The sequence below is a fragment of the Nicrophorus vespilloides genome, unplaced genomic scaffold, assembly GCF_001412225.1.
Source record: "Nicrophorus vespilloides isolate i.1.1-1 unplaced genomic scaffold, Nicve_v1.0, whole genome shotgun sequence".
Lineage (NCBI taxonomy): Eukaryota > Metazoa > Arthropoda > Insecta > Coleoptera > Silphidae > Nicrophorus > Nicrophorus vespilloides.
This window is the reverse complement of record NW_017097769.1, coordinates 163,922-217,805: the sequence shown is the minus strand read 5'-3', so window position 1 is coordinate 217,805 and position 53,884 is coordinate 163,922. Positions and strand designations below refer to the sequence as shown.

Below are 53,884 nucleotides of genomic sequence, written 5' to 3'. Positions count from 1 at the left end.
ATAAATCAAAATAATTCAAATAATCCACAATTCTCGAAATACGAAAAGTACACAGTAGGATGCTTTGGGATTATCTGGAAGATTATTAGGATGTCGTAGATTAGCACTGTCAGAGATGTTCTCTTAGCCACCTCAATGCAACTACAGTAAAAAGTCATACTTGTATATATAATACACATATCTTCGTATGAATTATAATTATAATATATTCAAATTACTATTTAATTATTTTTACTTATTTTATTATAAAATTTTAGTGCTCAAATTTTTAGTTAATTCTTGTCTTTTTTTTGTACGTTGTCAAGTTGAAACACAAATCTTTAAAAAATTAAAAAATATGAATTAATTTTATGAATTACTATATACTAACTCCTTAAGTGCCTTAATTCTTTGTATGAAGTGGATACCCTAGTGACCACGCTTTTTGTAGCTAGCGTATTTATTTATGTATCATGATGCGGATATATTCGTCATAAACGCTACGCTATACAATAGACCAGCGGTCGCCAAACTTTTTGACCTCACGGACCAGTTAATTCATAATTTAAATCCCGCGGACCACTAATAGGATAACTTAACATGATGAATAAGTATATTCCACATTTTTCTGCGGACCAGCGAAATTTTCTCACCACTTTGGCAACCGCTGCAATAGTCTATAACAAATATATACACCATAACCACTTAAGGGGTTAAAAACAAAATTAATCTATATCTTAACATTGATAATAAGATTATACTTAATTTGCACCATAATTGCTTCATCTCGTTTCTGAAGATTATTTAACTGCTATTTGTTATTTCTTAGGATAAGTTTAGATTAATTTGGTTATGACTAAGTCTAGATTTTAATCAATTATTGATTGGTATATTTTTGCTTTTTCATCCATTGTAAATATTAAAAATTCATTTACTTTGTCTTATAATTTATTTTGTAAAATTTTAGGTTTAGGAAATGAGGATACATTTTAGGAATACAATTGGATTCAACTTTTGATTTGAGGAATATTTCTAATATATGATATAATATTACCATTACAAGAAAAAAAGCTGCACCTAATTAATTTCCACAGTAAGTATGATGAAATTTATATAAAGCTTTATCAATATGATTGTTTGTATAATATTTCATTTATTACACAAAATGCAAAAATAAAATTAATAATTTTTGTCATTTTTAGGTTAGGTTGGCGTATATGAGACACTTGGCATGTTCACTTCGTACACTATACGTCTCTGATTATTAATAACAAATTTTCTTTTTATAATTAATTAAAAATTATCCAAAAAACAAATAATTAAAGAAAAAATATATTATATCCCTTTGTTAAATAAATAAAATTTATAAAATGTCAATGTGTCATTTATATTAATAATAATAAAAAATATATGAAACAATGTGACTTTTGTTTCATATATTTTCTATTATAAATTGATTTTAAATGTGTAAATAATATTTAATATCGAAGCTATTGAAACAAGTTTACAAACTATTTGTTACATTCTGATTTTAATTATTAATTTGTATTTACGACTCATTAATATAATTATATGTTTTGAGTATTTGGTAAAATTAATTAACTACAGATAATTAATAATAGATTAGCTTGGTAACGGAAATTGATGATACAGCTCGACATAACGACCTCGTGTGTAAATAAACGTAAGCTATGAACTATGTATTTCCAAAATTTTCTCCAAATCTCGTCCGAAAATAACCGGTCAAATACTTTGATGTTTGAACAAAGTCGTAAATATGTTTATATTTATGTTTACATAATACTGGCACGTTCGGAGATCTGCGGAGCTCAGCAGTTCAGAGTCGATGCGGCGCCCAGTTTGGTAATAATCGCGGTCCAAGAATGACCCATGTTTGATAAGTGTTTTTGAGAATAAATATTGGACGGAATCGCCTTTAAGGCAGAGGTGGCGCACGTGCCCTATCCTAGTGCGTACTAACTGATACTTTGTGAACATTTCCATTATCGACAAACTTGTAATGGACCATTACCGATCGTAGTCTTCGTTTTTTTATTATTTCTTTTTGTTTTTCTCGTCGAACGTCAAAAATTCGTTATCCGTTAATTTTCTTTCTTCTGTAAAACGCTTTTGGTTCCCGGAAGGTTTGCATAAATCTTTCAGCCGTAAAACGCAATATGCAGTGCGTTAACGTTTTGCCGCATTGTCTTCAGATGGTCATAAAATATTTATGGTTGTGCTAGAGAAATTGGCTGAAGAAAAAGAAGAAAAAACAAGAGGATTTGTACAGTCGTGCAACATACATTTTCGTACGGACTATTAACAATTTAATTACATTGTAATCTTTCATTCGCATCGCTTCTATTCGAAATACACACATCCATCGATATTTTTCGTTTACGTAATCGCCGCAGTTATGTTTTCGCTTATTATCCAATCTCATAGATAGAGCGATTTCAGATATTACAAAAATATTTGTCACTATTTCTGAGAAAATCTTGTTATTCAATTATTAATTAATAGATTTATATAAATTTTTCACATTATTTTGCACATTTAATCTGATATTTTGACCTTACGAAAATCAGGAAGTCACGAAGGCATATTTTTTGTTTGAATGTACATTAAAAACATTGAAAAATATGAATTATTCTAAGAACAATTAAGAACATATCGATATTAACATTTAATAATCATTGAAAAATTTTCTACAGGTTTTTTGTTCCAAAGAATTTTAATACTTCTCAGAAAATATTGTTATTAATTAAATCAGTACTAAGTTTATATAACTTTTTCACATTATTTTAATATATAATGCACAATATATGAGAATTAACTTGTACCAAAAATTAAAAATTAGAAATAATTTTAAATTTGGAATAAAATCAAATTTAAAATAATAAAACAACAAAATCATTAGTATGTTTAGTATAGAAATACCTCACATAGTGCGTTTTTGATCAATACAATTTGAAAATTTCAAATTAAATTATATTTTAATTAACAAAATATAAATAAAATCTAAATAATTAGTACACAAAATTCTCTTTTACAATGTTTCTATGTACATAATTCCTCGATTAGTCTGGTTTCAAAAAGTCTCGGATATTTGCAATTATCCTCACATTTGCAATTTTATCATCAATAAACCCTTTTTAATTAATTCTACTTTGTAAAAACATAATATTTGTGTTTTTAATTTTGTAGCTATATTACTCAAACTATGTAAATTTTTATACATTTTGGTAGTTATAATCATAATCTTAACATAACCTTTTTTATACTAATTCCATGGCAAATTTTATATTTGTGACAGGTTGTAAATAAAATCTTATATAATTTTTGCACTTTTTTTATATAATAAAATTAATAATATAATAAATTTGTAGAATATTGGAGCTTCGTCAATATCTAAATCTGTTTGAAACCGAACTAATCGAAAAATAGGTTTGTCAACATTTTTTTATTTTTTGTTTAGAAATTTTCAAACCGTACAATAGAATTTCCAGACTTATCGAAGCCGGACTATGCGAGGTATTAATGTATATTTTTTGTAATCTTTGAAAATTTGATGTATTTCAATAAGAAATATTACTAAAAAAGTAATTTTAACAGACGAAATCTAATTCTATATAATAAAATGTATATGTTATTAAAGATGTATTCCCATTAAAAAATAATCACCTGTTTGCGTATTCCATGTTTATATCTTTGATACGTTGCGTAAGATGATTATCTCCGTAAGCTCCTTATACAATTTTCCGTGTTGAGGATTTAACGTGGCTGCTCGGCATCTCATCGATTCGATACGAAATAAGTAACAAAATGAAAAAAAATACGTTATTCGAGCAGATGCGTCTTCCTAGTTGGCAAACAAATAACAAGATACCTTCTGAAACATTCATGAAACGGAACTGCATATAATATGTTTCCACACTAGTAATAGAATGAAACGCGCAGCGCTTTCGACTGAAAGAGAAGAACAAAATAACGCATTCTCACACGAAAAACGGATGTAATTTATTTTATTATACTTTTATCGAGTGGTGTAGGTTCGGGGATCTGAAGAAACAATAAGCACGAAATTGCGCTTTCCTTTCGTGAAGGATTTCAACGATTTACAATAGGAAGGATGTATTATCATTCGATTTGTCTTTTTGTTTCTTCAGGTTTGTGTTTTTCTTCTTGTTTATTGTTTCCTATATAAAAAGCAGTAATCAATTTTTCGCTCAGTATCTAGGATAAAGTGATATACTTGTAGGCGATGTAAAAACAATTTATTTGATAACAATCAGAACAGTTGCTTTGTAAAGTGTTATCTAATTTTAGTGATTAAAAATTTAATTAATTTTTCACATACAGGACAAATTATAATATTTTTAAGTAAGACAAAATCTGTTATATTTATGTGGGAAATACTATGGAGAAATTTGATAATGTTTTATTATTTGTATTTTTAACTGTATTCTAGATTTGAAATTTAGGTAAATTTAGGTAGTAGGTAAAGTACTAAATAACACTTGAGAATGGGATTTTCAGTACTCTAAAGTACTTTTGTTGCAGAGTATAACTTATTATATTGATTTATAATAACTTATTCGAAACGCACTTGGAACGTAATAACATAAATAGATATTTTTTAGGTATTCTATGATAAAATTGATAAGTTTTTAAAAATTAGTAAATAAATAAATTATAAATAGACTATTTTTGATAAGTGTAATTGGCGATGATAAATATATCAAAATTGTTAAATATAATTAACTATTCTGAAAGGTTGTGAAATTTCTATGTACTAACTTTTTCATGTTAACTAATGTTTTTTATTAAATTCATAACTATTTGTAATACATTAATATAATAATAAATATAATTTCTGAATCAAAATTGTCATTGCTGAGTAGGGGTATGGTGTTGTCGTTGTGGAGTCTCAGTAGTTGGGAATTAAATAATTCAATTGGTTAAAACAAGTTTATTATAATTGGTACTCTTGGGGTCCCTTTCCAAGACAGTTTAATCGACAGATTGACTAAGACTATACTCATCTTAGGATTTTATGAGACTATGCTCGTTATATTAACGTTTTACTGAGACTATGCTCATCATATTAACGTTTTACTGAGACTATATCAATCTTTGAAGGTTTTACTGAGACTAATTCTAAATACTTATATTACTTACAAAGTTAATTCTTATTAATACAGGTTGGGAGTTGTGATTGGGAGTAGGGTTTGTTTATTATAAGACCGGGACAAATTCCTATGCATTTGTTTATTTGAAGAAGATGATCGATTACGATTGTACATGTAACGATCTTTATGTTTATATTAAGGACTTGAATTTGGAGTAAAGGTATAGGAGTATCAATTGAAATGTTTACGCTTGGTCCCCTTTGTTTATATTAAAGTGTATCGAACTGGAATCACGGTAGAGATTCCTTTATGCTAATGTTTATGTTTATATAATAATGCGACTAAGAGACGCCTTGGATGTCTCTAGTTCGTTAATACACTATATTAATAATAACAATTACAATAATAATTATTGGACACAACAGTCTGTTATTACAGCAACACTGCAGAGCAAGAACTAACGTACACAAAAACAACTTCCTTCTGCCGCAATCAATACAACATTAAGTGTCATAGATGGGGGAAAGAAAATATAGATGTGGTATCAATTCTTAGGAAATTGGTGTATTTTTTACACCGGCGCGAAGTAGTTAAGGGTTCAAAGAAAGCTTGGTAGGCATCAAATTATTTCTGTCACTTTAGGGCCTTCTTAAATATAGAAGGAAACAAAGTGTATTTTAGACTTGATATTTTATATTACTAGTAAGCCAAAAATGCCACTAAAGTCATAACTAAGATAAATGTTTTTAATGGAGAAGTTGTTTTAACTGAAAGAACTGCGGGAAAATTATTAGATACATTTAGAGTTGGTGATTTCAGCCTTAAAGGTCTACTAGTAATAATGATAAATTCAAGACATTGATCGATAATGACCAGGCACTACACGACACGCAAATTAACAGAGAACGAGTGAGCACGACCATTTTTAAAGCTTGGTTACATAAACCGTTACGATGTATGAGTTCCGCACAATTTAACTGATATAAATCATAACAAAACCAGCCCTTATGTGTCTTTTACTATCCTACAAAAATTGTTGCAGCTAGACTGAGTTGTATTACTTTACATGCAGTATTCAGCAAACAGTACACATTCCGATTTCCGTTCAATTTTTAGTCGACATAAAAAAAATCACCTGCATTTTTTTTCACGAAAATCTTATAAATTATGGGAGCATTCAATATTTAAGTTATGTTAAAATTGAAGAAAGGAGAATAGATAAAAATGGTGTATATATTATTAAAAATTTATATATCGATATATACAAATTTAGATTATTAATTTTTGTGAAATTTTGTTTTCTTTACTGTGTTTACGCATCTTTTTGATTTAATTTCAAATTATTGGTTATGTTATCATTTGATTTGTCCTTGGTTTATTTTAATTTTGCTTTTGTGTTTTCTTATTGTTTGCTTGTTGTTTTCTTATAAAATATAAAAGAAGGTGATCTGTTTTCCGTTCAATATCCAGGACAAAATGTAACACACGCAGGTGAGGGGAAATCCGAGTTATTTACTAACAATGGGGACATCGCTGTTTATCGGATCTACTGAATCGATGAGACATTGTATACATGTTACTAGACGTTGTAATGGTTGTACAGAAGAGGGAAAAAAATATAAAAATAAACGAACAGTTGTGTCGTAGAAAATGAAGAACGCGAAAGGAAATTAAAGAAATACATATAAAAGGCATTTTTGCGCGACGTTTTAATGCGTACAGTTTTCAGTTTTATAGCCGACTGCACAATAAAATTATTATTCTTTAATTGAGCCGACATGAAATTGCTCGGTCGTTATTCTTAATACCTGCAGACCTATCCATGGGCACGGAGAGACGACCGAAACTCGTTTTCGAAACAATTATTACAATGCTTATATATATACACAACACAAAAATAAATTACAGCATTTCCTCGCATAGTGCGGACAATCGTAATAGCCCTCACCGTTTGAAACAGTGACGACTAATTGAGAACATTAACACAGCACAAAATGTGACTTGAATTGATAAATATCTTTATGTACTAATTGTTTAGAATTTATTTTTTCTTAATTAAAATTAAGTTTGTTTTTGAAATTTTCAAACCGTAAGTGAAATTGCACTGATTGCACCGCATTATGTGAGGTATTAAAGTACAATAATACTTCACATAGCGCTTGGTCCCTTCAATAATGATAAAACCGGACTAATCGAGAAACTAAATATAAACAAAAAATAAACGGTACAATAACAACATTTTGTGTACAAATTAGTAATTTGTTCAATTATTTTTATTTTTTGAAATTTTTAAACCGCATTAGTGAATTAGTACTAATCGAAACCGCAGTATGCGATGTCTTGCTTTACATTAATACCTTACATGGTGCTGTATGCTAATGGTTTTGCCAATAATAATAAAATCGGAGTAATCGACAATCTAAATATATACAAAAAATAAATAGTATCTAATAATGATAAAACCGGACTAATCGAGGAACTAAATATAAACAACAAATAAACGGTACAATAACAACATTTTGTGTACAAATTAGTAATTTGTTCAATTATTTTTATTTTTTGAAATTTTTAAACCGCATTAGTGAATTAGTACTAATCGAAACCGCAGTATGCGATGTCTTGCTTTACATTAATACCTTACATGGTGCTGTATGCTAATGGTTTTGCCAATAATAATAAAATCGGACTAATCGAGGATCTAAATATATACAAAAAATAAACCGTATCCAATAATGAAAAAACCGGACTAATCGAGGAACTAAATATTAACAAAAAATAAACGGTACAATATGAAAATTTTGTGTACAAAGTTTTAGAATTTTTGATTTGTTCAATTATTTATATTTTTTGAAATTTTTAAACCGCATTAGTGAATTAGCACTAATCGAAACCTCACTATGTGATGTCTTGCTTTACACTTACATGGTGCTGTATGCTAATGGTTTCGCCAATAATAAAATCGGACTAATCGAGGATCTAAATATATACAAAAAATAAACCGTATCTAATAATGATAAAACCGGATTAATCGAGGAACTAAATATAAACAAAAAATAAACGGTATCCGACTAATCGTGGAACTAAATCCACACAAGAAATAAACCGCACAAAAAGAGACTTGACTGTAAGAAAAAAAGTTGATTTATATATATATATATATTGTGTATTTATTTTCATTAATTCGTTTATTTTGAGATATTTATACTTATTCCGGACTGTTGAAGCCGCATTATTGCTGTCAAATATTTAAAATTTACAAACAACAACAATATCAGCAATTACAACATTATTATAATAACAGACGAAATAAATGTGCTGTTGCAATGAAACTTTCTTACTTGCATTCCGTTACGAAACGCATTGTATGCAATGCGGCTCATTTCAATACATGTGTAATTGACAATTTTCAAATCGTTTTCAACTCAATTTTGCTTCCACACAATGTTCCTTTGAAATTTATAGAAATTACGTCTCGCAATTCAATTCCGCGTTTTTTTTTTCTCTCTTTATAATGAGTTTTCTTTCGTGTCACTTTTCAATATAATTGAATTCCAAGAAAATTAATAGTATTCGTATAATAATTAAATATGTTTATTTCCATTAGAAATTTTAGTATCAATTGCTATTATATTTAAGAAAAATCACATTAAATCTACCGATCATAATCTGTTAATTATCAATTTTCTATACAGATGTTAAGCAATAGCGAGGATTCAATATAGTTCGGTTTAAAAAATTTGAAAAAAATTAAATGTTTGTGCGGTTTATTTTTGTATGTATTTAGTGCCTCAATCAGTCATGTTTCAAACAGTCCGAGGTATTGCCGTAATTGATCACCCGCACTATGCGAGGTATTGTTGTATTTCAAGACCATAAGATTACACTAAATAAACTTGAAAATAATTATTTGAATTCGAACATCACGCAAATATCACAATATTTGGAATCCATCCAAGTAATAGCCTTCACAGATGTTGCTTAACTTTTTTTAATCTGTCATCAACATTAAATGATAACTGTAATTCATCTATTGTATTATATACTGGGTGCGTAAGGTATTTGAGGACATCATTTTTTCTTGGTTGTACTGCATTCTAGTAAATTCTACTTTTAATGTTAGTAATTTAAAAGTAATGGCAAAACCCTACATGACTAAATGATTGAAAAGATATGCGTTTTTGGGTGAGAGGTCAATGCTAGCGCTGCTAGTGTTAGAGTAATGTCTGCTTTGAATCAAAATCATTCAAGCTTGTCGACGATTTAAATCTCGTATAGAGGTGCTTTTATTGATTGATTTTACTAAGAAATATTATATCTTCAATCCTTAAAATTTTTCAGAAATAAAATTTATTTCTTTTGTAGTATTTGCTAATTTATTGGCGAGAATAAATCTGTCTTTAAATAACTTACACACCCTGTATATATATGTTATTGACTTTATATTATTTAGTCCCCATTTTCTAGAAATTCTAGAATTAATAAATAACATCTAAGCTCAATCAATAGGTTTCGAAAATTTATTTAATGAAGATGATGGTTTAAGTTTTATGTAAGTTAATAGTTTATTTAACAAAAAAAAATCTTTCCATTTTGTATACGAATGTACGAATGTTTATGGGAGCGGATCCTATTTGTTAGTCACATTTATATAAAAATCTAATTTAAATTTTATTTTTCAGTTCCGGTTCAAAGTCTATAATATATTAGATTTTTACTTGAAAATGGAATACGTTTCATCTTAAAGACGACCTTATATAATATGCCTCTATCTACTTTAATTTATCATTTTGCGGATTTATATTCTACTAGGTTTTAACATGTAAAGTTTTGCAATTATAATGAAAATGTTAGACATTATATAATATTTTAAAATAATATGTGTAGAAAATTTGTTTATTATTTTCCTTCATATCTCTTAATGTTTTAAATATTATAATTATAATCATTTGTGTAATAGTTTTTTGATTTAAGGAGACTTAACTATTGATAAACAAGTAAATAATTGAGCCCAAATACAATTTTGTTTAAGACTCTCAAATAGTGATACTACCTGCCATCTAGGACCCTCGATTGTATGTGAGTAAGAATCACAAAGCATCATATCAACTAATCAATCATACTTTAAACCAGTGGTTTCCAAACTTGATGTTACTACGCCTCCCTCAAAAGTATGTAATCATTTGGCGCCTCCCCACCCCCTCCATTTCATAAAAGGAACGCGTATTACAGCAATATGGATAAGAGCACAGGCATGTATCTATACTTGCTGGATTCCCCATTCCGCTTTAATATGCATATATTGGATTCATTCTATCTATTATTGTTTTCGAGAAAATCAATGAAATATGAAAACACTGCTTTTTCGAACGTTTCAATTTTTCAACTTTGAACGCGTATTACAGCAATATGGATAAGAGCACAGGAATGTATCTATACTTTAGCAGATATTTGGAAAATTGCTCACTGCTACTAATATTCGCGCCTCCTCTTAGACTAGTCCACGCCTCCCCAGGGAGGCGCGCCTCACAGTTTGGAAAACGCTGCTTTAAACAGAACATTAAAATATTGATTATCAAAATTTGTTTTCATTAAAATGAATTGAAACGAATACATAAAATATCCCGGTTTTGCCAATATCCCGAACTCTTTGATACCGGCTAATCTAGAAAACTAAATGCATACAAGAAATAAACTGAGACTTAATCGTATAAATGAAAAAAAGATTATCTCTGTATAAAACAATATTTTTTTTTACTAATTTTTCAATTAAGTGTTTGAATCTGCACAAATATTCGATAATTAATTAATTAAATAAGTGAGTTAAGGATAGTAAAACTATAATTGGTTTATAATTATATTTTTTCTTTAATAATTATAAACATTTTTTTCTCAACTCATTTATTTATTTTATTTTTGTTTATTTGAGTGAGTACATATTTTTATTTATATACTTGTATGTGTGCTTATTTCTCTTGCTTCTTATTGATTTTTCTGTACAATTTTTTATATTTTATTTAAAAATAATAATATGATTTTTGTGAAATTAGTTGTGAAATTAAAAAGAAAAAATAATATTTTATGAGAATATTTATACCAAAACAAGAATTAATTAAAAAAATGTCTTTAATGCGCAATTTTCGTAATGAATTACGTTTCTTTCATAAAAGATATTTCGCTTGAGGTGCATAAATCTAAATGTATACACATTTCCGCAAATTCCTCCGTTTTTCCATCCGTCGCGAAGATGCTAATCCAGCTCAGTCGCCATGAAAGATGCAACTTGTGACAGAACCTTAATCTGCGAACAAAAGAGGGAAACGTAAGAAACTTGCAAGGATAATAATTTATAAAGAAGTTCCAAGGACCGTCGATCGAGAGCGAAACAAAAGAAAGTTGTTTTCAGAAGTAAACCGTATTAAGCGTGAAAGAGTATTTAAATGATTCATTAAGAAGTTCGCTTTGTCGGTTCGCGTAACGAATCGACAACTAAATGAACTTATAAAGGAACACACATGAAACTTTAATGGCACAAACGAATGTGCAGAAATACGCAAAGCAAATACACACCGAGATTTCCGTTCCGTGACGTTCAAATATTTGTCAGGGTTTGTTGCTAGAACTTTCCGTTCGCACAAAGCTACAGAAATTTATTAATAACTTCACCCATATTTCGGTGGGAACATGAGGAATTGACTAAGACAAAGATTCGGACACCTCATTAAATAGATAAAAGAGAGCTTCTTCTAATTAACTACTCGGAATATATATAGTTTACATTCTTTTTGTTTTACGATTTTGCCGCCGGTTTCTTTCAGCCTGAAACGAGATTATAATGTGCGTGTATATATATATATATGCGTATATGTGTGTGTGAGGAAAATAAACGCACGCGCGATTATTTTGGCTCCACTAAACCACATCTTCACTTCCGCGCCGCAGTCAACATCCAAACATCGTTCCTGCTGCAGATCAGCAGGAACGGGACAGGATTTCGAAAATAAACCAAAAAGTAAATCAATTTAAATTAAAAAGTAATAATACGCGAAAGTGAAACATTATATAGAACAAAGAGAATAAAATCGCGCGCGTGTTTACATAAGAATCCAACCCCTCGGCTACTCTTGTTCCACTTTTATTTAAGACTTCTTAACAGGTGCGTTTAAAACTCCCGCTTTGCGCAAAACAAACATACAGAAATATATGTGTATCTTTTTCAATGCTCGAAGACCATCAATCATCATTATGTCATTCGCGATGGACATCGATCGTACACGCTTGCTCTAATTGCTTTTTTCCATTTGCATACATCTATTATTACATCAAATTTACTTATGAATCGATCAATTGTTGAAGACAACCTTTTCGTTTTACTATGCAATTGCCGACTTGAATAATGTAGGCTTTGATAAGCTCCAATTAATATGCACCTGGCGCATCCACCGCATTTTCCCATTATTTATACGTTATTATATGTAATTTAAATTTAAATCAATCGTTTGATTAATCTTTTTTTTTCTCATAAATATGTTTTTGTAAAATTTTTTAAAGAATTATTTTGAATTTTTTTAACTAATTACAATAAGATATTCTACTAGAATTGTAACATGTAGAGTACCTCGCATAGTACGGCTTCGATCAGTCCGAATTTATCATAATCCGGTTTGAAAGTTTTGTATCAAACTAATTTTTTATCAAAAGAAAACTCTACACAAATATTTGTTATCGGATTATTCGAAACTTGACTGTATATCCTTTATATGCGGTTATTTGTTTTCTGATAAATGTGCTTATGTAAAATATATTTTTTATATAATTATATTGAAATGTTTAAACTCGTACAGTACAGCTTCGATCAGTCCGGATTTATAATAGTTCGGTTTGAAAATTTTGAAACACACTAAATTATAATTGAAAAAAAATGTTTCTCGATTAGTCCGGTTTTAAATAAAGTGAGCTATTGGCAGAATTGATTTCTCTTTGTATTAAAATATACAAGAATTATAAAATAATGAAACATTTATTACTTTAGTTGATGCGAACTTTAGGAAAATTTTCATTTTTTTTTTCTAATAAACTTTTTCAAAATTATTCAGAAAATTAAAATGAAGATACAATTTGAGATGTAGCGTATTGTGAATTGATATGTTTCTTTGTTCTTTGATAAAAAAAAATTATTACATCAAAAACCATATTGAGTAAACATTCTATTTATATATCACGTGAAAATTGAAGATTCCAGTAAAAGCAAAAAAATATTATAACTTTTCTATATTTTTTCAGGAAATATTTCATCAAATAAGTTTATATATTTTTATAAATTAATCCAAAATTATAGCTTAAATTAAAACAGTAATTATCAATCATTCACACACGTTACTTAACTTTACTTAATTTGCTACACAAAAGCAGTTTTAAATTAATTAGGTGTTCATTAAAGATGCTTATTGTTACAATTATTAAGCATTACTAATTTAAATATTTTATTTATACAAAGAAGTAAAGTAATCATGAGATTAAACACGTTTTTCACTCTTTAATCAATGACAAATTTCAAATGACTTACAGTATTTATTCAAAATATTAGATGAATTTTTTTCTCAACATTAAATTGACTGAAAACATTTCATTCTCAATTTTTTGCAATTATAATTATATCCTCCACCGACGATGCTTAACTATTATAATCATTATTTTTATTTTGTACACATTATAAACAAGTAGTTTTTAATTATGTATACGATTTATGTTGAAGTATTCTTTACTAATTATTACTAATGTTTGTTTTACATAATATACCATAATAAATGTAAAATTTCAAATGATTTATTGTGACTTACAATAATAAATTGACAAGAAATTTTTGCCAATAATTAATAGACTAAAATGAAAATATTATGATTTAGACTTTTAAATTTTAACAAAATGAGTACTTTTGTATCAAACACAAAGTACTGATATGTTTCTAAATAATTTTATGTAAGTTGATGTGTTACTTACTTCTATGAATAGAGTGTGGGCGTTATATAAAAAGAACTCTCGCTGAAGTTAAAACTACCAAAATTATGGTGACACTATCAGCATAGACGTAACCGTTCTAGGAATATATGTGATTTAGTTAATAGTCCAACTTATCTTAAATTTGAAAACATAAAAGAAGTTGGAAACATTAATAGTATATTGAAATTAAAGAGTTTTTACCAGAATGCTTAAATTATTAATTTTAAATAAAAATATTTTTATATAATTGATAAAAAATGAGTAAAGTGATTAATTAATTTTATAATAGAATTTACTATTTAATTAAAAATATGTATTTTTCAATGATTATACAAAAATAAGATTTGTTTTGTGTGGAATTTTGTAAGAATTTTATTAAAAATTGGTATAGATTTGTATTTTTTCACGTAAATATTTAACGAGAAATGTAAGAATAATAAATTATGGAATAGAGATTTTTAGTAAATCTATATACTGAATACCTCGCATAATGCGGCCCCGATTAGTCCGGAATTACTGTAGTAAAGAAAACAACTAAAATTTACTGCACAAAATTAGTATTTTTTATACATAAAAGATCATTTCTTGTTAAACAATTAAATCTCTTTTAGTGCTGTTCATTCATGTGCACTTTCAAGTGCTCGATTAGTACGGTTTCCAACAGTGCGGGATATTTTTGGAACTATGCCAAGTATTCATGTATTTTCTAGTGAAATTTATCATATTTTTCAAAATTACGATTTGTTTCGACGATTTTTATAAATACAAAGAAATAATTAAAAATACAAATGAATAAAATAAATCTAAATTTTGTAAAGTATTGAAAAATTAAATAATAGGTTATTAACCTTCTTATTTACTTGAAACTTGAAATAAATCTATTTTATAATGGAATTTTCAAATGTATTTATAAACGTACAGAATTTTTTTGAAGGATTTTCAATGAATACAATGAATTGAGTTCAACATTCGAATGGAAATATAGTCAGTATATATCTGAAAGATTTACATTTTCGAACTCGCGATTTTCTGTTGGCATTTCTCGTGTGTATTTGCATCGTTTTAATTTAGACGGGAATCAAAATCTTGTGTAAATATTATTACAATCGGCAATATGTAAATATTATTAAAGACCTTGTAAATGAAATATTTCTCGGCCAGACTTTACCAGTTATTAAAATGTGATTTCATGTAATTTCGACAACAGTCAAGTTGTTTGTTAAATACAATAATTTCGATTTGTTCAATTCGACAAAATGTTTGTTATGTCTGATTCTACAACAACTGATATTTATAAAACATTAATAACTAGTATTTTCATAGAAATTATAGAAATTATAGAAATCATAGCAAGAATGAAATTATAATTTAAGAAAAATGGTAAGTAAAATAAGTTTTGTTGTATTATATAAATTATACAGTAGAAAGCCTTTAAAAAATGGAGTCGGCAAATGCGGCTCTTTTGGTAAGGAGTTACGGCTCCCAGTCCTCACAGTAAAACTATATAGGAAAATTAATTTCACTAGAAAAATACTGATTGTAATGTTACTTGCGGCTCTTTTTTAACAGACAAATGGCTCTTTTATGCAAAAGTTGCCGACCTTTGTCATATATCAAACATGCAAATAGCAGACTATCGCCCTTGATTGCAAACATAATAATTCTTTTAAAGAATTGATAACAATGTAAACAGAAAGCAAATATTATTGAAAAGTTATAAAAATAAATGGTAACTCATGAAACATATGAAACTTTAAAGCTATTCGAATTATTTACTAGATGTATTTTACATGATTCATCGAAGAACGTTTACATAACACGTTTATTTTAAGTTGTATTTGTAACTGCACTCATGAACATTGTATAATTTAATAGTAAAATGATTTTAATAAAATACTGATTCGTTGTATGCACTAAGCATTCATTTTATAACTTATATAATCTTGTATACAGCAATAACTCGTATAGTCCGAATTTGCTATAGTTTGGTTTAAAAATCCTCGATTTGTCCGGTTTCATACAGTACAGTAATCTCCAATATTATACTTTTTCAATGATACACATAATATTTTCTAGGATTTTTTCATATTTGGTAAACGTTTTTTTCTATTATATGGTCAAGTCTCTTCTTGCGTAGTTTATTTTTATGCGGTTTTCAAATCCTCGATAATACGGAAATAATACGGGATATTGGCAGAACCGTACTAATCGGGGTAGTTTATTTTTAAGCAGATATTATATACGGAAATAATACGGGATATTGGCAGAACCCGCACTAATTGAGGCAATTTTTTAAGCGGTTTTCAAATCCTCGATTTCTCCAGTTTCAAACAGTATGGGATATTGTCAGAACCCGAACCAATCGGGGTAATGCTGTATTTATATATAATTAAAGTGCAAGTATTTTTATTTATAAATTAATACTTTAGTAAACATGTTTTTTAGATCAACAAAATCGTTAAAAAAATTACTTTAAACTAAATCTGTTCAATCTATATACTAAATCTTCAATATTGCACATTTTTCTGGATTTTCATTGCATTTAATGGAAATAATGCAATAAATATTTCACGATTTAAATACATACTTTGTTGATAAGATATACCAAGCGATAGCAAATGCGGCTCTTTGTTGAGTTAAGTGCGGCTCTTTAATAAATTAAAAACCGGAATGCGGTTCTCTTTGAACTTGTTTGTTCCTACCTCTGTTACATATATTATTACCATTATTAATGCTACTGTGTTATTTTATTGAAGTAATTATAATAAAATATATTAACATACATTGAATATTGAATTGGAAAACATTTTTAACCGAAAATGAACAATATTATTTCATTTTGGGAGATAACTCCAGGATATATATTTATGTTTATGTTTATGTTTTCGGAATACATTATCCGATGAAGTACATAATCGATAAATTACCAGGTATAGACTAAATTTAGGAATAATAATACTCGCATGACTAAGTAGTTTACGTTACGCTAAAATAGAAAATATATATTTTTTTTACATTTATTTTACAAGTCTATACATTTTGTTATATTTTCTGTAAGTCTACTAGTTAGAATTTAGTTTTAAATCTATTGCTTTTAACTTATAATGATTAACGTTTCTCTTTTCTAATTATAAAAGGATACTTAATTTTGAATAACATACTTTAATATTACTGTATTAATAAATAAAAAGTAATAAATAATTCACTTTAATCCACTTCTACTGGATGTCATTAGCTCTCTTCCAACTAATTATAATTATTTGCATTACTAAATCTAATTATCTTTAACAATAAAACATTTAATTTTTTATACGTAATCATTCACAGTCATTATTCAATTGAATTTGGATTAGTTTCATTATTAAATTTAAGTATTAAAATTAAATAAATAATACAAATTGAAAATTAAACCCTCAACAATTATATTTATAAATAAACAAATAATATTATGCTAAACTCAAAAACTTTTAATTAGTTTCATTTCTTAATTACTGCAATATTTGCAAACTTATGTATAAACAAAATTAAATGGATGAAGAAATATCATTATTATTAAATTATGAATTTCTTTGTTAAATCACTATTTTTTTTGTATGAAAATTGTAAATATAATTTATTGCATATATGTAATAAATTAATATTTGCTTTTCTTCATTACAAATATTAATTATTAAATGAAAGCCTTTTTTATTCATGCATTTTTTTGTATAAATTAATTTTGCTCAAACTTCGTATGTTTATAAATTGCGTATAAATTTTAAATGAAATAGTTAAACCATATTGGAAATTCGAATTAAAAATTCATAAACTGGGTCAAAGCATATTTATATAAATGTATAGAAATCTCTGATAAAAATAAATTAATTTCATAATTTTCTATTGTTTTACTTAGTCTTCTAATTTCAAAATATATGTTAATAATATTCTGACTTTTGACTTCAGATTTATTAAACTTGTTTGATTTCACGTCAATCATTAACGATTTACTACACATATTTTTGATGGAAGTAAAACTATATAGTTGTTGTAACTTTCTCTATAAAAGTTTGTTTGCTTCCACGAATCTTTACTTTATAATTTACCCGATTGTTTACTCAACCTTTCCTTTACGATTTATTAAAAATCGTTATCAAAATACAAATAAACACTTCAAACTATGACATTCTATCTATTCAATTATATCTAAGTTCTCAATTTCTAACTTTATTTTTATAATTAATTTTGTGATGTACAAAAAGAAAGATTCTAAATTAAAAACGAAGTCAAAAAACAAATGTAATATCAATCTGAAATTGAAATTTATCTTAATTAAATTAATTCCTCACATAGTGCGGCTTCAAAAATAAACAAATTTTAATTTAGAAAAATAAAAGCTAATTATAAACCTCTCTATAAAATTTGTTCTATGTTTATGTTTATTTTTATTGCTTTTTAAAGTCCTAAATTAGTTTCAAACAGTGCGGGATATTATGGAACCAGATACCTGCATTTTACGAGATATTATTTTACATAACTATCTTGAAAGCTTGAATTTTTACAATGGCATTGATTTTAGAAAATAACACATAATATAAGCATTAAATATGTATGTAACCTTATTACAAATATTATTAATATCCGAATGGACAGTTTGTTTTGACTCGATACAAATTACCGGTGATTTATTGGCGTTCGAACGGGAATGCGGTTGGTTTTCTGTTCGGAAAATAAAATGAAAATACGGCACAGGACAAAATATTCTGACGTATTCTGACACAATTAGGTGTATTCATTATATCACCTATATCCGAGTTGCCAAAAAAATGGACTCAATATAGAATGCGAGTCGGGGAGGTGAAGGAAACAGAACAAAAAGAAAAATATAAATCCGTGCAGGAATTTTTACTTACAGAAATGGATAATTTTATGGTAGATATAATTACAAGTCTAGACTAAATAAATTTTGATGAATATTTTTTTTTTTGATGGAAATTAATTCCTATCCTTTTGTGTGTTTCTTAAGAGGTGATTAATGTGTATTTTATTGTTTTAGTATCGCCGTTTTTGCGCACGTCGCGATTCCGTCCAGTGCGTTTCATTCATAAATAAAGTTGGGTGGGTCGCTATTTCGGACCCACTTGGACTCTATTATAATCGTGTACAACGTGTTTGGGTATTTTTAGTTTAGTGGAATACCAGTATTTTGGATGGGAGAGAGAGGACCATTACCTCCTCCCGCGACATGATGAAAAATAGAAATGACACCGAAATCAAACGAAACAACTACAATTGTTTTCCACTAAATTTAATATATCCACAACCAAATTAATATACAAAATAATCTCATTTATGAACAATTGCAATCATATTGTTTAATAATTATTAATTGCTTTCTACAAAATATAATATACTAAAATCGACTTAAAAAAACGGTTTTCGAATCTCTACTTCTCCACAAAACCGATTTAAACCGGTTTTCGATTATTCAGCAAAAAAATAGAGAAAAGGGATTTTTACAACTTATTTTCTATAGCTCACAGGAATCTATTGCACATACAAAATTTACAGAAATAGAAAACAAAACGCTGGGTTTAATTGTTTATAGATCATTAAATAATAAAACAAATTATTCGTTCTTTTCTTTGTATCTTCTAAATTCACATCTTCAGGTTCTTAAAGATAGTTACGAATTGATTTTATCAAAACAAGCTATAATTTATTTTTTTTCGCCGTTTTTTAAGTTTAAGATAATAGTTGTCCAAATGAATGAAGCTAGTAAACGAAATAAGTTGGTCATGTTTGTCTAAACCAGTGGTTCCCAAACTTATTTGATCTACCGCCCCCTTTCCAGAAAAAACATCATTCAGCGCCCCCTGGAAATTATTTTTTTAAATTTTAATATTAAACTAGCTATTAAACTGAACGATATATGTATTAATATTTCTACTGCCCACTGGATTGCTACAGCGCCCATTTTTTGAATCATTGGTCTAAACGTTATGTGAATTCTAAAACCTTACAACTAATTTCAAAAAAATGGTATATTTACTAAATAATTTAAATATTTTCCTGCTTTAAATGCATGCACATATGTAAGCATAACTTTGTCTATTCTATTATTAACTAGAGGTAATTAATAATCATAACGCCGTTGCTACTCGTTTATTATTTTGTAATTTGAAGCTAAATATAAGGCTATAAAGCTATAAATAAAAGTGTAAACATAGCACATCACAATAATGAAACGTTCTGAATGGAGAATAAATTAAATGCTTGAAAATTTTAATCAAATTGTTTTAATTGTTTCCGCCAATATCCTGGATTATTTGAAACCGCACTAATCGAGAACATTAAATCCGTAAACATAAACTGTCCAAAAAGGGACTTGTCTGTATTAAGAAAAAAAAACATCTATTATCTATTCAAAAATAATTTTGTGCATTATTTTTTGAGAATTTATTTTTATTTTGTCAAGTAATGTTTAGTTTAGGCCAGAAAGACCTATATTCATAAAAGCAGTAGGAATCAATAAAAATTAAACGGAACCCGCTCAACGGTACTATACGAATCTATATTTAGGAAAAAATAATATATACACTTGACCTTCGATTTACGCCAGAAGCAAATGAAAACTTTGAAAATGAATGCCATCTAAAGATTTTATATAATTATATATAATAGTTTAAATACAAACATAAAACGCATATAGTATTAAGATATGTTTAAACAGAAAAATAAAGTGTTTTTAAAATTTTATTTAATAAATTTCACAAAATAAAATAAGTCACATAACTATGCAAGTCACATATATAATGCATACATCTTACAAAATTGTATTCGTGATACATAATAAAAAATTATAAAAATTCTGGAAGAAAAGAAAATGTATTGTTCAAACTTAAATTAAATTATCATGGTATGTATTTTGGAAGAATTTGTCCAAAGAGATTATAGTTGTACAAAATACACTTTAATGATGTCAAATAAAACCCCAACATCAGCGGGAATTCACATGATTATTGTCCCGTTTAAACGGATTAATGTCCCGAAAAAACGGATTATATTTTTGTAATTTTCTCGGTGTTGTTTCCGTTCTTTAGGATTTGTCCCAATATTTTTATTCACAATCTGTTCATCAATGTGAACATTGAGTAAATTTAAGATCGCGGATGACATTAAATGGATAATCTTTCCCAGTTATGATTATTTGAACATTAATATTTACTTAAATCTATATACTAAATCTAGTGCTTTGCAACGCTTCAGCCTGTTTGTGGTTTCACTGTTGTCGAGTAGGCCAATAGTCAAAACATTAGTATGTGACTCCAGTCTATCAATATGAAGATCTTCATGTATTTGTTTATTCCTGACGAACCATGGAGCCCTAATAATATTTCTTAGGCACTTCGATTAGAACCTTTGTATAATTTAACAATATATTTACTTTTATATATTGCTACATGTTTACGTTTGTAAAAAAATATACTGTGACTAATCTATGATTTTATGTTTAGTCACATCTTTCAAATTTCTTGGTAAAAAATGATTTCATTACTTTGAAACTTTAACGCAATAATTTAAGTTATTTCGTGCTTTGTATCAATAGTGAATAGGAAGTTTTCTTTATTAAACATTGTTGTGTATGTCCTGTGGAAATTAGAATTTTCATTGATTGATTATTTAAATTCTTTCTTTCAATATAATTCAGTTTTCTAGCAAATGCGATTATATAGATCTTATTTTATGTATTATTATAGAATTTCAATGTCATCAGCAAACGTGTAGCTATTATTATCTTCTCCCTCGAAGTCATGTCTATAGCAGAAAGAGTCGTAATATAATTATTCTTGATTTGATTGTTATCTAGTTTATTATTGTGTACATTGTCATGAAATGATTTGTTTACTATTATTATTTATAATTAATAGTCATTTGTTTATAAAACTACAGTACTTTTATAATAATTAAAAAAAAAAAACTATATATTTTGTCATTCAATTAATCCTAATAATAAATTAAAAATAGACTTAGATTATTATTATAATCTAAATAATCCTTCAATGAGTTGATTAATGAATTGCTTTAATCAACAAGATTAAATGAAATTGACAAATGTTTATAGTATGCTAGACGTCTCTAATTTAAGATGCGATAAACATCCTTAGTTATATCATAATAGTCTCTAACCGCTTCAAACATAAATGAACTTAATTAAAGAATTTATATTTACAGTTTATATCTATTTATATACAAAAACTTAATTAAATGTGACATACATTTCTGATTATTTCAGAGAAAACAAATATAAGTAGTCTATAAAAGCTAAATTGTTACACAATAAAATAAATATTTTTAAAATAATTTAAAAATTAAATACTTTTTATAATAGAAGAAGAAGGCGGTCAATAAACCTTTGTATATGCAATATTTCATTGTACATCAAATTATAGTTTACAAATTTTACATTTTGATATATAAATTGATATGTTGATATTGATATATAAATAGTTGAAATCATTTGAAAATGTACATATTTACTATATAAAAAATAATACTGAAAATATATATCAAAAAAATAGAATTATTAAGAACATAAGTATGTCTTAATTTACAAGTATCTCTAATCATATGGAATAATGGTACCTATGGATAATTTGTATATTCGACTTTTATTGATTTGTGCAAATCTTGGCCATTAAGTCTTACAGTTAGGCAGGTGTCTAGCTTTAGTGTGAATGTGACATACACGGATTTCACTTCATTAACTGCTAATCTACATTTTTTTAAGCATCTTGTAGATATTCAGATGCTACTGCTGAATTATCATTATATGGCAAGATTTTTGTATCATCAGCGAATGTTGCAATGGAATTACTGCTAATTTCAGGAAAATTTGCCATATATAGAAGGTAAAACAGAGGCACTAAAACACTTCCTTATGGCACCTCTGTTTCCATCGGACATAAATTGGTGTATTTATCTTCAATTTTTGTCTGAAATATTCTATTTTCGAGTTATGATTTTATTAGTTGTATGTCAAGTTCTTCTTTGTTTTATATAATATTTGAACGCTAGGTCTTTGTAGATGGTATTTACAATGGTGTTTGTAAGAAAAGTCAAACTTATGGTCTGTTTATTGACGCTGTATGGGTCTCTATAACTTGATTTATTTGGCAGGTTTTCCTGCTTTGCTATTATTATAATTTGTGGAAATTTCCACTGCTTTGGAAAGTAACCTGTACGTAGTATACTATTGAATATTTGGGTAATTGTTACATCTCCTTTCATTGGAAGATCTTTCAATTGTTTTCCTCTTATTAAGTCATAGACTAATGTCTTTTTTTACTTTATTTGACTTTGATTGGAATGAGAAGATAAACAAGCTTTAACTACCTTGTCTTCTTCCATTGGAAGTGGTTTAAAAATTCTTCAGAAATGATCTGCAAACATATCTGCTTTATCACATGATGTTATTCTCTTTTCCATTGGCTTTTGGTACATAAGGAAGTCTTGTATCAGGAATAATCTGTTGCTTCGGTGAGCATTAGGTTCAGCTTCATTTTTAATACAAGTAATATAATCTGCATAATCTCACAATAAGTGAATAAACTTTATTAATATTAATAAAATAATTTTGATCAATTAGCAAAGTTAAAAATTTGATTTAAATGATTGTAAGCCTTCCTATCTAATATTGTATAATTAATCACAAAAATAAAATTAATTGAAAATTGTAAATAATATTGAATATGTTTCTATTTCTAAACAGTTACATAAAAGTTTATTTTCATGCATAAACAACCTAAATTTTGGGTAGCAATGTTATATTAAGCTTTACTACTTAAGTTTAATGGATTTTTGGAGTACGTCACGAGGATTTTGAAATAAATATTAAGAACATTTCTTCGAGACTTAATATGTTTGGAGAAACCCAGTTTTTCATTTGAACAAAAACAAAAATTTTGTAGACACTGTGGTGCTTCCAATTTGCCTTTGTTTTCACACGTTTTCGGAAATCAATCTCTATTTAGTGAATGACTTGGGGAAATGATAGATGCTGTTTACGGACTGCGTCCATGTTTATTTCAACTGGGTTTTTCGAGTGCGAATAACGAACGTCCGTTCAGATGATGAGCAAACTAATTGAACTTTGATGCATTACCGCTTTCCTTTCCGAAATTGTCATCCAGCCAAAACCGATTCTATAAATCCCATTCGGTTGCCGGACATGACACTTCTAACTGGTCCATTCAATCCAAGATATTGCTAATCTTAATTAAGACTAAAATGTGAGTAAATTATATTAGTTTAGTTAAAGTTAATCTAAAGTTTATAGTCTAAACTATCTTTAAAGACTTTACTTAAAATTGTTATATGTTGAATGACATTGGAATATAGCGAATTGATATGTTTAGAACGTTTAGTATTTCTGTAGGCAAAAAAGTTTGGCGCCAAGTGTTTAAATGATGACGGTTTTTGTCCGTTGTTAGTCTGTCGTTACCGCGCGTTAAGCAGATAAATATATGTTTATTATTTCAACAACTCTGATTCTACATCAATTTATTGTTCTTATTATTGTGACTCTTTCGCTTTCCTTCAACAACAAACGGACTTCATTTTACTTATAATTGAGTGCGGGCAGCAGCAAAATTCACCCAATAAAAAAGTTTTAATTGGGAAAGTGTGCAGTGGAAATTGAATTAATTTTCAAATTTATGCGCTCCGTGCTTATGATGTCCCGAGTTAACCGCGTCGTAACTTGCGTTATATATATATAATCCTTGTAGTCCGCTTGCTTCCTTAATTACACGCGCCTTTTATGTTCTTCCGTCTGCTCAGAAACTTTACAAAAAAAAACAATTAAATAATCCTTTAAAAATTTAATATAGCTTTAAAAAACATTAAGAAAAACATTATTAAAAGCATTTTTAATGTTTTTAGAAGTCGTAATTTATTTTTAGAATGTTTATGTTTTATAACAATAAAATTGTAAAAATTGACTTGTGAAATCATTGAATTTGTTTTTAAAGATATGTTATCAGAAAACATTAATTATCTTTACAAATATTATAAACATTTTATTAAATAGGATAAAAACTGCCCTTGAAAAACATTGAATTTGTATCAAAAAAACATAAAACATATCTTAAATATAATCATATAAGCATTAGAAGAAATATATGATTTTGAATAACAAATATGACATATAAAAATATTGAATGTGAATTTAAAAAACATTAAAAATACAGTGGAACCTGTTTTTGTGGGGTCCTTTATTATGCGATTTTTTTTAAACGGTATAAATCCAACCAATTACAACGGCGTTGGCACCGTTGTACTGTTTTCTATCAGTATGCATATGTACAGCCAGCTCAAACTATTTTGTTAGTAGATTTTGAACCAATTCATCATAAGAAGACGCACGTTTTGGATTAACACGAGTAGCAGTGAATTATGTATGTGCATTTTGACAATGTATGTGCAATATGTATAATGAGAAATTAAATGTTTTTAAAATGTTTCCATGTGTAATTTAATTATTTATTTTATTTGGATGCATGTATTTCCTAAATCTTTGACGTATTTTGTATATCAACGACACTATATCAACGACTCTATATCAACGACAACCATGATCCCGATTGTATCAGAATCTTAACAACCATAATTTAAAAATGTTATTGTAGACATTTTTGATATAGTCGGGATTTGATACAGTCGGGATTATGGTTGTCGGGATTTTAATATAGTCGGGATTATGGTTGTCGGGATTTCGATACAGTCGGCATTTCAAACGTGGGTATTTTGAACTTCGGGATTTCGAACGTCGGGAATTTGATTGACGGTGTTGCGGTTGTCGGGCCTGCGATTGCCACCGCGAATGTACATGTTTTAAAAACAATAATTTATTTTCAAAAAACATGAATTGTGCATTTAAAAACTTTAAAACTAACCTTAAAATTGTAAAAATAAAGTATGACTTATAAAAACATTAAATGCAAAAACATAAATTAAAAACAATAAATATGTTCTTAAAAAATATAAATATTCATTCAATAAATATAAAATGTACGTTTCAAATAAACTTTCAACATAATAATAAAATTGTAAAAATAAAATATGTCTTGTACAAAGATTGAATGTACACTTAAAAAACATTAAATATAATTTGAATACTTGTTCATAAAGAACATTAAATGTTCATTTAAAATAACATTAAATATACCTACAAAAAAATAAACATTAAAAATATCTTTAAAGTTTTTTTTTTAGAAATTCCGCAATATTTGTTTGTAGTTCGGAACAACCGACACCAAGGATGCCTGTCATTATTTATGTACGGTTGTGTTTTGCTTTATTTTCATAAGGTCCGTGTTTATATGTAAATATCGCGTTACCAATTTACGGTGAGTTACGGAAATAGCGAATGCAATTAATGAACGTAAACATATATAATACATGTCGACTTACAAAAATAAATACGGATGATGATTTTGATTTATTGGATTTTCACTACGATTTATTATTAATATTATTTATGTATAGCAAAAAGTTATTACTGTGTGATTTATAATTTTGACCTAGAAACAGATATACCTAAGATATCTCACTACGAGCATAAAGTAATTTTTAAATTTGTTTGCATATTTTTTATTTTCTAGTAATTTGTTCCAAGCTGCATTTTGGCACCAAGCTTATGGATTTTTCTATTCGTGTTGAAGCAATTTCAAATGCATGAAAAAATATCATTACGGGGAGCTTATTTCAAATGAGAATGCGTTTTTTTCTCACTTCTTTCAGTGATATTTTGGTCGCAGTCATTTCATTTTATTTTACACAAATTTTGTAAATTTTAATTGAATATTATTGATTTTTTTTTCTTCATTTTACAATAACAAAAAATAGATTTAATTTTATAATGGAATAATTTAGGGTAAAATCTGAAAACAACAAACAAAATATTACTTTTGTGTTTAATAGCTTAATAGTAATGAATATGTTAATAATGACTTTAACTCTCATTTGTTTAGATCTTAAAATTAATGGTATTATTAAAGGCAGATTACTAAACTTTTGTCTTTAATAGATTATTCGTAAAGAATTTATTAATACTGACTGTTTTTTGTCACCTTAAATATAATGGATTCATAACACTAGTTATTTTATATTGTTATAGAAAAACAAAAATCTTGTTGCTTAACTTTAAAATATTTAATTTTGAATGTATAATAATTTTCGTATATATTTAATCAATTATAATAGTATGTAATTATTTGTATAAAATGTGTTGAACATCAAACATTATTTTAAAACAGAAAAGTATCAATTGTGAATCTTTTGAAGTTCGTACAAAAATATATATTTTTTTAATGTGAACAAGGTCAGATTACTTCATTAGGTTGTAAAACGTTGTAGACATGTCTCAAAGAAATTCCATGCACACATGTATAATTTAACGAGATGATATACATGTAGAGATCCACTAAATTTAAGAAAACGTTGTGAAACGCGCGCATTTTTCAAATGAATTTATGATGCGACATCATTTATAATAAACCTAATTTAATGGCCTATATAAATTAAGGATTTTTTTTTGTTGGAGGACCAAAGCGTGGATTTTCACGATATGCTCGAAACCCGCAGTTTCGGTGAGCCAAAAAGACTGATTAGTTTAATGCTTCGTAAATTTCACAATGAATGTCCAAGAAGCGTTGATAAATTAATAGCACTTTTACGACGTCCGTCCTCGAGGTCCCCAACAATGCGAGAGGAAAGTGAAATTTGGTATAAAAATAAACAGGACAACGTTTCGACACGCATTTTATTCAACAGAAGATCTAGGTTTTAACTCGGAAAACAATGAACGCGTTATCTCTTATCGGCTGTGTATTATGTAATTATTAGATAACGTGTATGAATTTTGCTGGATATTGCGGGGCCGAAGATGATTAAACAGTAATTTATTAACAGTTATCGAGGGTGCCCTTGCTAAATAAATCGGGAAAGCCTTGATGCATTCATTGTTTGATGTGCTCAATTGTTCGGTTGCAAAAACAAAATAATTTTGGATAGATAACGTGGATAATCCGTGGATTACAGCCTGGCATTTGTGTGTATTGCCAGGACTCCGTCCTCCTCGTTGGCTTTCAACTCGATCCTGGCCCATCCGTTCTTACGCACCTCAATTATTTTTCCGGTACACTTGGCGTTTATGATATTTCCGGTGATTACGTCGCAATACTTTCCCTCCGGCAATCCCGTTTTTAAATCTTGGTTCAAATCACCCCAATTTGTAAATGCTACGAATCCCTTGTTACCTCTGCTAAACGCAATTTGCTGATCCGAATTGGACCACCAGTTTTCGATTTCGGTTCCCTTGACGGCGTTCTTAAAGACGACCATATTGTAGATTTGCCTCCAACGATGCTCGCAGATCCAACCGTTTGAGCAAGTATCATCATTATTGATACCAGCAGAAATGATATTTCCTTGCGCATCCTGAGGAGGCCCTTGATCGGAGTCCTTGAAATCAAAGCTCGACATAACTCTGGTACTTCCGTAAGGATGTGCCAACATAAAGGCTGTTGCCATCTTATACTGCTTGGAATTCTTGTATGTTAAGACCATATCGCCTCCGCCTCCATGACCTCTTTGATTATCATGGTTATCGATGAAGACTAAAGCTTCATCGCTGTTATTAATCAAACCCCATGCAGGTCCCCAATTCTCTAAATAAGTCAACTTATCGTTTCCTCTAAAAACCCTTCCCAAATTGGCACTGTACTTAAACTCAGTTACAACACCCAACTTTAAATATTCATCGCGTTTGATGCCTTCTCCACCTAAATCTATAACTTCTTGGTAGATATATGGCCTTGACCCTGGGGCGAAACCATAGTTGACGCTCAAATTTTTAACCTGATTGTAAATCACTTTAAGATCTTCCGGCCACATATGTTTAGCAGCATCGACCCTAAACCCACCAACGCCTAAATCGATCAGGTTATTCAGGAATTCAACAAGTTTTCCTCTGACGTAGTTAGTACCCTGAAAAAAGCAAATATAACAAACCAATATTGGTTTAAATAATTTATAACCTGGTTCAGATCCTTCAATCCAACGAGTTCACAATCTCTAACTTCAGTAGCGTTATTGTAGTCGTTGATGGAACAATCAGGATGGAAATCGTTTGGTCCATATGGTACTGCAGGGTATTCTTTGCTACCAGGATTCGCCGTGCTACCAGCTGTACCAATATTTTGTTGAGCAGCCATGTGGTTTAGAATTACATCTACATAAATTCTAACACCCACCGCATTGCATCTCTTGGACATTTTTTGGAAATCTTCAACGTTTCCAGATCTAGTAGTTAATTTATAACTTATAGGTTGGTATCTCTCCCACCAAGGTCTATTTGGTACTATCACATTTTCATTTACAGGAGACACCTGAAATTCAATTTACAATTAAGATGTTAATAGACACGATTGGTGAAAACTTACTTGTACACCTCCATAACCTTTCTTCTGCAAAAATCTTTCGCACTCATCTGCTATATCGTTCCATTTCCACTCAAACAAATGTACAATACTGTTCCTATCATCCCAAAAGTTAGGATTTTTATAAGCTGCGACGCTCGTAAGGAGCAAAACAACAGTTATTACTCGATGCATGATTAAATCATGAATGATACAAACGAAGCTTTATGGTTGTTTATATACAGCCCAAAATGAATTGATAATGAATTGAGTGTCGCGTCATGTGACTTTACACGGTCGGTGGACGCCATCCAGCGGATTCCATTCATTTCAAATCGCCGCTGATTGGAATTGTTTCGTGTATTTTTAGAAGGCATACGGAGTTGCAATTTTATATCGAGTCATGTTTGCTTTGCAGATTCCGAATTTTTCAACATTCCATGGCGATGAACGCCACCTCTCCAAAATCCTCCTTGGCAAAACTTGGCCTTTATCCGCGCCAGAAGTCCCTCAAGGTCATGGTGCTTGGCCAAGGCGGAGTCGGGAAATCTGGTAAGCTTGTACAATTTTATCATCTTATATTGATCATTAATCATTCTAACAAAAAAAAACTATTTTTTAAATAGTCTTTCTTCTTAAACTCATATACATTTAATAACTTGAATTATAACAATTTTTCTTCAATTTTACCATCTGTGATCATTGCATACACATTTCAAGTTAAATTCATCAAATATGAACATACTTTTGAACATATTTGTTATCTTATAGCTATGGTAGTCCGGTTTATTACGAGAAGGTACATTGGAGAATACGACCCAACATTGGAAAAAGTTTACACTTTTCATACAGTTATTGACAACGAAATGGTGTACTTCGATATTCTCGACACAGCTGGACAACCACACGTAAGTATTATCATAAGTTAGAGACCTCATTAAATACAATAGCGCATATTCATAATTATCATATTTTTCTGAATATTGAATAATCATTTTTTAAACAATAATTATAACAGTCTAAAAATAGATTTCCTTTAAAACAAAAAAGTCACGTTTTGATTTACTTAGTGTTGTATATATGGTTCTATAACGAAAACCTGACAACTGAAATCCCGACAATCAAATTCTCGACATTTGAAATCCCGACATTATCAAAATCCCAACAGTATCAAAGGAGTCTCGGTGGAGGTTTCCTTGTACTTATATATTTGTTTAGACAACAGACTAAGACACTACATGGATATCTCTTATACATTGTTTGTATATACTCTATTAACAAGAACAATTATAATAATAATAATGGGTAGACACAACAATAGCTCATTTTTAAATTCATTAGTTTTACGTCTATATCAAAGAATAAAAGTTACTCTCGGGATTTCGATATTTGATAATATATTTAGGGTGACCCAAAATTATAGCAAGATTTTAATTAAATAGAAAACACAGTTTTTATCACAATCACAAAATCACAATCTGAAGACTAAAAACTGTGTTTTCTATTTAATTCAAATCTTGCTTTAATTTTGGGACACCCTTTATCTATATTGGTACTTCATTTGGTGTACAACTTTTATATGATTTTAGATATTTGTTCTATTATCAATCAAATAAAGTAGATAAATCATTATATACTCAGCAATATTAATAACACTTTAAATCACATCAAAATATGTGATTAAATTAAGTGGTATTAAGATAATTCTAGAGATGTAAAATTGATTAATATTATTAATAATAACTAGTATAATTGTATTTAAATAACACAGTGTTATTATTGTTTTAGTATCAACAAATTGGTGCGTCTTATACTTGATTTTTTTTAATATTATACTTAAATATACTTGAATTGCATTTAAACAAAATTCAGTTGATTTTTTTAGCTTCAAATAATTGTTTCTTTAAAATTTTACAAAAAATTGCGTCCTTCACACGAGTTTATTCCAAAGTACTAAAAATACTTAAATTACATTAAAATGAAACTTAATTATTATTAAATTCTATTAATTGTTTTGTGTTTTGTTTAAATTATATCAAAAGCAAGAGTGCTTTCTTTATATTGAATAATATCTATATTGTTAATTTTTTATTTCATTTTATCAAAATATTTTCAATGCATTGAAGTTATATAAAACTTAGTTGTTATTGGACATAAATATTATTATGCGTGTTGTCAATACACTTAAAACTAATTTCATTGAATTTAAACATGTTTTTGTTTGTATATAAGTAATTGACATGATAAGTGTTGCCTGATAAATCGTTGTGTCGATAAAAGGTTTTGCGTTGGATTAAATAATCGTTGGGATTAAATAATGTTCGTCAAGGGTGGCTATGAAAGTGTCTGCTCAATTTAATTCATTCCAATTTGCGAGGGGATTTAGTAACAAACGTGTATTGAGCATCCGCGCGAACACTAATTAACTTATCCAATTGACGGGATTACGCATCCCGTTGCCATCGTCAAAGATACAGAAGGAAAAGTGAAGAGCTTCCGACCCGAATTACAACGAGTTGTTTTAAGTGCTCTTAAAATATCTTAGTTGGCAGAGATCGCTGTCGTTGGCTTCGCAAGTGTTATGTTTACTTTTTGTGCACAAGGCGAAAATGTGTTTATTCCAAATTCTGCAATTGCATTTTAAATATAAATTGCTCAGAAATACTATATTAATTTATTATCCAGTTTCTTTTTTATTCTTTCTTTCATTTCAATTCATTTCGGAATCGAAAGCACCCCACCCCTCCCGCTCCTTCTCAAACCGACATCTGGAACACGTGCAAGAGATAAATGTTCCAAGGGGATAAGTCATAAATTCAGCGTATTGCTTATTTTTCCCGTTCTCTTAAAAAAATTGTGTTACTGTGCATCCATCATGTGTGTATTATGATGTCTTGTTATTCCGCAGGAGAACGAGTCCGTCACTTTTGAAGCCAACATCCGATGGGCGGAAGCCTTTATCCTGATGTATTCGGTCACAGACAAATGTTCCTTCGACGAATGCTACCGACTCAAGTTCCTAATTAACTACAACAAGAGGCGTCGTCGACTTGGTAGTAGCACCTCAAAGGATGGATGCCTCGACGTTCCTGTCGTCCTGGTGGGCAACAAGGTCGATCAAGCCGATGACCGAATGGTGACCTTAGAGGAGGGCCAAAGACGTAGCAAGGAAATCGGATGCGTCTGTTTCCACGAGATTTCCGTGCGGGAAAGCATCGATCAGGTATTGGACGGAATGCGGAAGCGGCGTTTTTTTTTTCACTCTCCGAAAAAAAAATCGATGTTTTATCTCACGACGCGCATGTAAATATTTATAGAATTTTCATACATTCGTTTATAGCGTAACGACGTCCGTCCTCTTGCATCATTTCGAAAATATATTAATACTGATTTGCCGTCTCCGAAAAAAAAATAAAGAGAGAAAAATGCGGACGATGAGGAACGGTATAAAAATTTGCTTAATGGATTATTCATCAGCTCTTTTATTTTTGGATTCCGCCCAGCCTCGCAACTATTAAATGCAACTTAATACCCCATCAATCAATCATCGGAGAGCAAAACACATTACTCTCAGCAAACCTGAGAACTGGAACAAAGAAACTGTAATCAAAAGAAATCTATATGTTTTATAAACTGTAATAGACTTCATGTGATTATCGATATTTCTGAATTTCCTGATAAATCTAAATTTACTTTTCACAAATACCAACCACGTAATTTTCCAATTTCATCGCTAATTGCGTGATAATATGCAAATATTAAAGCAATTTACATTGTGGCTTTACGCAACTGTAAGCAGTATCAATGGGGTTAGTCGGACAATATCATTCAAACCTTTTGTGCATTAAACACGAAAATTGTTGCATAATATACAATTTGTATTTTTATATTTACATAAAACGTATATGATTACTCAATTTGCATACGACAATGTTGTTTGTTCGTCGGTTTATTTTGTTCGTTTAACAAAATAAAATGGAAAAGTTGTTGAGAGATGTGATGCGGATGGAAAGAGCTCAATTGGGCTTGAAATGATGGGGAAGTCATCTGTATTTTTCCTCAATTTCCAAGGCGTCTCGGAACAATGCACAATCTGACACAGATTAAAATTAAAATCCAATTAAAATGCGTAAACAAGTTTGTAATCGATGTAACCTTGGTGTAAATTAAAGTTTTCCTACCCTTATGATAAATACTGATCAGGTTGTTTGTTTACTTTAGGTGTGGTCTGTTTTCCGGGATGTATGCAGATTCTGGCGCGTGCAAAGTAAATGTCCTTCGAAGCTGAAACGATCTGGAAGCGAAAAGGAACCTGTTTCACCGGATACTGTTAGATTACTGTGCTCGGCTACAGTATCACCTGGGAGTTTGATACCGGCCAGTTGTAGACCTTTGGGTAGAAGATGGACAGAGGTTGAAGCTGAAGAAGAGGACGAAAGTAGTAAAGGGAGTAACGCTTCTAGTCCAGGTGAAGCTCCTTTCAGAGGAAGAGCTTCAACGGATGGTAATCTCCTTCAGAAGACTTGGAAATGGAGGTATGCACCTTCATCTTCGAGCACTCCTCAGGCTAGTAGCTATTATCCATCGAAATCTGAAAGGCGTATGAGTATATCGATGCGCGGAAACAATGCGAGCTATTGACCTTCGATTCTCACACATAGGCTTAAATTATTTTTTAAGGCTTTCCTTGTATACCATTCTCTCCTTTTGTACATTTTTGACTTGTTTTTATACGAACGTTAAGCTGTTTTATTTTCTACGTGCTTTCATCTTGTTGAGCATCTGATGTTGTACTTAATACCAAAGAATCTATCGACCATTTTAACTGTGATTGTTGTTGATTGTATTTAAAGAAATGTATTTATAATAAAACAAAATCAGTGGATTTTCCATTCAAATCTAATATTTGTCTATGTATGCTAGTCACAATACTCTGGATTCGTACACGGTGATTCAGTTATATGCAACCCAAATTGCAGATCTCAATATCTAACTTAAATATGGAATATTGTCAAGTGTAAGAATATATTATTCACTAATTATAGTAAGTGTCATGTGCTGTAAAATTTAAATGTTCGACTTGTTACCTGTACACAATTAAAATAAATACGAAATATTTGGATATTTTGATCTTCCTTATATATAACACGAAGAAAATAGTCTAATTTAAGCCCACTTTCATTTCTCATTACTTTTATTATATAACTTTTACTTCTGTTTTTTTTTTGTACAATACTATAATTAAACATCAATCTCTTTCTTATTTTTTTAATTGAATGATTTGATTTGGAAAGTAATTAATATCTATTATGGCTTTGAAATGAACTCAGCAATTCTATAAATTAGTGCAGGATTTGTTAATGTATTTTTGAATTGCTTTCCGCTCTTTAAAAGCAGTACAATTGTGAACGAGTATTATGATAACCGTTAATCATCTCTGTATAATTGAGAAAGATGAAACTGATGTTAATTTGATAAAGAACGGGTAAAAGTATTGTGTACGGAATGCCCATTGCTTAAAACGTGGAAGATGATTCCAATTAGCAGAGCATGATTTCGTTTCGAATGCAAATTGATTGTATATCATTTGGTTAGATCTGTCGAGTTTCAAGACGCTAGTTGGATGATTGCACTACACAATCACACAGCGATCTTGCATAAAAAAAATGTTTCTTCATATTTACATCGCAAAATAAATGCATGTTTTAATCCAGAATTGGTTAGTACATTTCATCAATACTTAGCAAATATATTAAAATAATGGCGTCAAATTAAAATAAATTCACAATCTGCCACTTAGACTGGAAGCGTTGTAGGATCTGGATATTGGAATTGCTGGCTGTTCCCCAAAACTGGATGCCGTACGTCCACATCTGCTTCAGCACTGTCTTGTAAATTAATAGTTTGTTGTCGAGGAATAGTGGAGATCTTTTGCCGATCAGCCAGTACAATTTAGCGAACTTAATACCCAGTTGCTTCCTTTTCGTTGCGATGTGCTTCTTCCACGTGGTTCGGAATTAGACCCTCCTCGGACAAGATTGGACGGATCCTCCGGAGCAGCAACCTCTCGATCACATTGGACATCACCGGCGGCAGGTTGATGGGTCGGTATGACGTGACCTTCTCTGGATCATTTCCCGGCTTCGGTATGACGACGAGCTGAGCGACTTTCCAGTAACATTTACCTCTAGTATTTCAAAATTATTATCGTTTTTTTATATTTCAAACAAACATTTTCTGATTCTGTATATAAGAAACATAGAAATAAACAATAAATTGAAGAATTATAACAATTTCATTAAAATTCAAACATTTTGCAAATTGTAAATTAAAATAATACAATTTATATTTGTATTATATTATTACGTAATGTAATTTTTTAATTTAAAAATCTTTCTCAATTGTTTAAGAAAGTTTTATTTTTATCTACTGTGCACATCATATCTACCAACATCGAATTGTGTAACAGTTATTACATTTGCAGATTTTACGTTGATAATAATGTGACGTTACTATACAGCCAATTGCAAATAAAATATTATATATTACAAAAGAGAATATTAAACAACAAGTTACAATTGTCATTAACGTTAAAGTAAATTAATTAAGTAATTAGAGAAGATGTGATTAAGTTAAATACTCTTTAAAGCCATTATTATTATTCCTGATCTGGATTAAAAAATAATCTGAAATGGGGAATTTTAAGTGATGAATATAATTTATTTGTAGCAAAAGTACGATTACAAACAATATAACAAGATTATAAATATGAGCGGATAAATTGGAATGAAACAAAATATAGTATTTATCAGACTATAAGACGTGTGTTTTTAAGTAAATAAATTTGGATATGTTTGATGGTCCAAAGGTACAAATTTCACAAATTTAGGGTCGTTATAAAGGGTGAGTAGAATTTACAGAAGACTATGTCATATATTTGTTGTAACTTGGTTCTTCCATAGTTTTCTGCCGCCCTTATTTAAGGGTGCTTTTGAGTTTGTAAACTGGAATAGAGATGGCCTTAGTGGTTTGAATTTTTATAATAAAGGATTGTAAATATAAATTGATCTAAATTGCAATGTTCTGGTTGTTTTAATCAATGATTTCAATTCATTCCAATCAGTCCCAATTGATCGATTGCAGAAGTAGAATTGATCTCGTGCATTGTTACCGAATAATACTAATAATAATAATAAAGTAACAATACCGATATCGTGGGTGTACGTAATGATCCGCCCGTATGCATAACGTGCGGGGGTGGTATCTGAAGGAAATAAGGAAGGAGAAGGACGCGGGGGCGGTCCTTTGGCAGTGATGGGGTTGGTGCGCGTCTGCGGCGCGTCGCCGCCAACGCCAACGTAGGCCTCCGTGGTCCAGGGTTCGCGGGTGTTGCCCAATAAGGACCCACTGACGTCATCGGTGTGATCAATACCTGGGCCATGGGCCAGGATTCCAGTGCGAGTTGAGAAAATCCGGTGTGCACGTCGTCCTTGTGTGCCTCCAAAGCGAAAAAGAAGGGCTTGATCTTAAGCGTCCCGTGCGTGCTTTTGGATGCCTCCGGCGAGCGCCCATGTGTGCCCTAGGCTTTAGGACAAGGAACAGCCCCTCGCAGAAAACTTCCCTACGCTGGGGCGACTGTTGTTTGGCGTCTTAACGCACTAAACTAAATAGAAAGAGGTATATTTTCGTAAGCCTAAGAACGCGAGAGTTTATAAATATTTAAAAGAAAAAGCAGTGTGATAAAGTAAATTTTAAACGAAGGGTGCCTGATCGATCGCAGCAAGATGATTAACGTGGCAGGAGTGATCTCGATCATCCTGTTCTACATCCTGATCCTGGGGGTAGGTATTTGGGCGGGCCGCAAGAAGGAGGCAGGCAATGATTCGGAGGAGGAGGTTATGCTGGCCGGTCGGAACATCGGCCTCTTCGTCGGCATATTCACCATGACAGGTTTGATCCCTTTTCAGATTTTTTTTTCGTTTCTTTTCTTTCAATGGATCCGTTTTTGTAGCCACCTGGGTCGGCGGCGGTTACATAAATGGAACAGCGGAGGCCATCTATACTTCGGGACTGGTATGGTGCCAGGCGCCGTTCGGCTATTCTTTAAGTTTAGTTTTTGGGGGTATCTTCTTCGCAAATAAGATGCGGGAACAGGGTTACGTGACGATGCTGGATCCCCTGCAGGATTCGTTCGGTGAGCGGATGGGGGGTCTGCTCTTCTTGCCCGCCCTTTGTGGTGAAGTTTTCTGGGCTGCCGGGATTTTGGCGGCCCTCGGGGCCACTCTGAGCGTCATCATCGATATGGACCAGAAGACGAGCGTTATTTTTAGCGCGTGCATAGCGGTATTTTACACCCTTTTCGGTGGCCTCTATTCAGTGGCTTACACCGATGTTATCCAACTATTCTGCATATTCATTGGTTTGTGGATGTGCATACCATTTGCATGGATGAACGATAAGGTAATGCCGCTATCTTCGATGGAAGTCGATTGGATAGGGTCGGTTAAGTACGAGGAGATATTCTACTACATGGACTATGCGCTTCTCCTGATATTCGGAGGAATCCCTTGGCAAGTCTATTTCCAGCGCGTTCTCTCCAGCAAAACTGCTGCGACCGCTCAACTGCTGTCATTCGTAGCAGCATTTGGCTGCATCCTCATGGCTATTCCTCCTGTTCTGATTGGGGCTATTGCCAAATCAACAGGTACACAATGCAAAAATTTAAATAAAAAAATAATGAAACTTATATTGTTGTTATTTTACAGCTTGGAATGAGACTGCCTACAAAGGCCCTTACCCACTCACCCAAGATGAGACAAGCATGATATTGCCGATGGTATTGCAATACCTCACCCCAGATTTCGTGTCATTCTTTGGTCTCGGCGCAGTTTCAGCTGCCGTCATGTCTTCAGCAGACTCCAGCGTTCTCTCCGCTAGCTCCATGTTTGCAAGAAATGTGTACAAATTGATTTTCAGACAAAGGGCCTCCGAAATGGAAATCATTTGGGTGATGCGCGTATCGATCCTCATCGTCGGATTTTTAGCCACCGTCATGGCTCTGACAATACCTTCAATTTATGGACTTTGGTAATTATTCACGTCAACATATGTAACCACTTACTTAATCCTCGTCGTTTATCTCCTTTTTCCAGGTCAATGTGTTCTGATTTAGTATATGTAATATTATTCCCGCAACTGTTAATGGTAGTGCACTTCAAGCACCATTGCAATACCTATGGTAGTTTAGCTGCATACATCGTAGCGTTCTTCGTGCGTTTATCCGGCGGAGAACCGATGATGGGTTTGCCAGCATTCATTCACTACCCGGGCTGGGACGAAGAAGGCCAACGACAAATGTTCCCATTCCGTACAATGGCTATGCTTTGTTCATTGATCACCTTAATTTTCGTTTCCTGGTGGACTAAGTGGGTATTCGAGACCGGCCGTCTCGCTCCTGGTTACGACTTCTTCCATTGCGTCGTTAACATACCGGAGGACATACAGAGGGTCGGTGATCCTATCGAAGATGGTGAGCAAATGGCCGTCATGGCATCCGGGGCCATGGGGAAACTGTACGGCGCTGCCAATACAATGGTTGGAAAAGACGAGAGAAATGGTAGAATAAATCCGGCTCTTGAGGCCGATGATGATATTCCTGCAGGGGAAGTAGAGAAGCTGCGTAGTGCTATAGGATCAGGTGGAGGCGTCAGATCCGGCGCTAATCCTGGAGCAGTACAAACTACCCTCTGATTAGACTAAGAGTACAACCCGCCCAAATAAAAGAAGAAAGTAAAAACAAAAGAGAAAACAAAAATTAGGTAGAGTAGATTGTAACGTGGGCACGTATGTATTTTTGTGTCCTAATACGGGGCTAGAGCATCACTCCAACGAAGTCTTAATCTTTTCAATCATCGATGAAACAAATCCAATTATAAAGAAATCCCAAACCCCTCTGTTATTTAGTTTCAGAAATCGTATACATATCAAGGAATTGATTCCTAAAAAAAAAGAAACAAACCTAATACATATCATTGTTGCTCCTTAACACTTAAACTCGTCAAATAAATGTATATATATAAATTTTTAGCAGTATTAGAGAGTATATATGTTGAGGAATATATTATATAATTCTATAAAAAAAAAAGAATATGAAAGAGATAAAACTGTTTATATATACATATACTATATATATAAAGTTGTTATAATTTAGCAACATTGTTAACCATATACATATCTTTATAAATGTGGCTTAAATTTTATTTTTTATCATACGCTTCTTCTTAAAGCAGAAACAAAGAGAACGAGAGGAATGCATACTACTAGTTGTTGTAAATAAATAACTATGCACTGTCCCTCCCAAATAGAAAGTTTTGATCAAAAAAGTTTTTGTTTTGCTAGTACAAAACAAAAATAACGCGCACATACTTGGTCGATCGATGTACTATATTAAATAAACTGATGTCTTCTAGATCAATAACTACTATACAATTATAAATAATAATAATAATATCGGTGTGAATAAAATGGATGTTAAAATAATAAAAACGAACATATGTATGTAAACAAAAAAAGAGAGCAATTTGATGTACTAAAAGTTAAATAAATCGATAAACTTTACAATAGGTTCCAATAATCATTATTGTTGTTTTGGCGAACGCTGCTACGTTAATCATTATATTCGTTTATTAGGTAATTTGTTTAAGTTTGTTCATGTTTTTTTGTCCACATTGTTAATAACCATGAAATAAAATGATGAAAGAATTTATATTTGGTACCTATATTGTAAATATTGTACCGTAAAAAAAAACATAGACTGTTGAAGAATATATATAATATACAAGAGATGTAGCCTGTGTATACTAAAACGAAGGTGGAGACTCAGTTAGATGATTTATGTTTTGAAAGAGAACTATTAAAACCTAATAAAACTGAATACTGAAGTGTTGTATTAATTTTGATGTCCCCTCAATTTTAATTGGAATATATTTGGGAATAGAAATGAAGAGACGAATCCATGGAATATTATTGTTTATTGATCCGTTGCATAACGAATTGCTCCTGGCGCATGTCACCAGAGAAGTACCTAATTCCAATACGTGTTCATGTCTGGGTTACAAATCAATTGAACGAATGCAATTTTCATTAGTTTCTATTTTTGGATAAGGAGAAGAAAGTATAGAGTCAAATAATTATTTTAAATTCATTTTATTTATATAAAAAAGCGCATTTTCCTTTACAAAATATAATACTGGAAATATTACCATTATGTTATAATTTTTTTTTTGTTTATCAATCCATATTATTATTCTTTTTTTGTCGTTTTAATAAATAATTACTAAATCTCTACATCGTGTGTATGTTATTATATACATTGGTTGCGTATTGTAGATGTAGGTCCGAATTCAGGTACGTTTAATAAGAGTAACCTCCGTTGCTAGCATAACCTTGACCGCCGTTAGAACCACCGCCAACAGATGGAGCTCCATAGCTTTGGGAAGGTCTTCCGCCGGATCCGCCGGTTGATGGGGCGCCGTAGCTGCTGGATGGACGGGATGCGCCTTGAGATGGGGCACCATAGCTTTGGGAAGGCCTCGATGGAGTTCCGTAAGATTGGGATGGTCTTCCGGCTCCGTTACCACCGTTGGAATATCCTCCTTGGCTACCACCGCTGCTGTATCCTCCTTGAGACTTTCCGTTGCTGTAACCACCTTGGCTGCCTCCGTTGGAGTATCCTCCTTGGCTACCACCGCTGCTGTATCCACCTTGGCTACCACCGCTGCTGTATCCTCCTTGGCTGCCACCGTTGGAATAACCTCCTTGGCTTCCACCGTTGCTGTATCCACCTTGGCTACCACCGCTGGAGTATCCTCCTTGGCTACCACCGCTCGAGTATCCTCCTTGGCTACCACCATTGGAATATCCTCCTTGGCTTCCACCATGTCCGAAACCGTTTCCGCCTTGGCTACCGGTCGGAGCACCGTAGCTTTGGGATGGACGAGATGGGGCTGGAGCTGGGGCTCCGTAGCTGCTGGATGGCCTGGAAGAACCCCCGTTGGATGGGGCACCGTAGGTGGAGGATGGTCCAGCGGCGGATGGAGCACCGTAAGATTGAGATAGACGTCCACCTGAAGGAGCACCGTATTGAGATGACGGTTTAGAGGAGAAAGAACCTGAACCGCTAAAGCTAGAGGAGGACGGTGCGCCATATTGGGAGGAAGGACGGGATGGTGCTACTGGAGTTCCGTAACTAGTGGATGGTGGCAAGTAGTTACCAGTGGGTTTCGATGAGCCGAACCCACCTGATCCACCACCGAATCCTCCACTTGAAGCACCGCCGCCGAAACCGCCATGGCCAGATGAACCAGAGCTAGGGGCTCCGTACGATTGAGATGGGGCACCACCTCCGAATCCTGATCCACCAAATCCACCGGATCCACCGAAACCACCGGTTGCAGAACCACCGAATCCACCGGATCCACCACCTGGAGCTCCATAGCTGCTGCTAGGACCTTGAGGAAATCCACCAGATGAAGGAGGCAAATAGCTTCCGGTTGGACGACCGGATGGGTAACCACCGGTTAATGGAGCTGAATCACAAAATACATAAATTTATTTAAAACAAAAGCAAATTTTCTTTTAGCAATTAATTTACCAATTAAAAGAAGTTAATATAATAAAAAGTAAACCACATTTCCTTTTATTACAAGGAAATTACCATTATTAGCAATTATTGACTCTTTGAATTTTAAATTATAAAGTTAAATTTTCCTATATTTATTAATTGTTGAATAATTTAAATTAAATGTAAAGTTATTTTTCTCGTAGATTTTTTTTTAAATAATTAATAAAGTTAAATTATTTTAATAAAACTTACCTTCACGTTTGCTAACGGCTCCTCCGTAAGATCCGGTGGCAACGCACACCACAAAAGCACAGGTCTGCAATGAGTTAATTCATTATAGCACAAAAAAATAGAAGTAATTCAAAGATTGTTTAATGAACAAAATAAAAAGTAATGGAAAGTTTCTAACTGTGATTTTCACAAATGAAATAGCTTTCCATTAAATAATTGAACAAAAAAAAGAAGAATAAAATAAAAGAAATGTAAGTAAGTGTGCCAGCTCACCGCGAATTGGAATAATCTCATTTTGATGATGATAATTGGATAGTAGCTCGATACTAGGAGGTGCGCACAAAAAATGCTTCACAAATGTTGATCCGGAGTGAATGTCTTCAGCGAACTCAATGTCTGTGGAGATGCCACATCGGATATTTATAGGCCCTTCCGTCGGATCCACAGAAGCGGCTCAGGTGAAAGTAAAAACCCGCATCTTCACGGATGCCGCGTGGGAGGCTTACGTGGTCAGACCTTGTACGATGAACGATGCACAACACCTTGTACGAAGGGGTTGAAATCGATCGACCTTCGTATGACACAGAAAAAAACAAACGAAATCGCAAATCGCGCGGTTTTAACAAAAAAGACAGCAAAAAATAATTAAGGAAATGCATGTCTTAATTGCGTATTGTTTAAATGAAGAACACGCGTGTTCGTTTCTTTGTAGGTGCGATTATATGATTCTTTTTTTCGTTGTTGGAAGCAATAACTTGTGAACGCTTCCTGAGGGAAAAGCGGAAGTCCGATAAATCCAGGATAAATGGACCTTAACCGCAAGATTTGCTCCAATAAATTGACCACGCAACCAACCCCAAATAGACTTCTTCCCTTTTTTTTCTTACTCTCATCTTGTTTGACGTTCTTTTCAATTGATGCTGCTATAAATTACGCAGATACCCTACATCTTTGTAAGGCAATCATAAACAACGACAACTGTAAAAAAAGAGAAACAAGCAAATTACATTAATTCCAAGTTTAAACGTATAAAAAAACTCTTCTTTTGTTCCCAACAATGCGATTCTTCTCAACTGTATTTTGTTGGTTTTCTCCACGTCTTATACTTCTTATATTAACAACGACCATTAAAAGCATAACAACAATAACAAGAAAAAAATATGGTAAGAAATTTCTAAGTCCTCTTTTCTTAAAAACAAAATAAAAGAGTCGAGCAATATTACTCGAGCGTTTTCTATTTAATTCCAAATTTCTTTACATTCTTTAATTATTCTTTTTAATAATCTTCATTTATTTAATAATTTCTAGATACATTTTTATCTTTCAATTAATTATTTATTAATAAAGAAAATATCTCTTTTCATTAATTTCGTAATTGTAACTGTAGCATGCTTATTTTGATATTTATTATGCATTATACAAAATAATATAAATAATTTAAATTATTGTTATTTTAAAAAACTTATTAATATTTATATATTTTTTACAAAAAATAGGTTAAGATAGGCGTTGTGATTAATAATAATAATTATTATTATTAATATTATAAGTTAAGGTAAATTTTACTTTCAAATGAAATACTTTAAAACTATTAAGATTTTGTTTAAACACATTAATTAAACTTTTGACATTGTTGTTCTATATTTAAACAGATTATTTGTTCTATTATTATAATTTGTAAATTTCTTCAAATAAAATATTTAAAATATTCTCTTGAACTAATAATATAATAATTTCTAAAGCACTTACTTTTAATCAAATTTTACATTTTAATAAAATCTCTGTTCAATTATTATATTTGTTAAGTTTTTTTTCAAATATCTCTTTTATTCTTACAAATTGAATACAGTAAAAATACAACAAAATTTATAACAAAAACAATTTTTTTTATAATTAATAATCACTGTTACTCATTGTGTGAAAAATAACATTAGAATTGAACTAATAATGTATTAGTTGTTAAACCATTACTCTAAATTAAAAAAAATATATTTTAAACTGTTATAAATATTAAAGTTTCTTCAAATATCTTTTTTGTTATTAGAAATTTAATATTTAATTTAATTCAGCAAAAGTACAACATAATTATATAATAAATAATGACACTTGATGTAGTGTTACACGTTCATATAGGGTCAAATATGATTATATAATAAAATATCTTCTAATAACTAATATAATAAGGTTAAATTGATAACTTTTTAATACATTTTATTTACTTACATTAGCTTTTTATTTATATTCAATTTCTAATAATTTCTCTATTATTATTTTCATATACTAATTCATTATTGACTAATTTATTTATATTTCAAAGAATCTAGTATTTTAATTGTAATTATATAGATTAAACTAATTGCATTTTCAATATTGACGAGCAATTAAATTTTTTTATTTTCATTTGTTTACTATAATTACAAAGTAATCCTAATTAATTATATTCTCGTATAAATATATCATTAAGTATTATTGATAAACAATTACATAAATTTAGGAACATTTACTATATATTTTGAGACTAATTTTCCAATTAGTATTTTTTTGGTAATCAAAAGAATACACAGTTTCTAAAATTTTGTCATGTTAAAAAAAATATTACAGCAAATTTCCTTAATATATATTTGTTAAATGCTTACTACATTATATAAAATATTATAATAATAGTCAAGTAAGTAAAACATTAAAGACTGAAATATTAAACTAGATATAATTTAGTTACATTCTGATGTTAAAGGATTAAATAATGCGATTTTATAAATAACATGTATTCCAATTTACATATATAAAGAAAAGTAATGGATTTTATAGAAATATTTTAGTTTTTGTATCTTTAGTAATTTTAAACATTTTTTTAATTATAATTATATTTTTTCTTATTGTATCATAAAAAAATACATTAACATTTTTGATATTCTAAATATTTTATTTAAATTTGTGAAAAATATCTATAATCAATTTAATTTTTAATGCATACAATGTATATATTGTTTCTATGAAGGTGTTGTTGAAATCTGAAGATTGACGTTAAACGTTTACTAGTAATGATTTAATTGAGATATCCAAGTGGATGTTCATCCTCTGTTTTTTTTTGTGATTGATTCCGAAGGTTGGCGCTGCTGCATTTTTTCCATTTCGGGCCTCGGGAATGAAGTCATCCGAAGGCGGTTGTAATTAGTGGGGATCATTTGGAAATGGATGCAAGAAGATGCAAGTATGCCCCCCACAGTTTAATTAGACGAATGGAAGCAATTATACGGCCTTCATCCACGTTGTTATATTAAATAATAATGGGATGTTTTGTGTTGCGGAGCAAAAATATCGTAACCACAAAGGGGAAAAAGTCAAGGATAAGCAATAATAAAAGTACAGAAAAAAAAGCTGAGCTGTTTTGCTCTCAATCGACAAGGGGATTTTATTATCGTATTCTAACGTACACTACACTCGCATCAAGCAGAACTTTGCAACTTCAGTTTTGCAACGCGACTTCCTGCTAACTGCGAAATTAAGTTATAAATATTTGGATAATGAGTTGGGTAATCGGATGTTGTGAAAATGATCTGCTAATTGTCAATTAAAATTTCTCCGAATTTGTATTACATAAAGGAAGAAAACTTTGTAGCCAACTCCAACATAGACTAAACGGTGCCAACGCCTTAAATATATATATATGTAAGAGTAAATCACACAATTTGTAGTATTGCCAACAATCTTAATAATCATATTATTACGATAGTTTTTAGAAGTTAATAAAAATATAACAAAATTATATTTATTTTCTAAATTTATTGCAATAATAAAAAAATTAAACATTTTTATAACCAATAATAAAACACTAACTAAATACATGTCTACACTAACTTATTACATTTTTGTTTAAATCATGCTTGTACAAACGGCGGCCTGCGGGCGTCACGTGGCGCAATCAATTTTTTTTTAAATATTTTAACTATATATTCTAAGTTATTTACTTATCACTAACATGATACGTCTTTGTATATTTGATGTGTGATCCAAAGTCTTCTTCCTGAATGATCCAGGAAAGTTAAACAATCCAAATATTAATTTGTCTATCACAATATACTATAATATAATATACTTTTTAATAATTATTTAATGTAAAAAAAAAATATTATTTGTAATATTAATTGATTAATATTAATTTTAATCTAAAAAATAGGCTCATCTAGTATTTAAATATTTCCACATTTCTTTAATCCTAGGTGGTTTTATATTATTCTTAGGTTTAATATAAAAAAATATTTAAAAATTAATTTTCATTAGAACTTATTTTTACTAGACAAATTCGAAAAATGAATTGTTAATAGACAAAAGCCGTTACTATTTTAAATAATAATTTTAATACAAATTAATTTGTTTATTTGAATTTGTTAATTTTTACTTATTTTCAACAAAAATTTACTTAAACTATGTTTTTATTTCAAAATAATAATAATAATAACATTTATCGCAAAAAATTACCAGATAAAACTCAAGAAAATTAAAATCAAATTGATTTATTGCAAAGGTTTTTTATTTCTTTATTGATTGAATTTTAGGAAAAATATTTTTCTTGATCATAATTTTATTTCAAAATCTTATTTTTTTGAACTAATTGTTATTCTAATATGAATAGTATGAATTTTTATAAAAAAAAACAATATATAAAATTAATTAAGTACAAATATATTTAAATCTAATTTATACCAAAATAAATTTAAATTATTAATAAAAAAAAAGCAAAATATAGAAACACAGTCAGTATGAGTCTACATTAACGACAATAAGTCAAACTCCAAATGTATGCGATGATTAGAAAATAATATTTTCTTACATTCGGACCATAAGACGCAATTCAATTTTAAGTCGATTTTTCTATATAAAAGATGCGTCTTATGGTCCAAAAAATAATTAATTAAAAAGACAACGTTATTGGTTTAACATTCAACTTATAGCATTTTTGTCCATTTTTTAATAATGTTTTGGAATAATAACATTTTTAAGTTTTCTATAATCATTTGCATTTTGTATAGTTCGTACAGTTGTCTATACATTGGTCTGTTCGATCCTTTAATATCATCTCTTTTATGATTTGTGTACAAAAGTGGGTCGCACATGACAAATTAATTAGACTTGATTGATTCGAATCCGAAGGACGCTAACATCGATCATATACGAATTCATGTGATCAGTGTTCACTTATTTTTTTGTTCACCATCTACTCGCTTCATCCTGAGATGGTCTCAATTAAATTTGCTTTTTGTTCCTCTCTCCTTCTTTCTCTTCCGTTACGCAAGAAGAAAAATGATTTTTTTTCGCAAACAATAAAATCGATAAATTCCCTTTCACGTCGACGAACTGTGCCTACGAATTAATTAAGAACAAAACGTTCAAAATTCGACAATTAAAAACATCGATAATAAAATTGCAGCAACAACAAAAGACACAATTTCCAATCGGCGGCCGCGGAAGCGCCGTTGCGTAACGCCTTCATCTAATTCTTTCGGCTGCACTTTCTTTGCGGTTTCCGTGTCACGGCCGTCTCAACGAAACAAGAAGTGTTGTATACGTAGTAGTATAAGTGGGAAAAGGAACAAACGTAAAAGTTGCCCAATTATTTCCTAAACGATTTTTACCCCGAAACGCGTACATATTCTATTTGTTTATGTGTACGTCCACATTTTGTTGCAATTTGCTGATTGCAGACGTTGCGAAGATTGTGGAAGATTGCCAATTAATCATCCGAGATCGTTGGTGTTCGAGACTCCTCATCTCTGATTGGCGTTGCTCAAGACCTCAGTGCGGCTCATTACTATGAAGATGCAGTCGAGAGCCATTGTTTCTCCAGACGAGATTGAATTAAATAGATATTTCGAAGTTTAGAAACTTTCTCAATGCACACACGGTTAAACGGATCTAAAATCTACACCGGAAATCTATCATCTATTATCGAATATAATCACCGATGGATTCCCATTTCCAAACCGCACTTCATCAAAGTTTATGGCTGTATCTCTTTTATAACTTCGTTAATATTTCTATTTCGTTGGTAAAGCCATTTCCGGTTCGACAAGAGAAAGAAAAAGTGGAATTATTAAACGTCGTCGAATTTTATATAACTCGAAGCAATTTCGTAAATTATAATTTAAACATAATATCAATAAATATAGAAAAATTATTGCATAAGAATCTATTCAATTTCCTCTTTCAATGAAACACATCCGTTAATAGACTCATTATCAAATTAATAAGAATATTACATGATAATTATAGCTTTCTTATAAAACTATTTTTTGACAAAGTATTTTAATTAAGTGAATAACAATTTAAATAATGTTAATAAATGCATAATACTATGTTTTATATTATTTTTTTATAACAATTTTATTATGTAAGTAAATACAACTAGCCCTAATTTTACATGGTACTCGATTTACACAGTTTAAAAATAACCTATCTCTTGTTTTACACTGTACTTAAATTACATGTTTTCCCTTTGACAAAAAAAAAATGAACAAATAAATGTTCAAAATAAACGTTTTACACGTTTTTCTCACTCTACCGTGTAAATCGGGATGTATATAAGTAATATTCCAGAAAGATGTTTTCACAAAGAACAATGGTCAAACAAAAGAAATTACACATATCCCTCGTTGTACACGCTATTTTTTTTACAAATATTCTCTTTGATACGGTTTCAAAAATAAATTAAAAAATTGATTTTGAAAATAAAAGCACCATGTCTTTTCCTTTCAATGTGTTTGTTTGATAAAATGCATACTTTTAGATTTAAACGGTTTTACAATAAAAAAGTTACGAATTCGATTTACTCGTTTTTCTTAGGAACCTATGTATCGTGTAAATCAGGGATCAAGCATATTAAAACTAATATTTTTTAATACGCTTATTCCCTGAATATTGAATAAGTATTGTGACAATAAATTATTATACAAATAATATTTCTATGATCTTTTTATGAAAATGTTATTGCAATAAATTGAAGACCAAGTGATTGATGATTATTTTATGCTTATGTTATTTATGGCGCTTTGTAAAGTTGATTACTTTTGTACATAATAAATTTAGTTGAAATTACTACTAGGTATTGATTATGCATTAGTTTAAATATCGATTTGTTTTTTCATTTGTACATTTTCAAGAAATATACTTAATACACAAATATTGTAAATTTATAATGGATGGACATAAGTTTCATACAACATTAAACTATAAAATGTATAGAATCTACGTTAAGTTTATTTTTTAGGTTAGGTTATGTTTTATTGTGTTTAATTAAGTTATCTCATGCTAAACTTTGGTTATAGGTTATATTGCAAAGTTATGTTAGATAATCTTTTTGGAGCAAAAAATCAATTTCAAGAGATTTCTCGTTAAAAAATGATCACAAGACATTATGATTCCCATTATTAATGATTTTTCCAACTTAGCTGTAATTTGTCATCAAAACAGCGGCAGTATCTTTCCTATGCCAAGGTTAGGATTTATTATATTTGATAAACTTACGTTATATTACGTTATATTGACATATATTAGGTGGTTGTCTAAAAAGTCCCATGGTGACGATACAACCATGATCCTTATTCAAGTTTTTCACTCATTTAGATTAAAAATTTCTTAGGTTTGATAAAGATAGGTTATATAAAATTAAGTTTAGTTAGTGGTTAGAATAGTTGTAGATCGTATTGTGAGTAACAATAAGGATCAAACAAACATCGATAATTACTGTTTCTAGTTTTCTTTCCTCTAAATAAAAAAATATTAGGTTATCAGGGGTCGGAAAACTTTAGAGCAGGAATAGCCAAAATGGTCTCATAACAATTTACAAATTATTTTAGAATCGCAAACTTTTAATATGGATTAGTCAATCTTGTTTCTGAGAATTTTTGTTTAGGGCCACATGTAAATACCAAAGAGCAAGCGGCAAAGGGCTGAGACGCACTTTGCGCCCCTTCTGGATTAGATTAACTAGTTCCAGTTGGTTACTGAAATATTCTTACTTTTAATTAATAAAACCATGGATTTGTATTTATTAAAAAATAATGCAAGTGCATTAAGTAACACAAATTTTAATATTATTAGGAAGTTTCTTATTCAAGACATTCGTTAATTAATAAAGTAAACTAGGAATAAAAGAGATCCGTCCCATCAAAGAGCTCTTCATCATGAATAACTGAAATAAACTGAAAGCTTTGCTTCTATACATATTACAAATATTCATTTTATGTTTAAGTCGAAAGATTACAGCTGAAAATTAAGTTTTCAGTTTTCATAACAGAAAAAGATATAAAAACAAATTCGTAGATGGATCAGCATTACCAATTAGAAAAAAACGTATTGCAACGTTGGCGCCATTTGCGTAACTCATGCTTAGATCATTCATCATTTAGTATGCATAAAGAGAACTCTGGAAGCGGTGCGAGCAAAAAATAATAAAAAAATTGCGGATGATGAAAAATCGAGAAGTGAATAGCGCAGTAGGGAGAGATGGAAGAAGGAGAAAAAAGCTCCGGTTTTTTTTTTGCGTAACGAACTACAAACGTGATGTCATTTCGTGCAACGTGTAAGGACGACGTATCAAGTGTTTCCATTTCGGTCTATATACATTGTAATAAATAATCATTAACGGCCGGATGATTTATAACTAGTTAACCCAGATATTATTACAATGGCGAGGATCTTAAATAAACGATGCACGTTTTCTGCCTCGTTGCAAATTTTTTTTAGGAGATTATATCTAAAGTAATTTCCGGAAGAGTTTAACTGCCGGCTTTCGTTGCAGTTTTTTTTTTGTTGGTAGAAATATGAGATGTATTTAAGCTTAAACTTAATGAGGCTAATTAGGTTTAATTATCATTTTCAGTACAAATTAATTATTAAAACAAATGTTTATTTTAAAATTGTGTCTAATTGTGTATAAAATTAAAAACTAAGCAAATTTTGGTGCTTGAAATAAAATTATTTAAAATTTATTTTCCTTAAAGAATATAGTAATACTTTGTAGAGTGAGGATAATAGAAATCGAGGATTTTAAAACCGTAAATACACAATAAATGTTTGTAGTATTCAAACCAGACTATAATGAATCCGGACTATACGAGGTATTGCTTTATTAATAAATTTGTCATTTTTTCAGATTTTTATGAATTTTAGTTTTTCTATTTAATAAGGAAACTACTTTTGTTACAGAATAAATCGTTTAGAAATCGAATTTATGGATAAATCGAGTAGACGATAGAAATAATCAACACGAAATATCTCTTATCCAATTGATGAAGATTGATCGCTACTTTCTTGTATGAAATAACTATTTCCTCTTTGCCTATAAAATGCACATTAACTTCCATCCATTTATTCATTGTACTTTTGTCGTAACTATTTAGATCATCGAAAGTTTAGAAACCCTAATAAAAATATTTATACAAATAACAAAAGTGTTAAAAAAATGAACACAGTTTTATTAATTATAATTAAATTAAAGCTAAATAAGTTGAATTTATTATTATGTCTATATTCTAACACATTTTGCTTGTGAGATTTTTAAACTCCATATATAACTTTATTCCATATAATTTGAGAATGGTTTTCTGAATATACAGAAATTATAACTTTCATCTTAACATAAATTAAAGTTTGACTAAATAAAATATCAATAACTTTCGCTTTACCCAACAGTGTTTTTTATTCCAAATATGTTACTAGTCCACAATTTATTGTAAACCCTCTTAATTCCAGTAAAATCTAATATATTCTAATATGATTTTGCTTTCACATAGTTTTCTTAAAAAATAAGATTTTGATCTCATCAAATATACAGCAATAACTGCATTTTTGCTCAATACGTATATAGAAAAAATATATTCTGAAAAATATTGTTTATACTTAAATGATCGATTTTTTTCTTTCATATAATGAAGTCTCATTTTGTCCTATTTATTTTTATTAAAGTTTTCGATTAGTCGGGTTTCAAATAGTGCGAGTTATTGATGTGAGTGCACTATGTTAGTGAAAATTTATATTTATTTTCATTTAATTTAAATAAAAGAAAATATTATTTTCGATTAATTGATTAATTAAGCAATTAAAATAAATTAATTAATATATTAAAATCTTAGAGAAATGCAAAACGGAAGGAATGTGCATAAAGCGAGAATTTCTTAATTATCTAAAGATTCGATGTGGATAGGATAAACATTAATAATAATGAAATAGGTACGGTCATAAAATATTTTATAGGTAAATTAAATTTTCCGCTAAATTTAGATACAATAAATAATTACAATTGATATAATAGGTATTTGTGAAGAAGAAAGTGAAATCAATATTTCATATAGCTATGAAGTTTATTATATTTAATGTAGAACTAATGGCCTGACCTTTCATGTAGAATTATTTGGTAAGAGTTTCTTTCTTTAAATAGTTATTGATCGAAAGGATTCTAATATAATCATTGATTTATGAAAAACTTTGACAATTTGTATGTTTTCATCTTTGTTTTTTATTAATAACAATTTTACTCATTTTTTGTGTATTGATGCATATTATCAATATTTTTTTAAATTATTATTTACCATAAACTAAACTACGAAATTATTAATTATTATAAATAATCATTAAATGTTTTGAAAATGAAAAATAGATAAAAAAAACTTGATAACTATTAAAATATTATTTACTATAATGAAAATTTTATTTCTACTTTAATGCAAATAATCAATGAATATTTCCTATAATCTACTAATTTTGAAAATCAATGAAAATAAGCAATGTATATTTTTTTTCATTTATTTGCTACAATCAACTAATTTTGTAAATCAATGAAAATGTTGTATATTTTGTATATTGATGCAAATAAACAATATTTTTTTGGAAATTAATTAAAACAAGTAATTTAAAAAAAAATACTATTTTAATTACGTTTTTGATATTCATAGACAAAACAGTGTTCAATCATTTAATAAAACGTTACGTGCAGCAATTAAAAATAATAATTAGTTTGGTTTCTGATGAATTAGTACACGACTAGCTTAAATTAGAACCCGTATACTTCGTGCGTCTTTTTATTTTCTTGACTGTTTTTTTATTTATGTAATTGTGGTGTAATTCGAAGGCAAGGTTAAAAATCATCTCAGGTGAACGGACGTATTACAAACTCGTATTTATTTATAGAAGATTGCGCAACCAGATGCGACTGACTCGAAAACAAAATTGGACCCAATTGCACACAACGAAATACAGTTAATTATTAAGTATTATTCCTTAGTGTTACGTAATGTACATTGAAGTTAAAAAAAATGAATTATTGATGAAGAAATTAAGTTTTTGATATTATTTAATCGGAATATACCTTAAGCACAGTATTAACACTTAAATATTGATGGAATTGATTACCCATAACTCTGCCCTGTATCATGTTTTAAGTAAAATCCATATTGATGTGACCGATATTA

At 29.9% G+C, this 53,884-nt stretch overlaps 4 protein-coding genes across 7 annotated transcripts; 2 read left to right on the top strand and 2 right to left on the bottom strand.

Annotated features, from left to right (window-relative positions):
- The first annotated feature begins 12,037 nt into the window (after positions 1-12,037).
- On the top strand, positions 12,038-34,671 carry LOC108560944 (ras-related and estrogen-regulated growth inhibitor). Of its 4 annotated transcripts, none has more exons than XM_017918675.1 (5): positions 12,038-12,120; positions 29,985-30,118; positions 30,338-30,474; positions 32,475-32,789; positions 33,788-34,671. In XM_017918675.1, the coding sequence occupies exons 2-5, from the start codon at positions 30,007-30,009 to the stop codon at positions 34,205-34,207; spliced, it is 984 nt and encodes a 327-aa protein (XP_017774164.1). In that variant the 5' UTR covers positions 12,038-12,120; positions 29,985-30,006; the 3' UTR covers positions 34,208-34,671. The 4 variants fall into 4 exon arrangements, with proteins under 4 accessions (XP_017774164.1, XP_017774161.1, XP_017774162.1 ...); XM_017918672.1 differs by having other exon boundaries at positions 12,038-12,264; XM_017918673.1 differs by lacking the exon at positions 12,038-12,120 and adding an exon at positions 24,298-24,376.
- On the bottom strand, positions 27,892-29,845 carry LOC108560943 (alpha-amylase-like). The gene is made up of 3 exons (XM_017918671.1): positions 29,591-29,845; positions 29,186-29,536; positions 27,892-29,135 (listed from the first exon to the last, which is right to left on the bottom strand). Exons 1-3 carry the CDS (start codon positions 29,759-29,761, stop codon positions 28,182-28,184), a joined length of 1,476 nt encoding a protein of 491 aa, XP_017774160.1. The 5' UTR covers positions 29,762-29,845; the 3' UTR covers positions 27,892-28,181.
- Positions 34,672-36,686: 2,015 nt separating the features above from the next.
- Positions 36,687-39,862, top strand: LOC108560946 (high-affinity choline transporter 1). The gene is made up of 4 exons (XM_017918676.1): positions 36,687-37,516; positions 37,578-38,270; positions 38,332-38,653; positions 38,719-39,862. The coding sequence occupies exons 1-4, from the start codon at positions 37,351-37,353 to the stop codon at positions 39,314-39,316; spliced, it is 1,779 nt and encodes a 592-aa protein (XP_017774165.1). The 5' UTR covers positions 36,687-37,350; the 3' UTR covers positions 39,317-39,862.
- Positions 39,863-40,887: 1,025 nt separating this feature from the next.
- LOC108560931 (pro-resilin-like) lies at positions 40,888-42,871 on the bottom strand. The gene is made up of 3 exons (XM_017918656.1): positions 42,693-42,871; positions 42,441-42,504; positions 40,888-42,153 (listed from the first exon to the last, which is right to left on the bottom strand). Exons 1-3 carry the CDS (start codon positions 42,711-42,713, stop codon positions 40,979-40,981), a joined length of 1,260 nt encoding a protein of 419 aa, XP_017774145.1. The 5' UTR covers positions 42,714-42,871; the 3' UTR covers positions 40,888-40,978.
- Positions 42,872-53,884: the final 11,013 nt, after the last annotated feature.

What these genes read in the sequence shown, in the direction of transcription:
- LOC108560946 (XM_017918676.1), top strand. Translation starts at nt 37,351, where the DNA reads ATGATTAACGTGGCAGGAGTGATCTCGATCATCCTGTTCTACATCCTG. An exon ending in GGCTATTGCCAAATCAACAG is followed by an intron (nt 38,271 to 38,331) that starts GTACACAATGCA and finishes GTTATTTTACAG; the next exon opens with CTTGGAATGAGACTGCCTAC. An exon ending in CCTTCAATTTATGGACTTTG is followed by an intron (nt 38,654 to 38,718) that starts GTAATTATTCAC and finishes TCCTTTTTCCAG; the next exon opens with GTCAATGTGTTCTGATTTAG.
- LOC108560943 (XM_017918671.1), bottom strand. Translation starts at nt 29,761, where the DNA reads ATGCATCGAGTAATAACTGTTGTTTTGCTCCTTACGAGCGTCGCAGCT. An exon ending in AAGGTTATGGAGGTGTACAA is followed by an intron (nt 29,537 to 29,590) that starts GTAAGTTTTCAC and finishes ATTGAATTTCAG; the next exon opens with GTGTCTCCTGTAAATGAAAA. An exon ending in GATTGAAGGATCTGAACCAG is followed by an intron (nt 29,136 to 29,185) that starts GTTATAAATTAT and finishes TGCTTTTTTCAG; the next exon opens with GGTACTAACTACGTCAGAGG.
- LOC108560944 (XM_017918675.1), top strand. Translation starts at nt 30,007, where the DNA reads ATGGCGATGAACGCCACCTCTCCAAAATCCTCCTTGGCAAAACTTGGC. An exon ending in AGGCGGAGTCGGGAAATCTG is followed by an intron (nt 30,119 to 30,337) that starts GTAAGCTTGTAC and finishes GTTATCTTATAG; the next exon opens with CTATGGTAGTCCGGTTTATT. An exon ending in TGCGGGAAAGCATCGATCAG is followed by an intron (nt 32,790 to 33,787) that starts GTATTGGACGGA and finishes TGTTTACTTTAG; the next exon opens with GTGTGGTCTGTTTTCCGGGA.
- LOC108560931 (XM_017918656.1), bottom strand. Translation starts at nt 42,713, where the DNA reads ATGAGATTATTCCAATTCGCG. An exon ending in TGAGATTATTCCAATTCGCG is followed by an intron (nt 42,505 to 42,692) that starts GTGAGCTGGCAC and finishes AACTCATTGCAG; the next exon opens with ACCTGTGCTTTTGTGGTGTG. An exon ending in AGCCGTTAGCAAACGTGAAG is followed by an intron (nt 42,154 to 42,440) that starts GTAAGTTTTATT and finishes TTTGTGATTCAG; the next exon opens with CTCCATTAACCGGTGGTTAC.